Below are 72,089 nucleotides of genomic sequence, written 5' to 3' on the forward strand. Positions count from 1 at the left end.
GGATGCAAAATTAACACACCAAAAGTGCAACCAGAACGACCCGTTCTGGTTTCAGAACGGGCCGTTCTAGTTCCAGGCGTTTTCAAAAAATTGGCATCCACGTGACATCTACGTGGCATCCACCTATGCATCCACGTGGAATCCACATGGCATCCACCTATGCAACAATTAACTCCGTTAAAGAAATTTGGACGGAAGTCCCACATTGAAACTAATTAATTTATTAGGGACTAAATTGAAACAAATTAATTAGTTTGGGACCAAATTGAGACCAAAAATAAAAGTGAGACTACATTGAAACAAAAAAAGATTATAAAGGACCAAAATATGTATTTAGCTAATTAAATTTATATAATAAAGTATTAAATAATTTTTAAATTTTTTAAAAACTTGTAAACTTAGCATTAATAACTTTTAATTTAACAGATCATTAAAATTTGATCTACAACATAAATTATTAAATAAAATAAATTTAAATTTGTTTTTAAAATAAATAGATTATTAAAATATAAAAGTTTTATTCAGTCAATTAATTAGAAATTATGATTTATGTGATTTTTAAAGTAATTATCATAAATATCAATATCATTTAGAGTATAGTATGGTTGGATGACATATTGGAGCGTAAAATTGTTTTCTAGTGCTATTAAACTCTTATTTAAACACGTTAGAAAAGAGTAGTTTACTTTTCAATAACAGAAAACAGTGTAATTCACTATTAAAAATTGAACACAGGGGTAGTATTGTGATTTGAACTGCCAAATATGAGTGTCATTAGAAATCCATGAGCACGAGCAATAGCCGTGGGGCAGGGACAGGGAAAAGTAACTCTTTTTAATTTGTGGCGAGTAAGGTTTAGGAGGCAGAGAGCAAAGCACTACGGAAAAGACAAAGCCTTGTGGTCGGCAAGCTTGGGCCGTTAGTGGGCCCTACCATGGGCAGGGAGTCCACATTAGCAGACGCTCCTCTTCTCCAAAGATTCAAAGGGATAAAGCTAATAAAATAGGAAGTCATAACATAACCGATAAAGCAAACAAAGAAAGACAAAGGGAATGCCCCAAATAGATATGCTTTTTATTGAGGCATACGCCACCGCCCAGTGCCACCTTAATGGGTCCTAAACTTATTTCAATAATAAGGAACCGTCTAGAATTGCAACCCGTTGTTCTTTCTTGAGTAGTTTTCAAATTATATTATTTATTTAATATTCAGCGTGTGGATTATTTTATATTATTTGTCTTAGAGGATATTTTATAAGTCACCGAATTCAACCTTACAGTAATGAAATTATTTTATGGTATTTGTTTGAGGGGATTCTCACGATTTTGCTTTTGGTCATTACCCAAAAGGCCTTTCAATCATTGAAGTATATTTGTGTTTTATAAGTTGTTATTTTTTCTCTTATTTTATCGATGTGAGACTTGTTTGTATCCTAATATGAAGAGCATGATAAAAGTATAATATGAATATGTGATATTGTCATAAAATGAAAAAGAACCCAAGATGAGTTTTGAGAATTTGTTCCATATTTATTGCCCGTTGAGTAGAATGAAAATTTTTGGCGACTTCGATGCCATTATCAATATTAATCAGTGTCCGGTATTTTTAAATTTCTTTGTTATCAAGTTGGGTTTTTATGTATAAAAAAACAAATTCACATTCATAACTATATTAATGTTGCAATCTTCCATTATTTTGTGTTTATATCCATTATTATTGAAATTTGAAAATATCCCACTATGTTAGTTTCTTCTCTCATTGCTGGTGGTGGAGTACCTGTAAAAGAGATTTTAACACTCAAGTGAGAAGCAATCTCATAAGTAAAGAATGAATTATAGGTTAGAAGTGATAGGTAAGCCCTTTCATATAGATACTAGATGTTATCAATAAACAAGAATGTCTTTGATTTAAAAGAGTTGTAACAACAAGATAATGATATAATGAGATAAGGTAGTCGCTAAGTGACAAGTCCTTAGAACTACTCCTTTTATTTTTTGGGCCAATTAATCTTGTCTAACCTATATGCATATGGGCTTGGGTAGTACACTAGCCCCTTAATCTCAAAACTCAAGATTAGTAAAAGAGCTGAAAAGTCGATCATCAATGAAACAACTTGTTTAACTATTTGCATTTTGAATTTAATCATTTGTTTGAAGTTAGCGGAAATACACATAGAAGGGGGGTTTGAATGTGTGTGTTTGTGTTAGCTGGAAAATTTTAAAGTTATTTTTCTAGAGCAATTTTGGTTGAAAAACTTAAGTAGACTTTTCTGTCTAGTGAGTTTTCTTGTTTAATAAAATTGATTTTCAACGTAAAAGGTTAAGTAAGTTAGTTTTCCATCTAGAAGACTTTATCGTCTAGTAAAAGCAGTTTCAACAAGGTTAAGTATGTTTTCGTCTAATACTTTGTTGAAAATCAAAATAGAACAAGAACAAAGTAAGAATAAAAAAAAGAGAATGCACAGAGAGTTATACTGGTTCACTCAATCTGAGCTATGTCCAGTTTCCTTCCGCATAAGGGTTCCACTAATCACAAGAGATTACAAGTATTCTCAACCACTTCTGGCTCATCAACTAGACGCTAGTATTCTTTAACCACTTCTAGTTCTTCAAGTATTCTTGACCACTTCTGGTCCGTCGGGTTCACTCACCGACGCTAGTATTCTCAACCACTTCTAGTTCACAAGTATTCTTTCTCTCAACCTCTTCAGGCTTTACAGCAGTTTAGAGTATTGAGTGTGTGTATAACTCTCATAGACAGGATAGGGTAATTTCTACACTCATTAAGGTGCGTAACCTTAGTTTTATAGGGATAAGTGTCTAAGTGTTTGGTTACTCTCGTAGAGAGGATGGGCTATTGGCAACACTCACTAAGATAAGCTATCTAAGTTTTACACAGATATACAGGAAATAGTTTGAGAAGAAAATGTATACTAGTACAAAAATCACTTTTAAAATCAGGGTTTTAAAATTGGCTCTTAAGCAGCCGATGTTAAAAGTGACGCGGTGACAATTTTGTAAATAATGACATTACTTTTTAAATCGGCTACCTTTTAACCGTTTTAAAAGGTCTCTGATGCAACTTTTAAAATCGGTTCCTAAGGAGCCGATGTTAAAAGTAGTTTTTAAAATCGGTTCTTAAGTAGTCGATTTTAAAAGTAACACTTTTAAAATCGGCTACTTAAGAGCTGATTTTAAAAATGTTACTTTTAACATCGGATCCTTAAGAACCGATTTTAAAAGTGTTACTTTTAAAATCGGCTACTTAAGAGCCGATTTTAAAAGCTACTTTTTAAAATCGGCTCATTAAGAACATATTTTAAAAGTGCTACTTTTAATATTGGTTCTTAAATAACCGATTTTAAAAATGTCAATGCTTATATTTATTCTCTTTCCCTCCATTCTCTTTGATCTTTCCTCCATTCTCTTTAATCTTTTTATCCATTTCTTTCTTTACTCTCTCTCGCACTCACATCTAAAGTCCATAGCTTCTCATTTTCTTTGCAAGATTACTATATCAAGGTAATATTCTAATTTTTATCTCGTGCCCTGGATTTGGGTAAATTTTGAATCTGGAACGGCCCATGCTACAATCAGAACGGCCCATTCTGGTTGCAGTACGGGTCGTACTGCAATTAGAACGAGCCATTTTGGTTGCAGTATGGCCCATACTGCAATCAAAACGAGCCGTTCTGATTGGAGAACGAGTCATATTGCAATCAGAACAGCTCGTTCTGACTGCAGTACGGGACGTTCTAACTGAAGAACGGGCCGTTCTCCAACCAGAACGGGCCGTTTTGAGTGCAGTACGGGCAGTTCTAGACTACAATTTTAGGCTTTTTGAGGAAACTGGAACGACCTATGCCAATTTAAAAGTCTAACTTTTAAAATCAGTTTATGAATGACCGATGTTAAAAGTCTTACTTTTAAAATCAGTTGATGCATGATCGATGTTAAAAGTTATACTTTTAACATCGGTCAATGACCGATGTTAAAAGTGCCACTTTTTAAAATCGGCTCTTTTAAAATCGTCAGAGAACCGATTTTAAAAGTGAAAAATGACCAATTTTAAAAGTTTTTTTTTTCCACTAGTGGTAGTTTATATTCGTTCACTTTCTTTTTCTTGTTGTACATTCTTCTTTTTGCTTCTCTATTCTATATCTTCTTCTTCTTTTCCTTGGTACTTATAGCCATATGATAAATTTTCCCGTTGTTTGAATTCAAATTTTTTCGTTGGAGCGTAGCTTCATGTCGTTGTAGATGGAGGCATGTTCATGGCTATGAAAATCTTTTCATTTAATGCGTTTGATCTTGCATTAAATGTTTGCTTGTATTTATGAAGTCTCTTTGTGTATTTGATTACTTTGATATCTGACTTCAATCATGATCTAGGTATATCTGTACTTTCTTCATCAATTTAGCTGTTGCGGTGCTGTCATTTTCTGAAAAGTAGGTGTCTTTTTTCTGACACACTCAGCTTTGACTTGTGAATCCACGCTTTCCTATATATTTTTTTTTATTCACGTTGATGTCCTCTTGTGTTTCTTGTATGATTTCTTTCAATATAATTAGTAGACTTCAGACATGCTTCAGTATTTTTGAAATCGTTTGGATACAAGACAGTTCGTCTGATCTTGACTACTCTTTTCGTCTAGACATAAGAGTGACAACTTCGTCTTCTGGTTGATTCTATCATTTCATGCTGATGTCTGTTCATCTTGCGTCTAATGCCTCAGGCTTCCACTGATAGTCTTGTCTTGACTTGTATTTTGATTTTGATTTGTGCCTGAATCGACCTTGGTCTTGATACTGGCTTTGTTATCGTCTAATGTTTTGTCCAGCTAGATTATGCTTGATCATACTTTATTGCGTGATCTTATTGTTATCCATCTGAAACACTAATGCACATGTTAGTAATAACAATATTTATTATATTTGTCATATTCAAAACCTCGGTGGAAATTTCCGTCTGACTTAACATTGTTTTGAATTTTGAAATGCCAAGTGAGAAATAATTCAATATGTTAGTCTTTACTGTAAAGGGTTTTTCGTCTTTTGTCTTTGGATAAAAATTATCACAGGTGGGTTTTAAATGTGTATGGCTCATTTTTTTATGTGCGACAACACACCCCATCTTTGCCTTTAAAAATCCTTCAACTTTCCTTTTTTTTTTCCACCCTTGTAGTTGCTTCCTCTCCAAACTCTCTACTTTTGTATTGTTATTTGCATGAGTTCTTGTTTCTGCCATCATCATAGAAATTGTTACTTCCATTTTTGTACCATTTTTTTCTTCACTCTCAGGTATGTTTTTGACATCGTGTCTTGTTACCTTCCTCTTTTCTTTTGTGAATTCCCCAAAAGAGGAAGAGATCTTTGATACCTTAAGAGGTTTCCCCCATCGGAGGTGACATTTCTTGTTCTCATTTTCTTATGATTTCTATAGAGAATAGCTATTCTGAAAAAAGGTTATGGACTTTGCTAAAGGTATTAAGGGTATTGGTATTTGTGTAAAAGAGGAGGAGGTTGTAGAAACCTCAAGAGGAAAATATCTTTGATACCTCAAGAGGTTTCCCTTATTAGAGTTGACATTTCTTGTCCTTATTTTCCTATGATTTTTATAGAGAGTAACTATTCTGAAAAGGTTATGGACTTGCCTAAAGGTATTAAGGGTATTGATACCCATGTAAAAAAAAAAAAAGAAGTTGTAAAGACCTCAACCCCCACAATTGAGGGAACTTAAGGGGATGAGAGTGAGTTTAGGAGTTTTGAGGAGTACAAGGGAAGAGGTGGAGGTCCATTTGACCAAGAAAGATATGAGTTGGTCAGGAGTGATGTAGACTCATTCTCAAGTACTATTGACTTGGAGGAGGCAGTGGCAAGGTTGATCGAGAGATGTACATTGATGACCTCTCCCAATGTTGATCATTTTGCAGTTCACCCTTGTAATGAGGATGACCCATTTTATTGGGCTAGCAACCATGTACTCACCATGTGACACCTTTACTACCCCAACACATATATTATAATAATGTAAATAGACTAAGGAAATAAAATTTTCAACATAGGTAAAAGGGTTCACATAAAAAAAATCTTCATAAATATTCTTCAATATCCAAGATAATTGAAAATAAATAAATTAGAAAATGAAACATAAGAGTTTACAAAATAATAAATACAACTCCAAATCTATATAAAAATCCATGTCCTATAAATCCTCTACCCCGATGTCACAATATCAGAGCATACCCACAATTCAACCGTTGGCATTCTAGATGCCACTCATAGCCGGATCTTCCTCACCTAAAACATCCACAATTTATACGGTGAGAAAAGAAAACATCTATATGTAGAGCACATACAAACACACCACAATATAATCTCATCATAACTCATTACATAATGAATTATTTACAAGCATTTATATATAACATAATTTTTCAATCATTCATCATCTTCACATCTCAATTCACAATTACATCAATCCATCACAATCCACACAAATCTTACAATTAACACTATGCCAAGGCCACTCCACAACTGACATAAGTGATACGGGTTAATTGCCTCACTCATCCCACACCATGCCAGGGTCACGCCCTCCCTGTAGCATCACTTACCCAGGGGCCGTGCCATCCCTGGTCATTGATGTGAGGAACCATAATCACATCACAATCCACACAATTCTTTCAATTAACCCTATGCCAAGGCTACCCCATATCTGACATAAGTGATACGTGTTAATTGTCTCACTCATCCCACATCATGCTAGGGTCATGCCCTCCCTGTAGCATCACTTACCCAGGGGTCGTGCCATTCTTGGTCATTGATGTGAGGAACCACAATCATAATCATATTCATATTCATCACATCTCATCTTATAGTTCAATAACATATCACATACACACAACAGATAAGTCCAACAAAATAATGGTTTACACACCCCTCAGGCAATTCACATCTAGATCATCAATTCTTATAAAGTAATATAACAATAACATTCATAAATTAATATAATAATCAATGGAATTACCAATTTAATATAATCTTAACATAAATGCTAAAACCCCTAATTATTCCAAAACCTAACTCACAACCATTTTTCTACAATTTCGTTCTCTCTCTTAGATCATCATTCTTACAAATTAAATATATATTTCTAATCCTCAACACATACAAAATCTAATGGGATCATCAATTCCTCAAACAAAAGTAATCCAATTTTTCTAAAACCTAGCTTACAGGCACTTTTCTATAATTTCGTTCTTTCTCCCAAATCATCATTCTTACAAATTAAATATATATTTCTAATCCTCAATAAATGTAAAAACTAATGGGATCAACAATTCCTCGAACAGAAATAATTATAAAATTACTCATAATCTGAAGGGACTCTTCCTCTACCCAATTCCCTCATGTAACTCTACATACAAATAATCCTTTTTTCCGCCGTACCTGGATAAATAGTAGCTGAAACTAAAACAGAGATCTCCTTGGTCTCCTTCTTTGAGTGCCCCTCGATCTTCAGAGAATGTAGAAGGAAAAGAAGAAAATGTAGAAGAAAGAAGTCAGAACTGAAAGAAGTCAAAACTGAAAGGTGTGCTTTTTGGGAGTGCTAGAGCACTCTATTTATAGCTATCAGGCATCGCCAGAATGGCCCGTTTCAAATCCAGAACGGCCCGTTCTGGACTCTGACGGCATGTGTAAAATTCACAACTTGAACGGCCCGTTATCAAACCAGAACGACCCGTTCTCAAACCAGAACGACCTGTTCTGGGGTTACATTTAACCCATAACGGCCATATCTGGAACGACCCATTCTCAATTAGGGTTATAGGCATTTTTGGTGATTTGGAATGCCCCGTTCCAATTTCGGAATGCCCTGTTCCCATCTAAAATTTGTAGACAATTTTTGTATTTTGGAACGGCCCGTTCCAGTTTGGGAACGACCCGTTCTAGGCTACAAAATCGTTCTCGTTTTAGTAGTTTGGAACGGCCCATTCTGGGCTACTAAATCACCCCTATTGGGCCTTTGGGCCCTCAAACAATCTGTGAAAATTGGGCTGTTACACACCATTTCATGTACATGTACAAGACATAGGTGTTACTCTCATGGTTACCTCTCTCGAGTGGAAGCTCCTAAAAATGGTTGCATGCCCATGCTTTCAAACATGATTGTGCTTGGGGATATACATGGTCGTGCTTCCTCTTGAACACTCCTTGCCTAAGGAAACACGCCCTTGTTGTTGATGTTGCATGCCCATGCTGTCAAGAATAGTCTTATTGATATGCACAATCGTACTTCCCCTTGAAGGACCTCCTTGTTTGTGAAAGCACGCCTTTGCTATTGTGGTTTCATGTCTTTGCTATTAAGCATGACTATGCTTATTGATATGAATAGTCGTGCTAAAAAGTTCATCATAACTTTAACTATAAATAGGGATTTTGAAGAAACATTTTCAATATCTAGTCTTTAAAATTCCTTTTCTTTTTCTTTTTGCTCGCCATTAAGGTTTTGTCAGAGGCTAAAAGCCAAACCTTTAGAGAAATATTCTTTCCCTTTTGGTTGATTCTTTTCCTTTGTTATGAATTTTAGTCTAATGTGTTGGATTATTCACCTATTTGTCAGGTTAATTTATTGTTTTAGGGTTGTAATGTAATTATTCCTCGTAAACCCCTTAATAATTAGTTGAATTTTTTTTTCTTATTAATTTTTGTATTAATTTAGTGTATCCCATTCTTATCATAGTTAATTGAAAGTGCATGATCAAACTCTTGGTTAACAAAACAACAAAATAATTGAATTATGAAAATTTGCAAGATCAAAATAATTCATTAATTTATTAATTTGCTTATCTATTTTTATGCTTTACCTCGTGATAATTCCTTATAATCAATTTAGTTTTTCTTAAGGCAAAGAAATTTAATTTCTTGGAATAAGGAATGCTAACAATTCTAGAACAAAAATTGGTGGCAAAGGTTTAGAATTTATAAAGTTCATCTTACAAGATTAGGGTCAAAAAGTCACAACTCTAGGAATTTTATCTTTGATTAGAGTAACATTCTTTTTCTTTACATGTAATTTATGTTTTGTATAATTTTTGTCACACACTCAAACCAATTTATATTACTTCAAACTACTAAAAATCATAATTAAGTTGATAATCATTTAAACTCAATTCTTTAGACTTTACATCTGGACTATGTTCATTGTTACTACTATAGTATGCTACATTTACATTTAAGCACATTTTATACGCAATACCCTTGAATAGGTAGCTCAGTTATATAGATAGAAGTATATTTTTTTTTTCACTTTCTTCTTGACCTAACTAAACTTAGCTATTTGGGGCTCAATAACTCTAATAACCTTACCAACCTTAGGTTTATTTCCTTTTATATGACTTTTCCTTGTTTGGGTTTAACTTTTCTTTTATTGGTTTTGTTTGGTGGAGAAGGTGGGATTCTCATTTCAACAATGAAAGGTTTTCACATTCCTATGAAGTTCTAGGTGGGGAACAAGCACAATATTTTTAAAAGAAGTAGAAACGACATTTCCAATTAATTTTTCATTTACTCTAAATGAAGAGGTAGCCTCTTTGTTTTCTGCATAATTCATTAACCTTTGAAGAAAGTCTAAAGATTTTGAAGGTTTTGGAGAGAGAATGGTTTCTAGATAGAGTCTTAGAACAAAAAAGTCATACTTTTCACCTATTTCAATAAGTTCAAAAGGAAGCAAAGGGTTGAGGGTTCAATTCGTATGACTCAGATGATCTACTATATTCAGACTCATAAGCCATAAAGTATAAAGGGAAAAAGGAAAATAGGATCTACCAAAGAGTAGAGTAATATCTAGAACACTCCTTAAACATTCAGAACACAATGAAAAAGGAATGAAATTTGGAGAAGAAGGTTTTGGTATCAATGAGAGAAATGAGAAAATAAGGTTTATATTTTTTTATGCTTTAATGTAAAGACAAAAAAAAAAAAATAACTACACTCTAATATGTAAGACACTCATGATATCAACCAACAACTATGAAAACAAGTTGAAAGGGCTACTTCTCCAAACTTGGATGGAATGATGATATGTGATGCCATGCTTTGCCAAGAAATACACACATGAATTAGCTTCTCATATGAAACACTTAAAGTTAACAATTTAGTTTAAAGAAGTAAAGTGTTGAATCTTTTTTATAAGTGAGTAGTACGAATGAAAAACATTTTTTTTCCCTTAAGAACTTCAAGGCCATAAGGGAATTTGATTCACAAATAAGGTTGCGAATACCATCATACCAAGCTTTCTAAAACCCAAAAAAGATACCCAACAACCCTACTTTGAGGTTGGTACGACCGCACAACCTAAAAAACCTAAAATCCATTATCCATTTTGGTAACAATTTATACATTCAAACCCAACACCTCCCGATTTCCCTAGTGAGCTAATATCATAGTTCAATTTGACGATTAGAAAAATGGTGTTTACCATTTTACTCTTCTAACTTCTCTTGTCTTCAAGGTTTTGTAGAAAGTGTTACTAATTTGATGATCTTCCACATCTCAATTGATATCTTCAAAGATGGTTTTGTTCCTTGCTTTCCATATTATCCAACATATAACTACAAACATTGTAGCTTTTGTGCTGTGAGGATTATGAAGAAATCACTCATTCAAGTCCATATTATAGAAGTTGTTGTTTTAATCTAGTTTAAGTGTCCCAAATTCACTAAGCATAATTATAATCTTTAAGCACATTTTTACATTGAATGTAGCCCATTTCCACATCTATTACAAGAAAAATCCATAGATAATTGTCTAAAAACTCTAATAATGTTAGTGAGTAGGCTACCATGTGAGGCAAGCCCTAAAATGAAAGGTATTCTCTGGTAATTTAAATTTCCAAACCAGAAACTACTTTATTAAAAGAGAGATGGAAAATGACTTCTCATACCTCTTGTAGTTAAAAGATTATAATTTTAAATCTCCAAAACTATAACTCTTTTAAGACAAAGTGAAACATTGTCGAAACCCAAAAAATTTTGATTTAGCCCACAGATGGATTAGACCTCCATTTGAAAATCTCATCGGTTAACACTACTAGAAAAATGATGTTCTACATCGCTATATCTACATCGGTCGTAGTAAAAACGATGTAAATTTAAAACGCGGTGGCAATCTCGTAAATAAATAGAAAATATAGACATATTTACATCGATTGGGTAGAAAACCGATGTAAATATGAACGATTCTACATCGGTTTTATTATTGACCGACGTAGAAATGAAATGAGGAAATTGTTCTACATAGGGTTTGCTTTTGACCGATGTAGAACTCAAACCCTAATACACCCTCTCGCGCAAACATCCCATGGAAAGAATACCCTTTCAACATAGCGTTCCCAGCCCGCTGCGAGCAACCACGGATCTTCCTCTCCGCAACGCCCCCTTTTGAAGCCCCCTCCGCCCTCCTCCCTCCCTTCCGAGGGCCTCCACTTGGGACTTCCTCATCTTCTTCGACAACACTAACGACAAGTTCTATCCCCACACCCATTTCGCCGCCACTCCCAGCCGCCACTCCAAGGAGGTCAGAGAGGAGGAGGGGATAACGACCAACACACTGCGGTGTTCATGGAAATTGATCTGAACGATGCAGTGTCTGAGGCTGATGAGAAGAGTGCGTCTTGCAATGGGGAGTGATCGAAGCCGTATCCGGTCAAATAAATACAATTAAGTGTAGTACTAGGAAGTGACTCCTAGGTCGTCTCCCAAGGACCATCTTTTACTGTTAAAGGCTTAAACACACAAAATGGGGGGTTTGGTTCAGAAATTCAGTTTGTAACACAATAAACGTAGATAACACAGTAAGTAAAATAGATTGGCTCCTTGTTCGGATTGCAACTCTTTTATCCCTGGTTCAAAAGATTACTCTATTAACCACTTAATCCTTGTTCCATCCGAGTTAACCAACTAAGCGAAGATTAACTCAAGATTTCCCTACACGAATTAAGCAAACGTATACAACATCAACCTCTTCACAGATTAAGCAACTGTGTCATTGAAGCACAACCCATTAAGCATGGACACAGAGGTTAAATGGAGAAGAACAAAGTAGAACAGAGACATACAAACATACCCAACCTCAAACAGAAATTACAATCCACAACAAGAAGCCAACCCAATGGTTTTTTAGCCTTCCATTAAAATACAGAAACGAAAATGGCAGAGAAGGAAAACGAAAATGAGTAACCTGTATTTCAAATGTAAAGGTTCAGTTTAGATACAAAATGCATATAAGAGGAGAAAAAGTGAGTAAAACGAAAATGGCAGCTAAAGAGAGCAAAACGTAAATGAAAGCAACAGGGAATCAGAAACGTAAAAACACTGTAGCTGCATGAAAAAAACGTCCAGAAAACTCAAGAGAGGCAGCCCCAACGTGGTCACATCAAGTCTGAAGGTTGGTGGCTGCCCTAGGACCCTAAAATAAACCTAAAAGAGTCAACATGGGCCTAGGTCAAGTCTGACCCGAAAATTACAAATAAAACAAAAAAAATGAAATTAAATGCTGAGGTGGAAAATGCTGAGGTGGAAAATGCTGAGGTGGAAAATGCTGCAGCAGTGACATGGTAGATGACGTGGCATCTCCACTTGAAGTCCAGAAATTAATTCCAAGCCAAAATAATTATTAAACTGCCCTGAAAATAAAATTTGGAATAATTAGATTCAGAAAATTCAAATTAGTTAAAATATGAATTACCGGTCCAATTAAAGCCCAAATAGAAAACAGTGCAGATAATCAACAATTAAGCGCAAATCAGAGATTAAAATAAGTACAGAAAGGTAAGAAAATAGGGGAAAATAATGACTCATCAAATTTCCCCACACTTAGCCTTTTGCACTCCTGGGCAAAATCAAAAAGCAGAGCAAGGAACAATTCCACAGACATCAAAGAGAGTGACACAGCATGCAGAAACAGAAACAAGAATACAAACAAGAAAACAAACAGATTTACACAATACTCAATGAATCCTGGGAAAAGAAAAGGAGTAGACAACATCCAACATGCAAAGAGTCAGAGAAACCAGATACTTATGGAAATCATCCAAGCATTTCAAAACATGGCAAGACAATCAATCAGCTCAAGAGGTGAATCAAAAGCAACAGAACCTCACAAGATGCACTATATCACTGTATCTCTCAAGTGTCTAGCAACTGTATACTCTCAAAGCACTCATGACAAACAAGCAACAGATAGACTTGGCAAGCCTCTAAAATCAACACCCAATAAACATGCACATAAGGATCAAAAGGTCTTTTCAGGGTTGTAATGAGGCCAAGGACAGGGTAGAGGATAATATATGGGATAAGTAACTGCAAACCAAAGGAATTAGAGGAGCAATGGGGAATAAGTCAAGAATATGCACAAGAAACAAACCCAAAAACCTCTAATGACCTCTATGATGATGAATCCTCTTTCTCTTGCCTCAAACAACTTCTTTTTTTCATTTTTTTTTATTTTTTTGAATTTTTTTTTAATATGAACAGTACATAGTGAACAGTACACACGAAAATTTGAAATGAGATAAGATAACATGCAGAGAAGTAAAGTGTACAACATAAGGGATCAACTAGCCAATATACATCATCCAATGAAACATACACACACCCCCACACTTATTCAAGAACTTATTCCCAAAACAATTCCAAAGCTCCAAAACTCCCTAAGGTTAAGGTAATCATGGTTTTTCACTTAAGGCTTGTAATGAGCTTCAAACAAGAAAAAGGAAAATAGGCTCAGCAGGGGTTATCAGAGGAGTTAATTCAAGGTAGGCTTATTTGGCCAGAGGCTTATCAGAACAAAAATGCCTTAATCATATCCAAACATGCATGTGAGTCAAGAAGTATCAAACAGAGTCAAGACAAGGCAAATGTGCAAGCAATCAAGAGGGTATATCTGTCACAATTAAAACAACCTCTCAAACCTCAAAATCATCTTTCCAAGAAGAGAAAAAAAATAGGGATTTCAAACCATATAGTATCAAGAAACTCCTATCCAAGAATGAAGTAAGTTCCTACAAACTATCAAAACCCAGAAATCACAGAGAAACATGCAAAGCTGTACAGAACACCTAAACATAAAACCTAAAATAACAAATAAACCGTAAAAGCATGTAATCAAGCCAAAACAAAACCAAAACAGTTCCCCCCACACTTAAATCACACATTGTCCCAATGTGGCCCAAACAGAAGATTAGAGCAATCAGAACAATCAATAAATCTGGACAAGTGCAATAAAAGTAAAGAAGGAGAGGGGGAAAGAAAACTCCCTAAGTCATGGTGGGAGAGTAGCGGGGTCGAGCAGAGACATCTCCTCTTCAACTGCATTCAACAAGGATGGATTGCTGAGGAAAGGCTTCAGACGGTGCCCATTAACTTTGAAGCTCTTATCTGTGGATTCACTTTTGATTTCAACTGTAGCATAAGGATAAACATTAGTAACAACAAAAGGTCCAATCCACTTTGATCGTAACTTACCACCCATGAGTCCGAGCCGAGAATTGTACAAGAGAAGTTGCAGGTCTTCACAGCCCAGTAGGCCCGATGCTCAATCTCAACAGGTAAATGACATGCCTTGCCAAAGACAACCCGATAAGGAGACATCCCTATGGGTGCTTTGTAGGCAGTCCTATGCGCCCAAAGAGCATCATCCAACCTGTTACTCCAATCCTTTCTGTTGGGCTGGACAATCTTTTCTAAGATCCTCTTGATCTCCCTATTTGAAATCTCAGCTTGCCCATTAGTCTGGGGGTGGTAGGGTGTAGAGATTTTGTGCACTACCCCATACTTCTTGAGCAAAGCCTGCATGGATCTGTTACAAAAATGGGTGCCCTGATCACTAACAATAGCTCTGGGTATTCCAAACTTGCAAAATATGTTAGATCTGACAAAATCCACAACAACCCGAGCATCATTAGTTCTGGTGGCTTTGGCTTCCACCCATTTTGAAACATAATCAACAGCTAGGAGAATATATGAAAAACCAAAAGAGACAGGAAAAGAACCCATGAAATCAATACCCCAGACATCAAACACCTCACAGAATAGCATGGGCTGTTGAGGCATCTGCTGTCTCCATGTAAGGGATCCTCCTACTCTTTGACACTGCTCACAAGTGCTGCAAATCTTCCACGCATCCTTGAAGATGGTGGGCCAGTAAAAACCACAGTCAAGCACCTTGCGAGCTGTCCTCTGAATGCCAAGATGACCACCAGATGCAGAAGAATGACAGAACTGCAGGACGAAGTCAATCTCATGATCCGACAAGCATCTCCTGATTACCTGATCACTGCAAAACTTCCACAGATAGGGGTCATCCCAAACATAATGTTTAGCATCACTCTTAAGTTTATCAATCTGAGCTCTAGATGCTAAAGGAGGAAAAACAGAAGCAACTAAATAATTGACAATGTTTGCAAACCAAGGGGTGGGGGAAGAAATAGAAATAATCAACAGATTTTCATCAGGAAAGTTATCCTGGATGGGCAAGATGTTAGAACTATCCTCAGCTCTCTCAATCCTGCTGAGATGGTCTGCCACTAAGTTTTGTGCTCCGCTCCTGTCACAGATGTCCAAGTCAAACTCTTGAAGCCAGAGCATCCATCTGATCAGCCTAGGCTTTGAGTCAGCCTTCTTCAACAGGTACTTTAGAGCTGCATGATCAGTAAAAACAACGACACGAGAACCAAGCAAATATGATCGAAATTTATCAAGTGCAAAAACAATAGCTAAAAGTTCCTTTTCCGTGGTCGTGTAATTTGCTTGAGTAGCATCTAATGTCCTGGAAGCATAGTATATCACCCTAGGCGATTTGTCAACCCTTTGTGCTAAGACAGCCCCCAGTGCATAATTTGAAGCATCACACATCAGCTCAAAGGGAACTGTCCAGTCTGGTGCCTGTATGATAGGAGTGGTGGTCAAGGCTGTCTTGAGGCAATCAAACACCTCCTTGCACCTGTCATCAAAATGAAATTCAATATCCTTCTGAAGCAAGATGGATAGTGGAAGGGCTTTCTTGTTGAAGTCCTTAATGAAGCGCCTGTAGAAACCTGCATGGCCAAGAAAAGATCGCACCTCTCGCACGCAAGAGGGGTAAGGCAATTGTGCAATAACAGATATCTTTGCAGGGTCAACCTCAATGCCCTTACTAGAAATGATATGCCCCAAAACTATACCCTGCTCAACCATGAAATGAAATTTCTCAAAATTAAGAACAAGGTTAGTCTCAATGCATCTATTCAGAACTCTATCCAAACTATCCAAACATGCATCAAAGGAGGATCCATAAACAGTAAAATCATCCATAAACACCTCTATGCAATTTTCAAGGAAATCACTAAAAATACTGAGCATGCACCGCTGGAATGTGCCAGGGGCATTGCATAGGCCAAAAGGCATCCTTCTATAGGCAAAAGTACCAAAAGGGCAGGTGAATGTGGTCTTTTCCTGATCCTCAGGAGCGATATGAATCTGAAAATAGCCAGAGAACCCATTAAGAAAACAATAATGAGATTTACCTTCCAGACGCTCAAGCATCTGATCAATGAAGGGTAGAGGAAAATGATCCTTCCTTGTTGCTTGGTTGAGCCTCCGGTAGTCAATACAGACCCTCCAACTGTTTTGCACTCTAGTAGGGATGAGCTCATCCCTCTCATTCTTAACAACAGTGAGGCTTGTCTTCTTGGGGACCACCTGGACCGGACTCACCCACTGACTGTCTGAAATGGGATAAATGATCCCAGCTTGTAGAAGCTTGGTCACCTCTTTCTTCACAACTTCCAAAATGACAAGGTTGAGTCGCCTCTGGGGCTGTCTCACTGGTTTAGCTCCATCCTCCAATAATATTCTGTGCATGCATGTGGATGGGCTAATGCCAGGAATGTCTGCCAGGGTCCAACCGATGGCTTTCTTATGCTTTTTTAGAACCTGCAACAATTTCTCCTCTTGAACAGTATCAAGGGAGGTGGAAATGATCACTGGCAACTTCTCATTATCCTCCAAGTAAGCATACTTGAGGCTCTCTGGTAGAGGCTTTAATTCTAGTGTGGGTGCTGGCTGAACATCAGAAGGAACCAAAGAAGGGAGAAGTGGCTCCGCAGCCTGTACCTCAACCTGCAAGTCAGATTCTTTTGTACTTCTTGCAACATGGTTAGTGCATTCTGACTGTATAAAATCAAGAGCAAGAGGTACAACACCCAAAGTGTAAAATTCAGATGCCTCATAATCAGTTTCACATTCAGATTGATATTCAGATTCAGACTCAGACTCAATGCATGGAAGACAGCTATGCAAATCAAGTGAAAATGAATGCTTCTTAGCATGAGAAGAATCAAAATCATGAATATGCTCATCAACTAGATCATCAATCAATTCAGCACCAAAAACAGAATGAGCTTTAGAAGGAAATTTCATGGCATCCAAAATATTAAAATGAACAACAATATCACCAAATTCCATAGACAAGGTGCCAGCATAAACATCAATCTTGGTCCGGGCTGTTTTCAAAAATGGTCTACCCAAAATGATTGGGGCAGAACCATGGGAGAATCCCTCCTCCATATCAAGAACATAAAAATCAGCGGGAAAAATTAGTTCACCAACCCGAACCAAGACATCCTCTATAAAACCTGTGGGGTGGGCAACACTCCTATTGGCCAACTGAATGACCACACCCGTAGGTTGCAAAGTACCAAGAGACAAAGAATTGAAAATAGACAGAGGCATGACATTAATTGAAGCTCCTAAATCAAGCATGGCATTTTCAAATTTATTGTTACCAATAATGCAAGGTACACAAAATGTACCTGGGTCCTTACACTTTTCAGGAATATGTGGAACAGATTTACCTATGAGTGCGGAGACATTTCTGCCCATGCTGATTCGCTCATTGCCCTTCAGCTTCCTCTTGTGGGTGCACAAGTCTTTCAGGAACTTAGCATATCTGGGAATTTGCTTGATGGCATCCAGCAAAGGTATGTTCACCTCCACCTTCCTGAAAGTCTCCAAGATCTCCTTATCAACCTCTTCCATCTTTTTGCTTGGAATTGATTTTGGTGGAAATGGAAGAGGGATAGGAGGCTGATGTAGATCATCACTGTGTGCACTGGAAGAAGAAGGTCCACCTGCATGAAAATTTTTGCTACTATTATGGCCCTCTTTCTCAACTGTAGGCTCAGGTGGGGGTACAACAGCTGTAGGTGGTGCTGGTATGTCAATTTGTTTGCCAGACCTCAAGGTGATGGCACTCACATTTTTTGGATTCTGCACAGTCTATGAAGGCAACTTGTCTGAATTTTGAGACTGTGCCTGATTCAGCTGAGTAGCCATCTGACCAATTTGATTTGTCAAACTCTGAATGGAAGCTCTTGTCTCTTGCTGGAACTGCATGTTTTGCAGAGTCATCTGCCTGACCAGCTCCTCCAATGAAGGCTCAGAAGTAGAAGGTTGAGGAGCTGGTGGTGCAGGAGCTTCGTGTTGTCTCTGTTGCTGCTGTTGGATAGGAGGAGGTACATATCTGCTAGGACCAGCATTGTTTTGGAAGGGAGGGGATGGATGTTGGAACTGTTGTTTCTGCTGCTGTTGTTGGTTAGACCATTTGAGATTAGGATGATTTCTCCAACCTGGATTGTACCTATTGCTGGAGAGGTCATAACTCTGCTGCTGTTGTTGCGCTGGTCTGTTATTGTAGATATTTGCAGCATAGGCTTGTGGGGCATCAGGGCCTGTAGAAGAGTCTTGCTGCAAGGAGGGACAAGCATCTGTTGGATGATTAATTGAAGTGCAGATGCCACATACTTTTGCTGGTGGTGGAGCTGACTTTTGATTTGTAGCCAGTTGTGAAACCAAGGTGGTGAGAGCATCAATCTTACTCTCCGGCTTTTTGTGTTCAGTGGAATCTGGGGCTACCACATCATGCACACCCCTCACAACTATGGCATCACTCCTCATATTGAATTGTTGTGAGTTGGACGCCATTTTTTCAATCAGCCCTCTAGCAGAAGCAGGTGTCATATCTCCTAAAGCTCCTCCACTAGCTGCATCAATCATGCTTCTATCCATCATGTTCAACCCCTCATAGAAATACTGCAATAACAGCTGCTCAGAAATTTTATGGTGAGGGCAGCTAGCACACAGCCTCTTGAATCTTTCCCAGTACTCGTATAAGCTCTCCCCCATGAGTTTCCTAATTCCAGATATGTCTTTCCGGATTGCAGTGGTCCTGGATGCAGGGAAGAATTTTTCGAGGAACACTCTCTTCAAATCATCCCAGCCTGTTATTGAACCAGGAGCCAGATAATACAACCATTCCTTGGCAAGATCCTCCAATGAAAAAGGGAATGCCTTCAGGTAGATGTGATCTTCAGGGACATTAGGTGGCCTCATGGTGGAACAACCTATGTGGAACTCCTTGAGATGCTTGTGTGGATCCTCACCTGCACGACCATGAAACTTAGGCAACAAATGGATTAGTCCAGTTTTTAGCACAAAAGGAACATCTTCCTCAGGATATTGAATGCATAGACTCTCATATGTGAAATCAGGTGCAACCATCTCCCTAAGAGTCCTCTCATGAGGTCCATTATGTTCACCCATGTTTTGTGGTTGACTTGAATCAAGTTCAGATGCAACACTTACACTAAGACTATCACTAACACTATCACTATGGCTATGACTAAAACTATCTAAAGATGGAATGATATGCTCTCTAATTAATCTATGGAATGTCCTATCAATCTCAGGATCAAATGGATGCAAAAAATCAGGGTTGCTCCTAGTCATGCACTACTTGAAACACATGCATGAATAGTAACCGTGAACAGTAAAAACTACCACAAAATTCATTAGAATTTTCATGCCAATTTCTAAACCCTTAAAACTAATGCACCAACATCAACCTAAAATCATAAGACACTACCACAAAAAAGTTGAGAACAAAATTCAAAGTCTAGCTATTTTAAAAAAATTTGAAAAATGTGGAAAAATAGGGACATAAAACTTCAAAATTAGGAAAAAATAGTAAAAGGGCTTTTTTTTCTACACAAAATGAAAAAAAAAGTTTGCCTAATTCTGATAACCAGAGCCCAAGTTATGGCCCTTTGAAGTTTTGCTAAAATTTTTTTTTAAAAAAAATTGTATCTCCAAATTTTGACCAAACTGGGTGCCCTAGCTATTTTTCACACAAAATATAGGTTGAAAGAAGTTACCACAAAAAATTTGAAGCAAAAATAACAAGTCTAACTATCAAAACCAAAAATCACAATTAATTGGAAAATTGCTACTGTTCATCACTATTCACATGCACCAAAAATGCACCAGCATGTAACACGAAATGCACCAGAATTCAAACTCAACACAACACTTAGCACACCAAATGGAATCAATATAAATTGGTCAATGAATGAACTATGGAATGCAATAGATATCAGACACCAAATGCACCAAAAACCAAATTCGAGTTACTATTCCATTGGATTACTGTTCATCAGACTTAACAACATGAATTCTTCAGTTGGCTCACTATTCACTGAAACTGATACACTGATACACTGATACACTAACACACCACACACATAACATAACAGAGCTCTAAAACACAAAACACACAACAAAACAAAACAAGAACAAATAACACACAACAGAACACAACAAGACTAATAACACACAAACACACAGCCTCTAACAGGAACGATGGTCCCCGGCAACGGCGCCAAATTTGATCAAAGCCGTATCTGGTCAAATAAATACAATTAAGTGTAGTACTAGGAAGTGACTCCTAGGTCGTCTCCCAAGGACCGTCTTTTACTGTTAAAGGCTTAAACACACAAAATGGGGGGTTTGGTTCAGAAATTCAGTTTGTAACACAATAAACGCAGATAACACAGTAAGTAAAATAGATTGGCTCCTTGTTCGGATTGCAACTCTTTTATCCCTGGTTCGAAAGATTACTCTATTAACCACTTAATCCTTGTTCCATCCAAGTTAACCAACTAAGCGAAGATTAACTCAAGATTTCCCTACACGAATTAAGCAAACGTATACAACATCAACCTCTTCACAGATTAAGCAACTGTGTCATTGAAGCACAACCCATTAAGCATGGACACAGAGGTTAAATGGAGAAGAACAAAGTAGAACAGAGACATACAAACATACCCAACCTCAAACAGAAATTACAATCCACAACAAGAAGCCAACCCAATGGTTTTTTAGCCTTCCATTAAAATACAGAAACGAAAATGGCAGAGAAGGAAAACGAAAATGAGTAACTTGTATTTCAAATGTAAAGGTTCAGTTCAGATACAAAATGCATATAAGAGGAGAAGAAGTGAGTAAAACGAAAATGGCAGCTAAAGAGAGCAAAATGTAAATGAAAGCAATAGGGAATCAGAAACGTAAAAACACTATAGCTGCATGAAAAAAATGTCCAGAAAACTCAAGAGAGGCAGCCCCAACGTGGTCACATCAACTCTGAAGGTTGGTGGCTGCCCTAGGACCCTAAAATAAACCTAAAAGAGTCAACATGGGCCTAGGTCAAGCCTGACCCGAAAATTACAAATAAAACAAAAAAAATGAAATTTAATGCTGAGGTGGAAAATGCTGCAGCAGTGACATGGCAGATGACGTGGCAGCTCCACTTGAAGTCCAGAAATTAATTCCAAGCCAAAATAATTATTAAACTGCCCTGAAAATAAAATTTGGAATAATTAGATTCAGAAAATTCAAATTAGTTAAAATATGAATTACCGGTCCAATTAAAGCCCAAATAGAAAACAGTGCAGATAATCATCAATTAAGCGCAAATCAGAGATTAAAATAAGTACAGAAAGGTAAGAAAATAGGGGAAAATAATGACTCATTAGGGAGTGTGAGAAAGGTGCTGCTTGTGTTTGCTCTTTGTCCTCTCCAACTTGTTCATCCTCTGGCTCCTCCTCCGCACGTGTGTCTTCTTCTTATCTTGAGCTCTGGCACGCTTGTACTGGCCCCCTCACTTCCCTCCCAAAGAAAGGGAATGTGGTGGTGTATTTCCTTCAAGGGCACTTAGAACAAGCTGCATCCTTCTCTCCCTTTTCACCAATGGAGATGCCTACCTATGATCTTCAGCCACAGATCTTTTGTAGAGTTGTCAATATTCAGATACTTGTGAGTACTCAATTTGAGGGTGGACTTGTGTTGGACCTGCTTAATTCATCTAAAGTTCTCGCACCCTTGTATCGGTTCGGTTAATTGTGTTTATTTTTCTCTATGAGTAGGCCAATAAGGAGAATGATGAGGTTTATACACAGGTTACTTTGCTTCCCCAGGCTGAGGTTGGCTTTTGTAGTTATTCTATTTTGGTGCATCTTTGGTTAAGGCATGTTTGGATGAAATTTTGTCAAAACATTTATAGGAGAAAAAAAATGGAAAATAAAATTGAAATAAGTTTTTTTATAAGTTAAAATTGATGTATAAACTAAAAATAAGATTTTGGAGAAGTTTAGAGTAGAATACTTTTACAAATTAGTTTGTGCATAAACTATTTTTAGTTTAAAGAAAAACCTATTTCATTTTTTCTTCTTATTTTTCTTTCTTAAAAGAGCTTTGGAGAAATTTATCCAATCAAACCTTATTTTGCTTCTGTAAAAGCAGAGAAATTCTTATTATTTTGAGCATTGTTTGTAGTACAAGGGGAGTGCTTGAAATCTTGGGTTGTGTTCAGTTGGCAGGATTGTATTTGGAGGGGAAAGATCATGAGGAATTGAGAGTAGATGAAGAGGGAAATGAAACAACACCTGCCAAGTCAACACCTCACATGTTTTGCAAAATGCTGACAGCCTCAGACACCAGCACTCATGGGGGGTTCTCAGTCCCTCGCAGAGCTGCTGAAGACTGTTTTCCTCCTTTGGTGTGACACCATGCTCTACTTTGCACTCATAAGTTCTACAATGAAATTGTTCAAGAGTTTTGAATTCTTTGTCTCCCTGAGAATGATGAATTTCTTTTGTGCTCACTACAAGATTATAAGCAGCAGAGACCCTCTCAAGAGCTTGTTGCCAAAGACCTGCATGGTGTGGAATGGAAATTTAGACATATTTATAGAGGTAATTGAAAAAATAAATGAAAAAGTTGGTGTTGCTGGCTTCATAATCACATATTGATTGACATAAATGATACAAAAAGTCCATGTGGTAACTTTTTGTCAGGTCAGCCAAGGCAGCATCTGCTCACTACTGGCTGGAGTATCTTTGTTAACCAAAAGAATCTCGTTTCAGGAGATGCAGTTCTCTTTCTAAGGTGTGTATACATGTTCAAATAGGATATTGTTTTCATTGGTATTGATATGTTTGTTTTTCCTATACTATTCTAGCAATCACTGTTAATTTGTTCTTTTATTGGAATGATTAGTAAACATTCATTGTTAATGTTAATATTAAGGAAGCTTCTTGTCATAGTGACAGTGAAGTACTAAATTAGCATAGTGACATTTTTGGTTCACGGGGATCTAGAATTTGTCTTGCAAAAATTTGGAAGCATGGAAAATGACTGATAATAAAATCATTATAATGTTTGTTTCTTATTGGTCATTAATTTGTTTGTAGGGGTGAAAATGGAGAATTGAGATTGGGAATCCGAAGAGCTGCTCGACCAAGAAATGGTCTTCCTGAGTCAATTGTTGGTAGCCAGAGTTATTATCCCAATTTCCTTTCTTCTGTGGCCAATGCTATATCTGCGAAAAGCATGTTTCATGTTTTCTACAGTCCAAGGTACTATATTAATGGATCAGATTTTTTGTTTTGCAAAATGTTTGAACTTCATACTCTAATTATTGGACCTTTGATTTCCATTTTGTCATGGAAACTATAGATGATTCATTAATTTGATGTTTGTCATGAGAACTTATCTGTCAGTTATTGGTAGTCAACACTTGGTCACAATGAAAGTGAAGTGGTAGACTGATATAATAGTTCACATGGGAAGCTATGGAGAAAAGAGAGAGCGCCCATAACAGCATTTGTTCTTACTTATAGGAGCTTATTCAGGCTTACGTTCACAGGTAAAGATAACGATGGGACAGTTGGAGAAATTTACTTCTAATCTCATAGTTCCTCTCAAGGATCATGGCTGCCAATAGTTTAAGCTATTATATAAAAGCTTAGGAATGGTTTTATACATAATGTGCTTTAATATGTGAGAGCTCTTTGGGCTTGAAGTTGAATATGTCTAATATGCCCTGTGCTGAAATTAAATTTTTATATTGTGAAGAGTTATGTAAAGTTGGTTTCATCATTGCTTAATCTAAAATTATTACCTAATCATATTATACTACTTGACATTATTGCGTTGTAGCCTATCAATTTTGCTTTCTGCTCTTACATTGTGTGAAGGACAAACTCTCCAATAAGCTTTACTTATTAGGTGAATTTAACAATAAAACGTATATAGACAACTAAATTCAACATGGTACTATAAAGCTTCTGCTGTATGCAGGGTCTAGGAATGGATCCTATTCCTATCCATAATGTGGGTGTATAATTGGGCTGCCTTAACCTTTCACCTTGGCCACCCTTCTTGATTATTTGTTATATGAAGTGGCATAAACTGCTTTATAATTTTTAGTCTGCTAACCATGGAGAAGTAACTTAAATTCAGTTATGCAAAATCTCAAAAGTAATGTTGTTAAAATTGAGATTTTACCTAAGATCAGGAAGGGGAGAAAAAATTGAAACCGGGGGTTGTGTAAGATCCTATATTTTTTGCCTAAAATGTAAAATTATATTTCTATATAATATATGCATAAAAAAACCTTTAAATTTACATAATTATAGTAATAACAATATATTTAACAGAATAGTTATAAACAAAAAAATTTAACAGAATAATTACTGTTGGATAGAAATCCCAAAATTTATGGGATATTATTATGTTGTAGAATTTCAGGGATTAGGATCTACGATTTATTCTTTATTATTGTTACTGATTTATAGGGATTCCTATTTAATTATAAGAATTGCCTATTATTTGTTTCCTTTTTTTTATTTCCCTGTTTTGCCTATTTATGAACTTAATGAAATGGAAACTTTCCTCAAAATTAAAAGTTAATCGATAACTAGAGATTTATTTAGAAGTTTCCTAATTAAGGAAATAAGCAAATAAAAAACTGTACAAATTAGCTATAATTAAGGAAATAAAAACTGTAATAATCAGCTATAATTAAAAATTCCTCAAAATACATTTATATAGACTACTAGTCTCCTAATTAAGGAAATAAGGAAATAAAAAACTGTACAAATCAAATCATCCAAATCTGTCCTAATTACGGAACAAATCTCCTAATTATTATAGAACAAATGTGCACCCTATTTTTAAGATTTTTGAAGAGTATGAATCTGGACCGATTTTTGAAAACATCCTGTTTTGAGATGAAATGGGAACTAATTTTGACACATCAATGGTGTTTATAAAAATTTGAGAAAATTCACAGGATTTCCTTGATGAGATGAGATTGCCCCTGTTTAGTTTTAGCTCAATATGTTGACTTTCCTATTTTTAAGATTTCTCTCATTCAATACAGTTATTTAAGATTTCTCTCATTTAATATAGTTATTTGGGAACAAAATGGAATTCAAAGTTATAACTTTATTAGAGTAGTTATTGTATCTGATAACCTCTAATTGAGGGAATTGGAACTCAACAATTAGATTTTGAAATTATACTATGAATGAAATATGTTTATATAGGTAACTCAGAAAGAATCTAAAAAAATAATTGAAATTTCTTTTTTTAAATGCAATCTACATCGGTTTAAGGTAGAACCGATGTAGATTTACGTTCAAATCTACATCGGTTTTATTTACAACCGATGTAGATTCGAACGCAAATCTACATCAGTTTTCTCACAACCGATGTAGATTTAAACGCAAATCTACATCGCTCTATTCTACATCGGTTTTATAACCGATGTAGATTACCTTCCAGAACCGATGCAGAACAGTGCTTTTGTAGTAGTGTAAGGAATGCCTAGAAACCAGACTAATCCTCAATCAATGATTTTGAAAAGTGTTTAAAGGAGTCACCATCGATGTTTTACTCAAAACATCGAAAAAAGGAAAGATTTTTATAAAAATTACCAAAAGGGCCTTCGTAGCCAGTCTTGGGTTCAAGGGTCGGTTATGCGTAGGGAATGTATTATGCACCCTACAATGCCTTATCTCAGTACCCTATGACAAAATAGTGTGATAGAGAATAAAAGTTTAAATATTTAGTCCCTTTTATTAATGGTTATTTACATGCTTGATTTTAAAATTACACGATTGAACCTAAAACGTCTACATGGTCGCTTTTATTTATGACAATGTTTATGATAGAAATAGTAGATGATAGAAGAAATTTAATAGGAATACCTCTTGAATGAGCTTTTATAAAATATACTTCCAATATGGTGGACTTGAGGCACTTTTTGGCTACCTTACACACTACAATTTACCTAAAAAAGTTCAAGAAATACAAAGAGGGAAAGAAAAAGAATATTTCGAGCTATATAGGACTCTAATAGCCCATTTTTTCCTCTTTGAGCACTATACACAAGTCTCGTATTTATAAATGTCAGACTTAACCGGAACAACCGTTCTAATCATCAGAATAGGCCATTCTAGATAAGTTTATTATGAGCAATTTTTAAATCTGGAATGACCCATTCTAGATTTGAAGTTAACTCATAAAAACTTGGGTCTAAATAGCCTGTTCCAGATTAGGAATGCCCCATTTTGACCTAGGGTTTCTAGGCCATTTTAGAAGGTTGGAATAGGCTATTCCAAATTGGGAATGGCCCGTTCTAGGCTCCTAATTCATCCTTTTTGGATTTTCATGCCTTTTGATGTCATCCTTGTCCATTTTGATGTCAACGAGCCATTCTGATGTTTTGTTGGTCCATTTTGATGCATATTTAGGCCTTCTGGAACTCCTTTGTCTCGTACTAAAGTCCCATTTTCTTGTTTACATGTCCAAGATGAAATTAGGTGTCTATAGATACCCCTCTTTACTTGTCCTTTGGATAGCTATGTGTTGCTTTTCCAAAGGCAAAAAAAGACGTAAACATTTCATCCAAGTCTTCTCTTTTGCTTCACAGCTTAGGTGCTTCTATTGGTCCCAATATACTATAATCTAGAAGGGGTGTTGAATCGATTCTATCCTAAGATTGCTCTCTTTTCACAATTCTTGAAAAGACACCTGTTAAGAAAACTAAAATTCAACCTTTATGCAACTCGAGTAACAAACAATAGTAGATTACAAGGCTTATTACCGACATAGTAGAATATCAAAGTATGAACAGTGAGTCAATCACTTGTAATCAAGGTTGATTTTATATTACCTTTCTTTTAATCAGATTCAATTACAAGATTAAGGATCAGTGTTAGTACTGTATTTGAAATTTCATTTTTCCAAATCTTTAAAACAAGAATTTAACAAGATTCTTTAAAGATAAGGGTTAAAAGATAAAAAACACAGAAATTTATACTGGTTCAGCCACCCACTTTGCCTACATCCAGTTTTCCTTGATTTACCACCTCACTAAATCAAAGATCATTCACTATAATATTGTTTACAAACACATTGCACACACAATATTACAAGAATATCAAACAACCATCAATCTTGACACCCCAAGATTGAAAACAATCAGAATTTCTGTGTCCCACAAAAATTACTTGAGAAACCCTTCTCAAGATTTCACCATCTCTTGTTGAGATACCCTATCTTAAGAGATACAATAGTAAAAATGAAAATACAAGTTCAAAGATCAGAGTAATATCACCTAGTTCTGTGCAGATATTGATATTTCATTCTTGAGTCTAATTCTTGAATTTCTTCTTTCAAGAATCCATGTCCTATCTTTGCACTTCTTGAAATTTCAGAAAGTTTCTTACGTAAAACACTTTTTTTTTCTTGTTTCTAAAAAAGATTACTTTTCTTATGTGTTCAAAAGTTCTCTTGGGTCTCTTTTTAAATTTCAAAAAGATTGGTTATAAAGAGTGCAAGACGTGATTCAGTTTTTAAGTGTAATAACACTAGTAATCTTCTTCCCACGTAGACACTCTGTTACGAGCTCTTTTAGTTGAACCAAAACATGAAAACTGTCTAGGGTAATCGATTAACCTGAGCTTGAAAAGTCCTAGATTTTTATATCACTTTGTGGTAATCGATTAACACAATGATAACTTCATTTTTTCAGCCTGATTCCAAGCAAGAGACTCTATTTTAATCTATTACCAGTTTTGGTAATCTGTTACCTCAGAGAATTCTTTAAAAACAAGTTCGGTAACAGACTTGGTAATCTATTAATACAGAGGACATTTGGATATCCTTTCCAGTAACAGGTTTGGTAATCTATTACTCTGAATGGTAATTTGATTAAAAAAAGTTACCTTGAAAACTCTTGTTTTGAATCAAGTAATATTTCTATGTTTAAACCCTTAGTAGTACATTACCCTTTTCAAGATAATCTATTACTTCATGTTTACTCATGGAAATACTTAAAAAAAAACAAATTCTTGGATTTTAAAAGCTTAACAAGTTCTTGAATTAAGCATACATCAAACATAAACAAACACACACACAACCCTATATCTATTACAATCAATACAATGTCCTTTTATATAGTCTCAAACATCTTTTATACAATATCATCAAAACTAACCTTCTTGAGGAGTCATCTTGTTTTCTCCATGATCTTCATCATTTCAACAATCTCCAACAACTTCCACATCATTTTCTTCAAGTAGATGGGTTTACCTATATCCTTACCCTTTGGAGCAACTAAGTGTCAAGTTTGTTAAGTCAGACGAAGCGATTCCCAACAAGGTTTTGAACATGACAAATATAATACATATTGTTATTTCTAACATGTGTGTTAGTATTTCAGATAAATACAAGAACATGCAAAATTGAAGAAGGAAGTACATGTTATTACACATACTTTGGTCAAACCAAACGAAGCTTGGTTGAGTTGTACAAAACATCAGACGATCAAAACCCAGATGAAAATACAATACATACAAGACAAAGCGTACTACTAGTCAAAGGTCAACAAAAGTATCAGACAATGGATAACACAAGACGAAGAAACATTCTAGACGGAATTAAAGTCTTCCATCTTCACAAATGACCAGACAAAAGGAAAAGTCAAACTAGACGAGAGGAAAAGTCAAGCCAGACGAAAGGAAAAGTCAAAGTGTACTTCTCAGATAGAGACTCAAATTTGAGATGCATTTCCAGACGCAGACGAAGAATACTAAAAAATGTCTGAAGTCCCCTATTCATAACGAGAGATATCAAAAATCGTCTACACTCATAGAAGAACACACGAAGTCATCAAAATTATGAGAAGAAAGAAGAAAGATAAACAAGCACGTATCCATGAGTCAAATCTGCGAGTGTCAGAGACAGTACACCTACTTTTCAAAAAAAGACAATGTCTCTGCAACTACAATGACAGAAAGAGAAAAGAAAATACCTAGGTTATGATTGAAGTTAGAGATAAAAGTGAACGAACTACACAAAATACTTCACGTAACATAGATTCAGTAAGCAAACATTTAATGCAAGATCAAATGCATTAAATGAAAGATCTATTTAGTCATGAACGAACTACTATCTGCGCCAACGGGAAGAACCGCTCTAACGAACACGTTCAAATTTAAATAGCGGGCAGATTTATCATGAGGCTATAAATATCAAGACCCAACAAGAGAAGGAAGTAGAGAAGAAGTGAAACAACGAGCAAAAGTGAATGTTAAATCTCTTCCTGTATAGTCTTGTATATTTGTGTTAATCTAAGATAGCTTATCTTAGTGAGTGTTGAAACTATCCTATCCTCTCTGTGAGAGTAATACACACACTCAAAACACATATCTCTGTAAAACTAAGGTTGCATACCTTAGCGAGTGTATAAACTATCCTATCCTCTCTGTGAGAGTTATACACACACTCAAAACATCTATCTACTATAAAGCCTAAAGAGGCTAGCTGAAAGAATACTTGGAGAACCAGGAGTGGTTGATAATACTTGGGGAACCAGAAGTGGTTTAATAATGCTAGCGTTGACGAGTGGAGTTGGCGAACCAGAAGTGGTTGATAATACTTGTAATTCGTTGTGATTAGTGGAACTCTTTGGTTGAAGGAGACTAGACGTAGCTTAGGTCGAGCGAACCAATATAAAACTCTTTACACTCTTTAATTATTTTTCATACACAATTTTCTTTGGCTAATATATCATACTAAAAATTTTATCCACTGCTTATTTTTCACTACAACTATCTTTAGACAAAAAAATACACTTGCTTAACTTAGTATTTTTATTAAGAAACATTTTCCTTGTGCAGGCGATAAACTCTTAGACGCAAAATCATTTGTTGAGCCAACCTTGCACAATTTTTAAGTGTTCAAAATAATATTCTTATTAGACAAAAAATAGTCTCTTTGCAAAAATGGTTTTAAAATTCCTTCGTTCACACACACATTCAACCCCCCCTTCTGTGTGTTTTTCCGCTAACCTCAATTGGTATCAGAGCTTGACCCCTTGGGTTAAGCATGTAACACTTCAGGGGTACATAAAGATCAATGGAAAATAAGGGACAGGCTATGAACTGCCCACCTCTCTTTAGAGGAACAAATTACGACTGCTAGAAACAAAGAATGATCACATTCTTTGACACAGTCATATAGACATGTGGGATGTCGTAGAACAAGGAGACTACATTCCACTTGACGAGGCTGGCAGTGAGATACCTAAAGTGCGTTGGAATGAAGAACAAAAGCAAAGATTCATGCTAAACTCCAAAGCCCGAAATGCACTCATGTGCGCTCTATTTGAGGAAGAGTACACCAAAGTACACAACTTCAAGAGTGCCAAGAAGATGTGGGATACCCTAGCCTTAACCTACGAGGGATCCTTGGAGGTAAAACACAACAAGCTAAGCTTGTTGGTTCATCGAAATGGAAGAGAATGAGTCTATCCAAACTATGTATGGAAGATTCCAAACTATTGTAACTGAAATCTCTTTTCTAGGTAGAACTTATGATAATTTTGATCACATTGACAAGTTGCTTCGTAGTTTACCCAGGAAGTGGAGACCACAAGTTATAGCCTTAAAAGCGTCCAAGAACCTTGAAAATCTCTCGCTGGAAGAACTCATAGGGCTACTCAAAGTCCATGAGCTGGAGCTACAACATGATGACACTGGAAGAAAATAGAAGTCCATTGCACTAAATGTGCAAAAGACAAAATTTGCACCATCATCTTCAAAAGCCTTAAAGGCGGAAGAAGCGTCTGATGAGAGCTGTGGTGAAGAAACATGTGACTTAGACGATGAGATATCCTTCTTATCAAGAATGATCCACTTTATGATGAAGAAGAAGGGAGGGTCACAATGAAGAAAATTCAACAAAACTCCAAGAGATAAGGCACAACCAGTATGCTTTGAATGCAAGAAACCAGGACATTACAAAATAGAATGTCCAGAATTGGAGAAAGAGAACGAGAAAGAAAAGAAGAAGTTGACGTTCCACAAAAAGAAGAAGGCCATGATAGCCATCTGGGAAGATCTAGACACGTCATCGTTTAAAGATGATGAAGAAGCAAATATATGTCTCATGGCAGACACAGACTCATCATCGGAATCTGATGATGAAGAGGTTAGTGAATCTGACTTTAAATCTAGACTTTTGGCTTGGTGTAGATGCTCCATGCCGATTCCCTTGGTCGCTTGTTCGGTGATGTCTTGATTGAGGCTTTATTCAAAGCTCGTTGATGAATGAGTATATTCTAAGCTCAACTTCTCAAGGATGGACTAACATTAAGGCTTCAGTTGGCCTTTTTTGAGTGTTCCTTGGCATAACCTCTCTAAGTGGTACTAGTTTTAAGGGTATAGCCAACCTTTGAGTGTTCCATGGCACAACCTCTCCAAGTTGTACTAGTTTTGAGGGTCTAACCAACCTTTTCCGAGTTATTGTTGAGTATTTTTTGCTAGACTCTTAAGGCTTGAGGTGAGTATTCTTTGCTAGCTTGCCAGATGTGAGTATTCTTTGCTAGCTTATCTAGACCAGGGGTGAGTATTCTTTGCTAGCCTCTCCAAGCCAGGGGTGAGTATTCTTTGCTTGCCTCTCCAGGCCAGGGGTGAGTATTCATTGCTATCCTCTCCAAGCCTGAGATGAGTAGATGTCAACGCCCTTTGTGAAGGTGGAAATAGTAACCTTTGGCATGATCGTGGTTTGGTTATCCTGGTGTCATTTTTAGATTTGAGGAACTCAACGGTGTCTTCCAATTAATGTTTGTAGAGTGCCCCTAAATTTGACGGGCAAATGATGCTTGAAATGCCCCTATTTTTTGGTTGAGACTAGTAGGATCTTAGTGATGCCCTGCTAGGTGATTATTGTGATGCCTCTCCAGACATCTTGTACTGGGGCATGGATGGATGGTGGAGACTCTGGTGTTTCCTCTATCATGTGAGTATTATGATGCCTCTCCAAGAATCTCCATTGGGGGATGAAATGTATGGCAAGGATTCTAATGTTATTCTTGTCGAGTGAGTATTGTGACGTCTCTCTAAACGTCTGTACGGGGATGTATGGCAAGAATTCTGTGTTCTTCTCTCCATTCGAGTATTATAATGTCTCTCCAAGCATCTTCTGGGGATTTTTTTTCCTAATGGGTGATTGGTTGGCAGGAATCTAGTGTTACATTTACGAGGTGAGTATTGTGATGCCTCTCTAGGCATGTTCAATGTTACTTCTCTATGGTGGTGAGATGAAGATTCCTCTAAGTCTGTTGTGGAGTGAGTAAGTTTAGAGCTCAGCCTCTCTAGGCTAGACTGATATTTAAGGTTTCAACCGTCCTTTGTTTGTTCCTTGATCCAACCTCTCCAAGCTAGATGGTATTAAAGCTCTAACTAACCTTTTCTGATCTTTGATGAGTATTCTTTGCTAGCCTCTTTAGGCTGGTGGTTATTCTCTATAGCCTTTCTAGGCCGACGAGTATTCTCTGTAGCCTCTCCAAACCAGTGAGTATTCTTTACAACTCTCCAGTCCAACGTGGTTGATGTTTGAACTTGATTATTTGTAGATGATTTGTTAGAAGTGCCCCTATGTTAGTGGTGGGAAAAAGATCATCCTCTTTATAGGATGATCGTGATTGTGTGGTCCCGTGCTTCTATATTGGGGAACTAGGAGGAGTTATCGACCGTGCTTCTTATTGTGACACCCTCTACCTCACATACCATAACAAAAATAACAAAAATTGAATAACAATTTTTTTTTCATAATTGAAATACCAAACATGTTGAAATAGAGGGTATCATATCCATAACTTAAGCAGTAGCTTAATCAGTGGAAATTACATAGAAATATTATAAGGTTTTCCTAAATAATTTAATAAAAACATTCTAATCTAATTCTATCTATGCCCGATATCACATGTCCTATCAGAGCAAATCCCAACATAGAAGCCTAAGCTTCATCACCAACATCCTCAGTCTCATGTTGATAATTACCTATAAGACAGTCAAGGAAAAACAACACAAGAAAAGGGAGTGAGAAACATCTCACTTTGGCTCATAGTGTAGAAATATATGCCAGATAGCCAAACACAAACAAAACAGGTATAACATAAATAAATTAATAAAATCATCACATCTGACTCATCCAAGACATCAATTTTTCATATAACATTAAAATGCACATGTATGGACACATACTACATTTTATCATGCATGTAGCGCTAATAACATATCACATGGCATATTGCTGCTAGCAATACATAAAGAGTAGTCTAGGAGCACATGTTGGGTCACACCCTCTGCGCACTCTCACTAGAAGGACATACTATCAAAGTCTCGTCGGGATAGCTAAGCCGCGCAAGATACATCCCATGCACACAATGGGCGAGACTGAGACTTACAAATCGAGCTATCCCCAAGGACTAATCCCTAAAGTTTTTACACTAGGGGGCCTTCTCTGGCAGTGTATTCCATATCGTACCCTTAAAAACATTTATGCACATGATGCATGTCAATCAAGACTCCATGCTTTTCTCATATTACATTTTCATATCTCATTCCCATATCATATTATCATGTCTCATCATCATAACACATCATCACATCACATCACCATATCATATTATAATGTCTCATTATCATATCACATCATCATGTCACATCATCATATCACATCATCACATCACATCACCATATTACATTATCATATTATCACATCATATTCACAATTTTTAAAGAGCACTTTAATTCATATCAAAACTCATCTATTTGCAAAATGAAACACGTATTTACACTCCTCAAACATCAAAGAACACAACAGAAAACTTAAGGGATAAAACAGAAAACATTCATATTTTGTCTGTTTTCTCATAGGGTTTCCGTAAGAACCCACAGAGCAATCTAATTCATATAAAAACATATTCATTTTTAAAATTAACCACATACTCATGCATCACATCCAACAAGGAACACAACAAACCAATCAGAAGGCAAAACAAAAAACATTCATATTTTTCTCGTTTTCTCATAGGGTTTCCCGTAGGAACCTATAGAAATCTCAAATCATACAATTACAATTTAAAAACTGAAATTAATCATTCATTCAAGCAATTTATACAATTAATTACATACAAGAGGAACAATAGATGAAACAAATACAATTAGGGAAAACCCCTCATACATGAGCATACAACAAACACAGGATTGGAGACCCCACTACCCAACATACATTCCCACACCCAGAGTAAGGTTTCTCACTCCCCCTTACCTGGATGAGCAGAAGACGAATGGTCTTGGTGTGATCTAAGATCGTTCCTGAGTACTCTTCCTTAGAGCTTTTTGTTTCTCTTTTTTTTTCCTAACCCTTCAGAACGCAAATGAGGTAGATAGGGTTAACATTACCTGACTCCTTTCTTAAAATTAATCCATTGGGTTGGGTCAACCCAACCCATTTTCCTTCTCTTCTAACCCACTTCTCTTTTTCCTCAAAATAATTAAATAAAATAAATACATGTATATTATAAAATATTTTTCCTCTATAATAATAATATATTTCTTGCCCAAAATATAATAACATAATTTCAATAACAAAATATCATATAAAATCAACCTTCTCTTAAAACATATAAATATTTATTTAAAAACGCTAATAAAAATACTTATTTAATACGTACAAAATAATTGTCCAAAACAATAATTATTTAAAACGTACAAAATAATATTCCTCTATAATTATTAAAATAATTATGACCAAATATCATATAATAATAATAATAATAATAACCTTTTTGAAAACTAGGGTGTTACACTTATCTTTGATTGTTCCATCTTTGTTCGAGAGATTATTCGTTGGCGGTTGTGTTGTTCATGCTGCATGAGTATTCTTTTACTGAAGGTTCTCCAAGCTTGGGCTCTTCTGTCAAAATTTAGAGCTTGAGTATTGTTTGGGCTGAAGCCTCTCCAGGCCTGGCTTGTACTTGTCAAGAATGTTGGGGTAGGTTACTTTCTTAGCCATATTTTCTTGTGTGGGTCTTGGTTTCCCAGTGATCAATATGGCTTGATTGAGGATTTTTATATGAGTGGTTTTTCCCCTTGTTTGGATCTCAAGCATCTGGTAGCCTACATGGCTATTGGTTCTTACCTTTCAGTTGGCTCCTCTCGGGGAGGAAGTGATGGCTTCTTAAATAAGGGAGGTATGATGTCTCTACCCTTATTCAGATTTCTAATATCTAGTGTTCTAAACGACAATGAGTGAAGAATTGGTTGGGGGTTTTTTGTTGGTGCATTTCCTTAGCTTTGGGTTTCTCAACATGTACAAAGCTTACCTTTTTCTAAGCTATTGGATTTTGGCTTTTGTTTGCAGTCGTCAATGGTGAAGACCTCTCTCTTCCTCAGTGATAGTGCTTGTTGGAGTATCATTGATGAGTATTATCTTGAAGCCACTTCTAGCTTTGATGAGTGAGTCATTCCTAGTCTTAACATTCTCTTGAATCATCCTTGATTTGGGGTGATGCTCGATCTAAGACAGATTGGAGCTCAGAGACCTATTCATGCTTGTAGGCTTCCTTATTCTTTTTGGGCATGTTTTGCTTCAACTCGGTGGCTATACGGAACCACTTATAGGGAGTGCCCCTATTGGGCTAGGCTTTTAACATGATTTTGACTCTTGAGGCCTTACTTGGTTGTTGAGCTTTTTACGAGTGCTTTAGCCTGATGATTCCTTATTTTTTTTGTGTTTTTCTTTTGAAATTGAACATATACCCTTTTTTGTACACTTATGCCATATGCATGCTATGCAATGATGCTTCTATAATAATGCTTAAAGTGCAAATTGATTTTACTTTAAAGAAATTAATCTATGTGCATTAATTATTGGCGTGGACTGTTAGCCTTTAGCCGTGTCGAATTTATTTCAAGTGTTGCTTCTTGAATCTGAGGTTTTGTGCAGTTTTGGCCCTCTTGCTTGTACCAGATATGATATATCACCCTTTAGATCAAGTGTACCTAGACTCTGTTCTAGAACACCTCCAACTTCTCCTTGTGAATGTTCACTGTGCATATTCTGTGTATCTCTCAACATTACCTTAATGTGATATAGGTCAAGAGAAAAGATAGGAAAGGGATCTATGTTTTGTATTTTGCAAAGAGTTTGTTTAGAAAGTTTTTCAAAAATGGTTTTAGAAGCATGGTTGGCTAAGGTAGGTTGGTGTTTAGGTTAATAAACAAGGCGTATCCGTTGCAGGGAAATTGTTGTTGTATTTATCCTTTTCTTTGGAGATCAAGCAATGACTTAGGTATGCTTTTTTGATTAATTGATTTCTTCCTGAGTCGCCTTTCGATTTTTAGCCCAGGCTTCTGCCTTGTCCTAACTTTTGCCTATGTTACTTGAGATGTGTTCCCTGATGAACATTTTCCTTTTGATCTTACTTTTGCCTAGGTTATCCTTTTTGCTTGTGGGTCTCCAAGTGGACCTTTCCCTAATTTATGCGTAACCCCCTTAGTGGGTTTCTTGCTGGGCTTTTGTTTTTGTAGTGTGCTTTTGGAGATGTGAAATGCTCTTAATTTGATTTTATTAACCCCAGTTATGTTTAATCACTCTTTTATCGTGCTTTCCAACTTTAGTGAATGTTAGGCTATCGTTCGAGTATCGTCCCTATTCCGAATACGTTTTGTTTATTGCAGGTTAACAAGTGAGGCTTAGAGCAAGTTTTTAAAGAGAGAAAGGAAGTAAAATAGAGAAAATGTATGGAATTAAGAACAATATTTTGATTTTACACATGTCATTTTAATGTTGCTCAAAGGCCCGGGCTTGCCCCGAGTTCGTGATTCATACACAGAAAAAAGAAATGAGAATTCCTGATGGGTTCCTCCTTCCATGAATGACGTAGGGATTGAAGGGAGAAAGCCTTGGCCCTTGATCTAGGTTCAACAAGGTAGACAAAAGGAAGGTGTATGGTGAAGAAAAGGAAGTTGGCGTGAAAATGATAGTGTTTGGGCGGAAGCACTTAGGGTGGTGGTGTTTGGGTGCTCAAAGTTGGCTCACTCCAAGGTAGGTGGAGGCCACTCTAGGTTTCCTACTCTCCAAGGGTGGAGATAGGAGGGGGATAGCCGAAACTTACCCTAGGGACTAAGGATGAGACGTTGAGGCATAAGAATGCTCACTCAAAATCTATATAATCCAAAGTATTTACAAGTGGTGGGGTGTTGGGTATTTATAGGAGGGGAGGCATCTAGGGTTGCATTTGGAGTAGGCAAATGCATTCCAAATGAAATGCAAATGAACCCTAGATGCAACTTGGTGGCCAAGGATGGAATCTTTGGGTTTAGATTGGCTATATCTAGGTGCATGATAAGACCATGCAACCTTTGCCCTCCACTTGGGCCTAAGCCTTTCTAACACCAAAAATAGACCCAATAAGCACCAAAAATGTGTCACCCTCTAATTAACACCCTAGCCCAAAATTAAAAACCCTAATAATCTAGAGCACCCCATAATACAAGGGTAAAATGGGAAATACAAAAGAAAATAAATTCTAAGTCCTAAACACCCCAAAATACAAGGGTAAAATTGGAAATACAAGTAAAATAAATTGTATGACTAAAATACCCCAAAATATAAGGGTAAAATAGGAAATTAAAGACAAGGGCAAAATAGGAATAAAGAAATAAATGCTATAAAACCTAGGAGCTAAGGTCCAAAAATGGCCTTACTATCCCATTCCTCTTGCCTCCTTTAGTATATCACCTCTTGGTCTTCTCGACCTTAGTGTTATTCCATCATTCCCTCCCTCTTGAAAAGGATTTGACCTCAAATCAAGAGGTTCTTTATGGTGGACGTCATGACCAACAAAAACATAAAAGTAAGCATGAGAGGTAATAGTATATGATATAGATGGAAAGTGCATCCTAAGAGGAGTGCCACTAAAAATGCTAAAAAGATTTTCTAAACTAAAAAGACTAGACTCCCTAATGCTAAGGATAGGATCCTCCCCATGATGAAGTCTAGGTGTATAACTAAATCCTAAAAAGGTAAAAAGACTAAAACTATAGCACACTAATGCATTAGTCCTAAAAACTAGAACATCTTGCCTAAAGTACCCTATGTGGTAACCTAGGCATTTCCTAGAAAACAAAGGAAATACAACTAGAAAATTTCCTAAGCAATTTTGGATTATATTATTTGTTGGATAGTTATGAAAAGAATTTGTCACAAGGAACCTTGAAGGTTCATATGTTATATCCAACAAATAATATATTCCATAAATTGGGTGCATTATTGACACAACTAAGGTAGGAAAAGTCCTACACAAAGGAAGGCTATCTACCTTAGGCACCACCAAGGAAGTAGCACAAGAACTAAGTGAAGTCCATTTCTTCTTCACTAAATCTTGAAGTTGAGATTCTTTTTCTTTAAAAAGGGTTTGTTTTTGAATCTCCACTTCATGACTAGTGGCAACATGGGAGAAAGAGTTGAGGTCTTGATGAATAAAGAGAGTTTCTTTTAAATCATTTTCAATGGGAAAGTGACTCTCTTCAAGCATAAGCCCTTTGGAGGAAACATTATCCTCCTTACTCTTCTCTAAGAGTGTTTGTTGTTTTTCATTTTCTAACCACTCTTGAACTTTTTCTATGCTTTTCTTCATTTTTTCTTTCTTTTCTATTTTCTTTTCTTTTTCTTTTCTTCTAAGTTCTTCCTCTCTTTTTGTATTTTCCTCCTCATGCATACTCCTAGGGACTCTAACTTCTTTTCCTATTTGAGATCTAGTTGGAACAATCCTAGGTTTGGATCCACTAGTTTCTACCAACTTTGCAAGTAAATTTCTTATTTCCTCATTATTCTTTTCAAACTCTTTTTCTTTTTGTCTTAATTCTTCCTCTCTTTTTATATTTTGTTTTAGGTACTCCTTGAGTTGCCTAAGTTCATCCCTAACACTATACCTAGTACTACAAGAATTATGACCATGTGCACTAAAATGATCACTCATCTTTGATCAAGAAAAAGGTTTTCACAAATTGTTTTCAAACGGGGTTAGAAAAGTTTTCACAAAGAGTGAGTGATAAAAAATGGTTTTCACAAAATGTTTTCAAAGTGCAAGATAGGTAAGAAAAGGCCTAAGTGTACAAAGTGAACTTTCAAGGGGAGGTGGACTACAAAGAATCACTTAATAACCAAGCCCTATCAAGTAAAAATCACTAAGCCTTTTCTACTTTTCTTACAAAACAATTTGGCACAACAATAAAGTGTGTGTGTGCACGTTACTCCTAGTAGGCAAATAGCAAGCCTTCTAAACGAATTTGAAGACAAAGATAAAAGCCTAAACAATTATACTACCAAAAGCTCTAAAACATGCAAAAGGAAAGCACTTAAAACATGTTCTAGTCGAGGTCCTAGGTGAAGGTTTTCAAATCACCTTCAACTACATGAACTAAAACCAAGTTGAAGAGGTTTAGAAATGGCCAAATTACAAACCAAAAGAATGAAACCAAGGCCAAAAACAAAGAGGCCGAAAATAGAAAATTTCAAGCAAAAATTATGCAAAACAAGAATTTAAGTCTTCAAACTCCTCCACTTGGGTTCCTTCACAATGAGCAAACTTGTTAGACCTCTCCAAGTGTTTGTTCACTCCTTTTGATGTGGTGTAAATCCCTCCAAAGGCTAGGCTTGGATTCGGTTCACCCCTCCACTCAAATCCACCAAAGGTGTGAAAATTGACTAGAATGGTTTTTCACCTACAATCAAAATGAAACCAACCCAAAGCAAGAGTCCAAGAAATAAAACTGAAAAGCACAATTAGGAAAGGCTAAACTCAGAGAGAATTTATGGAGACAAAACAAAAGAGGCCAAGAAAGACAAGCAAAAAAAATTAAGACTCAATCAAAGAAAGGAAGCACACAAAGAGTAATCCTAGAAAGGCACTAGAATTAGGTTAGTGTTTAGTCCACTTGATTAGGTCCTTTATATGTTTCGGTCCAGCCAAAGGTAAGGTCCCAAATTAAGGTCAAAATGTCATAAGTCCAACTCCCAAATGCATAGGTATTGGTCCAAGTCCACAAGTCTAGCAACAAGTCTTTTTTGGTCCAAGAATTTTTTTTTTTGTTCTAGTCTTTTTCTTTCTTTTCACGGCAATGTTTTCTTTTATATGTCTTGGGTCCGAAATTTTTTTGTTAAATTAAGCCCAAATGTTGCTTAGGTTTTGCACTTGTGGATGGTCAAAAATTAGGTTAAACTTTAGGAGAGGAAGTGATGACAAGTGGCGGTTTCTTAGAGGTACCTTAAGGAATCTTTTTAGTGGAAATTGTTTTGTACAAGTTAGTACAAGTTGTTTGCACAATTTTTTTTTTTTTCAGCCACCTCTTAGATTCTTTTAGGGTTCCTTTAAGCATACAAAATTAACCAAAACAAGTGGAATGCAAAGGAAAAGTGGGCAGCAAGTTATATGCATGTGCAAGGAAGCATTTCACACATGGAAACTCAAAATTACAAGGAACATGCTAGGACTATTTAGCATGCATGAATGACCTCTAAAAAGCTTCTAAATATCACGCCCACTATCATGCAATATGGCATATATTTTGATCATGTAGTCATGCAAAGTGTTTGGGCACATACATGGAAATTTTTGTTGACAAATTATAGGAAACATACAAAGACAAAACTTTTAGGTGGATTCAAAAATAAAAAGCATATTCATGGCATTTTCATGTGAGACTCAACCTAAAATTTAGAAAAGCATGGTAAACCTAACAATGGAACCTAAAATTGCAAGGAAGGCTCACAAAGAACAAGGTGTGAACCCCAAAGCTATTCGACCACACAAAGAAAACAAGAAGAAGGAAAGTGACCGAAAGCAAAAGACTCAAAGGAGACACAAAAAGATTAGATGTTACCCTTGTAGAACCTTGGCTCTTGATACCACTTGATGGGTTCCTCCTTCCATGAATGACGTAGGGATTGAAGGGAGAAAGCCTTGGCCCTTGATCTAGGTTCAACAAGGTAGACAAAAGGAAGGTGTATGGTGAAGAAAAGGAAGTTGGCGTGAAAATGATAGTGTTTGGGCGGAAGCACTTAGGGTGGTGGTGTTTGGGTGCTCAAAGTTGGCTCACTCCAAGGTAGGTGGAGGCCACTCTAGGTTTCCTACTCTCCAAGGGTGGAGATAGGAGGGGGATAGCTGAAACTTACCCTAGGGACTAAGGATGAGACGTTGAGGCATAAGAATGCTCACTCAAAATCTATATAATCCAAAGTATTTGCAAGTGGTGGGGTGTTGGGTATTTATAGGAGGGGAGGCATCTAGGGTTGCATTTGGAGTAGGCAAATGCATTCCAAATGAAATGCAAATGAACCCTAGATGCAACTTGGTGGCCAAGGATGGAATCTTTGGGTTTAGATTGGCTATATCTAGGTGCATGATAAGACCATGCAACCTTTGCCCTCCACTTGGGCCTAAGCCTTTCTAACACCAAAAATAGACCCAATAAGCACCAAAAATGTGTCACCCTCTAATTAACACCCTAGCCCAAAATTAAAAACCCTAATAATCTAGAGCACCCCATAATACAAGGGTAAAATGGGAAATACAAAAGAAAATAAATTCTAAGTCCTAAACACCCCAAAATACAAGGGTAAAATTGGAAATACAAGTAAAATAAATTGTATGACTAAAATACCCCAAAATACAAGGGTAAAATAGGAAATTAAAGACAAGGGTAAAATAGGAATAAAGAAATAAATGCTATAAAACCTAGGAGCTAAGGTCCAAAAATGGCCTTACTATCCCATTCCTCTTGCCTCCTTTAGTATATCACCTCTTGGTCTTCTCGACCTTAGTGTTATTCCATCAATTCCCCTTAGAGAGGTTCGGTACAATTGATCCTTCTTTTGATGCCAACATTTTGGAAGCTCTTATGCAAAGGGAGATGTCCTAGCTTTTCCTCCCTTGAAGATGTGGTTGGATAATATCCTAAATCCTGTCGCCTTGGGTCATCTCGGAGGTCCGATAGCTTAGTTATTTCTTAAAAATTTCTATCACACCCTTGTCTTGGCAGGTAGCTCTTTTTAAGCAGTATTTATGCCACTAAGCTTCCATTGTTTGAGACCTTGTCCCTATGAGCGATCCCTTAGGGTTTCCTCCGCCATATCCACGTAAGAGATGGTGAGTGGCTTGTTGATGAGTAGTTCTTCCTTAGGTTGAATCTACTGTCGACTTGCCATTCACCTTGAGCTTGACGAGGAGAACACAGCTTGTGCTTGATGCCTTCACAACATTTTCTTAGGAGGTGACTATAGAATGATAGAGGAGTTTGGAGTAGAACTTCCATGGAGTCTTACTTCTGAAAGGGGATACCTTAGCTACTTTTCGGTTTTCAACTTGAGTAGGCATTGATTTTACTTGCTTTTTATGTTCTTTGATCCCTAACTTTTGCATAGGATGTATCATATCAGGATTTTTGGCTTTTTTCTTACCATAATTTTTCCTAGAATGCCCTTTACGGGTTTTCATTCTAGCGGACTTTTAGCAATGCCTTCGATTATGATGCTTCTTCCCCATCTTGGACTTATCTTGGTTAGAAATATCTATCCACTCCACCTTGTGTGTTTGAGAAGCTCATCCTCCTTCTTAGGTTTTTTTTATTTCTTCTTTGAACCTCTTCTTCTCTTTGGAGATTCTATCTTGTAGCTTACTAGGAGTGTGGATTCGTCCACTTCTAGTTATTCCTTCTATCTTGGTGATGTTGGATGGGTCTTTGATTGATGAACTTGGATTTTGCAGCCTCACGACACGACGTTATCCTTATCGTATAGGGAAAGGCTATGGCATCTTAACAGTTAATCATTTCAGTGTTCCTTCCCTGTTACCCATTTCGGTTGAAACTGGTTTAATCATTAAGTGTACCTCGCTCTTAGAGTGTAGGCTTGATTACCAACGACTTTCTTTCCATGCTTGACACGCATAGGTCAAATCCCATTTTATTCTTATTTATTTATTTATAAGGAAGGAATAATGCTCTAGATAAATGCCATGCAGAGAGAGTTACGAATTGATAAATATCAATCTCATTGATTTGTTTATCGGTGAATGCTTAAATAGATTTTGACAGTATCAGGCGAGGATCTAAAGAAATTTTAGGTGGTTGATGCCTATGTGAAACATGCCTGATTAATTAATGCCTAAGTCTGCACTATTTTTTTTTTATTTTTTATTTCAAGACTTTTGTCTTAGTAGACTCATAATTTGTCCCAAAAATTTTATTAATAAAACATTTTTGTCATAGTGGATTTTTTTGCAAACAGTGCATATCAGATTCTAAGAAGACTTGTTTCAATAGACATATCAATGTAAGGGCTTAACCATAATATTTTCAAAATCATTTTGGGCCTTTCTTTAGAGTCTAGATACTGTCACTACAAGAAAAATTAGGATTATCTATGGAAAAAATCCGTAGATAAGTATCAAAATTCGTAGATAAGACTTAATTATCTACGGATTATCTACAACCAAAAATCCGTAGGTAATAAGGTCGTAGATAATGTTATCTACGGAAAGTTTATCTGTAGATAGTAGATAATGTTATCTACAGATAAACCTTCCATAGATAACGTTATCTACGACCTTATTACCTACGAATTACCCACGAAAGTTGTTATCTACGAATTTTATCCGTAAAAAACCATCAAAATTTTTTTGTTTAATTTTAATAAATTTATTAATGTAACAACCCTCATATTTGACCATTGAAGGATGCTATTTCACGACACTTCACTTTTCAACGTGTTTTGTCCTTACTGCACAATTTCTGGGAAACTTCCCAGAAGGTTACCCATCTCTATATTACTCCAAGTCAAGCACGCTTAACTGTGGAGTTTTGATGAGATAAGCTACCGAAAAGTAGATGCATGTTGCCAGTATAAGTAGTACAAATTAATTCATTTAAGTTATCCTCAATTATACAATCTCATACTTATTCTATCTTTGCATCCTTCTCATTTCGGTGTGTCCAGACTGCTATAAAAATATATATAATAATTATAATACCAATAATAATAATTATTATATTTAATTAATCTTTATTTATTTATTTATATATATATATACTTTTATAATTAACAATCTACTTATTTCTATTTAAAATTAATATTATGATACAATTTAAATTATTTATTATAAATTTAAAAGTTTAAATAATAATTTATATATTTTAAAATGATAAGGGTTATAATAACACCGGTGTAACTTTTACTAAGGATTACACCGCTCAATAACTTTATATTAAATGTGAATTTTGTAAATTCAACTGTTAGATTGAAAGTTCATATGATCACTTTATATGTTTATATCAAATTTTGTTAAAATTGAACAAAAACTTGAAGGTAATCAAAGTGTTCATATTTTAGTATATTTTGAAATGTATATATTACGTCAATTTTGTTTTACAAGAATGAAGTATCAAATCATCTTAAATTAATATAAAATTTTGTATATATGAGCTAAGAGTAAAAAACTTTCAATCAAACGGTTAAATTTATAAAATTCACAGTTAATATAAAGTTATTAAGCGGTGTAATATTTAGTAAAAGTTACATCGGTGTTATTATAACCCTTCTCTTTTAAAATATTAAATCTAAGATATAAAATTCAAAAAATGTATTTATTCTTATTTTATTTTCTAATTATCAATCATTAATAAAATACTAATTTAAAATTTTATCTAATTATATCATAATATTTTTATATCAAATTTAAAACCATATATTAGTATGTTATTTTTTTATTATAATTAATTTATAAAAATAAAAAATTTAAAATGATAATTTTTAATAATATTTATTTTTTACCAAATATTCTTTACATCACTTAGAGCATATAAAATTTTGCCCTGCATCCCGCCAAGGTTATCTACGAAAAATCCATAGGTAATTAAATTTTTTCATTACCCACCCACCATATGTTATTTAGTGAAAATTTCCGTAGATAACTAAAAATTATCTACAGAAAAAATTTCATAGGTAATATTCCATAGATAACTAAACATTATTTACAGAAAAAATTTCGTAGGTAATATTTCGATGATAACTAAACATTATCTAAAGAAAAAATTTGTAGGTAGCATTCTGTAAATAACAAATTTATATACAGAAAAAATTCCATAGGTAATATTCTGTAGATAACTAAACATTATCTACAGAAAAATTTTTGTGGGTAATATTTTGTAAATAACTTAAAATTATCTACAGAAAAAATTTCGTTAGTAATATTCCGTAGATAATAACAGTTTTTCTTGTAGTGTGTCGTATATTAGAACATTCACTTTGTTTAATTTTCTATATATGCTACTACCTAATCCTTCCATAGCTAATAAAATAAAATGAATGAGAACTAATGAGCTAATCTTAAATGCATGTCATGGTAGTTTTTTGCCTAAACTTTATCATGTTTCCATTATCTAAGAGGAAATGATGCATGGTAAAGATAGAGATTTTCTATTCATTTTTTTTAAAATAAGAAACTACCTATATGATGTAAATGGAATAGTGACCTATGAATGTATAAAAGGGAATTAATTTTTTTATTTTTATTATCTGTCGTTTGCTTAAAATTCTAATCCACTCTTATTAAAAATAAATAATGTAAACAAACAAATGCACACACACATGCTCAATCAACGTACACCCATGAACAGTCACATTCGAATCCATGGTCTTGGGTCCCTATCAAAGAAAGTGCTTTGTATGGGAAGGTTCTAATTTTCCTCACTATTCTTTTAAAGGCTCCTAAGGTGCCCTCATTATAGGGACCTAGTGCCTCTATCGCCGTCGCCTGACAAACTCTAAGGTCTGACAAAATATTTTGGGCTAGAGTAACCAATTATCACCTTGAGTGTGATTTCTGACAAGGCTCACAAGCTCCAAGACCATTCTTGGGCCGGTCGTACGTCAACCACTCCTTATGTTTACACGCTCATTCCCCCATGTATAGAGGGAATTGTTGTGTGCAAAGGTTTGTGTACAATTGTTTATTTCAAACAGGTGCATAATTTAAACAAACATATAGATATCAAAGCCAAATAAAATAAATACACACAAAGAAAACAAAGTAAAGGGAACAAATATTTGAGCTATTATTCTTATTTTACTAATTTCATCATTTATTTGGGTCTGACCCTATTCATTCGCTAGTGGAGTCGCCATTTGTTGGAACTCAAAAAATTCTGATCTAGCCCACAGATGGATTGGACCTCCATTTGAAAATCTCGTCGGTTAAGGAATTCATGAAAACCAAACTAATCCTCAAGCGATGGTTTTGAAAAATGTTCAAAGGAGTCGTTACTGATGTTTTACTCAAAACATCAAAAAAAGGAAAGATTTTTATTAAAATGACCAAAAGGGCCTTCATAGCCAGCCTTGGGTTAGTTACGCGTAAGGAAGGTATTAGGAACCTACAACACCCTATCTCGGTACCTTATGACAAAATTAGCGTAATAGAGAATAAAAGTTTAAATATTTAGTCCCCTTTATTAAGGGTTATTTACATGTTTAATTTTAAAATTACATGATTGAACAAAAGACGTCTACATGGTCATTTTTATTTATGGAAATGTTTATGACATAAATAGTAGATGATAGAAAAAATTTGATAGAAATACCTCTTGAATGAGATTTTATAAAATATGCTTCTAATATGATGGATTTAAGGCGTATTGTGGCTGCCTTACACACTATAATTTACCTCATAAATCTTAAGAAATACAAAACGGGGGAGAAATAGAAGATTTTAAACTATATAGGACCCTAATAGGTCATTTTTCCTCCCCAAGCACTGTACACGAGTCTCGTATTTATAAACATCAAACTTAATGATGAATCATATTTTTCATGCGTTTTCTTACCTTTGTGAGTTCCTATTAAATTTTGTTAGTGCCTAATTATTGTCTCCTGCCATATTTTATTGTTTTAAGGTTTATTTGGCTATTAATTCTGAATTGTCTTTAATTGGATTTATTAGCCTAATTAATTTCATAATTACTTGCAAAGATTTTGGAGCACTTAATGGACTGGGAGACTGCCATGTGGACTTACTTTAGCACCCTATTCCAGTCTTATTTTTATTTTTATTTTTCATTTTCCCGTTTATATGGGCCTGTTGGGCCAGACCATTAATTTTGAATTTATTATATTTTATTTTAATAGGGGAAAGTAGGGTTTTAGGTCAATTGAGGTTGGGATTGCAACCCAGCAGCCTTCACCTTCTTTTAGGTTTAGGAAAACATTGAAAAAAGACCATTTTTTGTATTTTTTGGTGTTCACCCTTCTTCTGCTAGGGAGAGGCCATTTTTTGTATTTTTGTTTTCCTGTAGCTTCTTCTTCTTCTTCTTCTTCTTGTACCTTGGACGACATTGGGTGTCTATGCTGCCCCTATTTACTTGTACTTTGGATGGCTATGTGTTGCTTTCCTAAACTCAAGTAAAGACGTTGACATTTCGTCTAGCTCTTTTCTTCGTCTTTTCGTATAAGTGCTTCCATATTGTTTCTTTTAGAAAGATGGGTTTTCCCGTATCATTGTTCCTTAGAGTAGCTAAGTGTCAATTTTTGTGCTCCGTTGGGGAATAAGGATGGCAAAATGTTCCAACTAAGCCTCCAGTCTTCGTATAGATGCTTCATACTACCCCTTCCTTCCTTGTGATGGTGAGGTGAAGATCCTATTTAGCTCGCTGCAGAGTGAGTATGTTATGAGCTCAACCTCTCTAGGCTGGACTAGTATTAGGGCTTCCAGCCAGCCCATGTTGTGATTTGAGTATCTTCTCTCCAGACTTTACCTTATGGCTTTGTCGTATACTAGTGGGGGGTAGATGAGTACCGTCCCTCCATACTTTTCCCTTACGATTTTTTCGTGTACTAGATCGGGAGGTGAGTACCGTCTCTCCAGACTTTTCCCTAACAACTCTATTATATACTGGATCGGGAGGTGAGTATTGTCTCTCCAGACTTTTTTCATTACGGCTTTGTCGTATACCAGATCGAGAGGTGAATATCGTCTTTCCAGAATTTTCCCTTTACGACTTTATCGTGTATTGAATTGAGAGGTGAGCACCATCTCTCTAGACTTTTCCCTTACGGCTTTATCGTGTATCGGATCGGAAGGTGAGTATCGTCTCTCTAGACTTTTTCCCTTATGACTTTTTTGAGCATTAGATCGGGAGGTGAGTACCATCTCTCCAGACTTTTCCCTTACGACTTTGTCATGTACCGAATCGGGAGGTGAGTATTATTGTGCCAACCTCTCCAAGTCGCCTTCTGTTGTAGTTCAAGGAATCTGTTGGTGCCCTTGTTGGATTGCTTGATTTGTGATAGATGATACCCCAAGGATGCTGGGTAAGAGGTGCTTGATGTGCCCCTGTCTTGGGCTGTCTTTTTGCCGATTGAATGGATTAGTGGGAACTTCATGGTGTGCCTACTTTGTGAGTATTGATGTGTCTTTCTTTTATAGGTGGCTATACTTGTATGGAGTGCCCCTATTAGGTTAGGCTTCTAACGTCTTCTTGTTGATACGTAGCCCTGCTTGGTGGTCAAGATTTTTGATGCTCGCGGGTGCTTTGGCTCAAGAGCTCCCCATGACACAAACAAACAATACAAGCATGCAAAGAGAATGCAAAGCAAGAATGGATTTGATGTTTTTTTTAAGGTGAAGTTATACCCTTTTGTGCATACTTGTGGAATATGCATGCTATGCAATGATGCTTCTATGCTAATGCTTAAAATACAGATTGATTTTAATTTCAAGAAATTAATTTATGCACATTAATTATTGGCATGGGTTGTTATCTTTTAGCCATGTCAAATTCATTCCAAGTGTTGCTTTTTGAACCTGAGGCTTGTGCATTTTGGCCCTCTTACTTGTACCAGACATGATATGTTACCCCTTAGGTCAAGTGCACCTAGACTCTGTTCTAGGACACCCTCAACTTCTTCCTGTGAGTGTTCATTGTGCACACTTCGTGTATTTCTCGATATTACCTTAATGTCATATAGGTCAAAAGAAAATAAAGGAAAGGTATACATTTTTTCTTGCAAAGGGTTTGTTTAGAAGGGATTTTGCAAAAATGGTTTTTAGAAGCATGGCTGGCCGAGGTAGGCTAGTGTTTAGGTAGGTAAACAAGCGCATCCATTACAGGGAAGTTGTTATTGTACTTAGCCTTTTCTTTTTTAGGAATCGAGCGATGAATTGGGGTCGTGCTTTGATTCAATGATCCCCCCTTGAGTTGCCTTTCGATTTTCAACTCAAGTTGCTGCTTTAGTGTCCTAATTTTTGCCTAGGTCACTTGAGATGTGTTCCCTAGCGGTCATTTTTTTCTTTTCATCCTTACTTTAGCCAAGGTTACCTATTTTGCTTGTGGGTCTCCTAGCGGACCTTGCCCTAATTTTTACGCAGCCCCTTTATTGAGTTTCCTGTCAGGCTTTTGTTTTTGCAACATTTGTTTGGGGATGTGAAATACTCTTAATTTGATTTTATTAACCCCAGTCATTTGTATTGCGCGATCATTCCTTTATCGTGTTTTCCAACTTTAGTGCATGTTAGGCTATCGTCCAAGTAACGTCTCTATTCCGAATAGGCTTTGTTTATTGCGAGTTAATGAGTAAAGAGAGAGAAAAAAATTATGTAGAGAAAAGATATGGCATTAAAATAATATTTTGATTTACACGTGCCTTTTAATATAGCTTGAGGACCCGGGCATGCCCTGAGTTCGTGATTCGTACATAGAGAAAAGATGGAGGGTTCCCCTTAGAGAGGATTGTAGACCCCTAAAATTGTCCGGGTCGGAAATAAAGCTTGAAGACTCTCGAAGACTGAAGGATAATCAGCCAGAAGGACTCCTCGAAGGCCCTAGGAGGGTTCTCTGTAGGTCTAGAGGTCTTAGAATAGCTAAAAATAAGGAAGTGGAGGGAAAAAGCCCAATACGGCCGTACTGAACTTAATACGGCCGTATTGAAGCTTCAATACGGCCGTACTGAAGTCAGTACAACCGTATTGACACTTCAATACGACCACTGCGAACTCAATACGGGCGTATTGAAATTTCTGACTTTCAATACGACCGTATTGAACTCCAATACGACCGTATTGAAGTTCAAAAATTTCAATACGGCCGTATTGGCCCTGTAGGCCGTACTGCGCCTATTCCCTATAAATATGACGTCAATTGGACGTCATTCCACACTTTTTCACACAGTTTTGACTCCCTCCTTGAGTATTCTGGGGTTTTTGAGCAGTGTTCTGCCCTAGAAATCTCTCTGGGAGTCGATCCGACGAAGTTCTTGAGCCCCGAGCCATTTTGCTTGAGGATCGAACCTAGTCGAGGGGAAATCTTTTTGATTCCCTTAGTAAAAATTTTGTTCTAGGAGAGCGAGGAGCGGGCTTGTAGAGCGAGGGAACGCCAAAACGCTTCCCAGTTCTTTCAATATATAAAAGCACGCTTCAAGAGGTTTCCCTTCAATCCTTCCTTTTACTGCTTTCTGTGTGCATATTTAAACTGTCATCATGTAGATAGTCAATTTATAATTGCTTAGAATAAATAGGGGTAATTTAGTAATTTTATACTGTTCTTTTAAAAATAATCTGTCATAGGGAACCCGAAAGGGGCGCCGTGGGGTGCTAACACCTTCCCCACGCGTAACCGACTCCCTTACCCAACTCTGGTTGTAGCGGCCAAAGTTGATTTTTAAATCAATTGCCTTATCCCTTTTTCCAATGTTTTGAGTAAAACATTGGTGGCGACTCCACGAACCCTCCTTTTGCGAAAACCACTAAACCATGGAGGGTCCCGCTTGGGATTAATATGGATTAGTGAGACTTTTAATAAATAAATTGGATAAGATCGACAAGGTCTCAGTTTGAGAACAAGTCATTCTAATAATCCAATACATTTTCAAAACCAAAATAAAAGAGTCCAACCATCCTTCGCGAATGCCGAAAGCCCGTTTCGGGCCGGTGGCGACAGATGGCGACTCCGCTGGGGAAGTCTGAAGAGTCCGTCCCATTTAGTGACAGATTATTTTTAACAAATAATAGTTAAAATTACTTTATTACCCCTCACTTGTATGATAACATGTTTATCTATTTGGCTTTAATAACTGTTGTATGTTTAATTTTCCGCAAATGTTTGAAATAAAATTGCACACAAACCTTTGCACACAACAGTTCCCTCTATACCCGGGGGCATGAGTGGTAATCCATAGGGAGTGGATGTTAGTACGGCCGGTTGATGGGTTTATAGGAGCCTATGAGACCGTTGTCGGAAAACATCACTCAAGGTGATAACCATGAACTTGAGTCCGACGGTGCGTTGGAACTTTCCATCGACCTACGACAAGAGGAATTGGGTCCCTATAATGGGGGCACCTTGGGGGCCTTTGACCAAGTGAGAACAGTTAGATCCTCCTTGAATATGCACTTTTCTGCAGGAGACCCCTACCTCGTAATTTGCTCGTGACTGTTCGTGGATGAGTGAATTGTTTGTGTAAATGCTTATGTGCAATTGTTTGTGCATTAATAAATAACCTCGTGATAAGGTCTAAAAATAATCCCCATGCATAAAAAACCATGACATGAGAGGAAAGACCATGTGTGAAAATATAATAAAAGTGAGGAGCATGTACATCATTACCAATAAGACATCATGCATCCTCATGAAAACATACATTTTAGGATCACCAATACCTCTTGACATGAGTGAAAGAGACCCATGACTATAGAGTTTCTCCGTTGGGGAGAAATCATAGATAAAGAAGGGTGGTAAACTTCCGTCTTAAAAAGGCAGCGCCTTAAAGATGGAGGTTTATCAAGCTCATGTTAAAGAGTGTATGCATTCCATAAAATAAACTAACTAAACATTCATTTTAGAAAGTGGCTGGTCATCTCTCTGTCCTTACGCGCGCACGGAAAATCAAGAAAATGGAAGCATTGGAGGAGCAAAACAAGAAGCTCACAACCGAGCTTTCACAGCTTAAAGAGCAGATGGCGCAAATGATGGAACTCATGCGTCATCACAATATCCATGATTCTCATCATAGTGATCATGGGTCCCATCATGAGGGAGAGGAAGAAGAGCATGAAAAAGATCCTCCAAACGCCGTACCCCTTGGGGCAGGAATTATTATAAAAGAGCCCGAGGTCTCAAAGGAACAATTCCATGCCCTCGAGGATCGGCTAAGGGCTATGGAGGGGCATGACTTTGACATTAAGGACGCCGCCGACATGTGTTTAGTGAGGGACATTCAATTCCCTCCTAAATTTAAAGTGCCAGATTTCCCAAAGTACGTGGGATCGACTTGCCCTAAAAGTCATCTCACCATGTACTGTCGCAAGATGGCTGCATATGCCACAAATGAAAAGCTCTTGATCCACTGCTTTCAAGAGAGCTTAGCTGAAACTGCACTTAACTGGTATATGCAACTAGATGGAAATCTAGTTCACACATGGAGGCAGTTGGCCGACGCCTTCCTCAAGCGCTATAAATACAACATCGACCTAACACCCGATAGGTCAGATCTTCAAGCCTTGAGTAAAAAGAACGATGAATCCTTCAAGGCATACGCCCAACGTTGGAGGGAGTTGGCGGCACAGATAGAGCCCCCGCTGTCGGATAAGGAGACGGTGTCCTTATTCATCAACTCGTTGACTGGTCCCTATTACGATAAAATGATAGGGAACACAACGACACTCTTCTCGGACATCATCACCATTGGAGAAAGGGTGGAACAAGGACTTAAAAGTGGAAAGCTGGCTAAGCCTTCCCAACCATATGAAGCTAAGAAGGCCTTTGGGAAGAAGAAAGAAGGAGGAGTCAACGCTGTAACCATTGCTCCGTCTTCTTCCGCTTCGAAGTCAGGAAAATCGCAATACAACTCTGTGAAGAAGTTTGACAAACTTCCGACCACTTATAGCGATCTCCTGCCGAAGCTAGTAGAGGCGCGTCTTATTGCTTACATTCCACCAAAGAAGGTGAATCCACCCTACCCCGATTGGTACAATCCACAAGACAAATGTCTATACCATTCGGGGGCACAGGGGCATTCAACGGAGAACTGCCGAGCTCTCAAGTATAAGGTCCAAGACCTTATCGACGCTGGGTGGGTCACTTTCGATTCGACGGCGCCCGACGTGAGCAAGAATCCTCTACCGCAGCAGGAGTAGAGAGAAGGGCAAGCCATGATAGGGCCCCTCCACATTTTTTCTTTTAGGGACTCATGATCAGTACCCGAGATCATGAGGACCTTTTCATGTAAATAAAGGGTTTTATACAGTTTTACACTCATATATCAATAAAAAGGCATTTTTCACACATTATTCTCTCATTTTGTTCTATTCTCTCTCTCTCATTAATATTAATAAACTCTAAACCTAAACAGAACCAATAAATAATTATGTCTGTGATTGCTCGCTCTGACCGGGATCCGAAAGCCGAAGGTGAATGGGTTGAGCTGGACAGTAATGAGGAGACCATCTCTCCGGATCTGCAAAGACTGCTAGATCAAGAAGCTCGTCTACTCCAACCGAATCAAGAAGAATTGGAGACCGTGAATTTGGGGCAGGGTCAAGAATTGAAAGAGGTCAACATTGGGACCCGTATCAGTGATGGAATAAAAACGCAATTAATTCAATTATTGAGGGAATACAAGGACGTATTTGCATGGTCGTACCATGATATGCCCGGGTTGGACTCCAACATCGTCGAACACAAGTTGCCCTTAAAAGAGGGGTTTCGACCTATTAAGCAAAAGCTTCGACGAATCAAGCCCGAATGGTCCTTAAAGATTAAGGAGGAGGTGGAAAAACAATTGGACGCGGGATTCTTGGTTGTATCCCAGTATCCCGAATGGCTGGCTAACATTGTGCCAGTCGTCAAAAAGAATGGGAAGGTTAGAGTGTGTGTTGATTATAGGGATTTGAATCGTGCCAGTCCAAAGGACGATTTTCCCTTGCCCCACATCGATACACTTGTGGATCACACCGCCACAAACACACTCTATTCCTTTATGGATGGATACTCGGGGTATAATCAAATCAAGATGAATATAGAAGACCGCGAGAAAACTTCTTTCATTACACCCTGGGGAACTCTCTGCTACAGGGTGATGCCTTTCGGACTTAAAAATGCGGGGGCCACCTACCAACGAGCGATGGTGACTCTATTCCACGATATGATCCACAAAGAAATTGAAGTATACGTGGATGACATGATCGCAAAGTCAAAAGACGAAATGGACCACATCCAATATTTGAGAAAATTATTCAATCGGCTTCGTAAGTATCAGCTTAAGCTAAACCCGGCTAAGTGTACTTTCGGAGTTCGGTCGGGTAAGCTTCTTGGGTTCATCGTCAGTGAAAAAGGCATAGAGGTTGACCCCGATAAAGTAAAGGCAATAATGGAAATGCCTCCTCCTAAAACTGAGAAAGAAATTAGAGGATTCCTCGGCAGGGTGAACTACGTCGCAAGGTTCATCGCACAGTTGACTGACACGTGCAAACCAATATTCAAGCTGTTGCGCAAGAATCATTCCGAAACTTGGGATGAGAATTGTCAACGAGCTTTTGACAAGGTCAAACAGTGCTTGGCCAATCCACCAATATTGGTGCCACCTGTCGAGGGAAGGCCATTAATCCTCTATCTGACAGTGCTTGATGAGTCCATGGGAGCCGTGCTAGGGCAACAGGACGAAACTGGAAAGAAAGAACAAGCCATCTACTACCTGAGCAAAAAGTTCCTTGATTATGAAACCCGCTACACGCCATTAGAAAAGACTTGCTGTGCGTTGGCGTGGGCAACACAAAGGCTCAGGCAGTACATGATAAGGCATACTACTTGGTTGGTTTCCAAAATGGACCCAATTAAGTACGTGTTCGACAAGCCAATAATCACTGGGAAGATCGCCCGATGGCAAGTACAATTATCAGAATTCGACATCATACATGTCACACAAAAAGCCATCAAAGGCAGTACCCTAGCTGATTATCTAGCACATGGGCCGACCAATGATTATCAATCCCTTCAGGATGATTTCCCCGATGAACATATAATGAGTATACAACATGAAGATCCCAAGAACGATGCGTGGACCATGTATTTTGATGGAGCCTCCAACATGCTTGGACAGGGGATTGGGACAGTGTTAATCTCCCCACAAGGAAAGCATATCCCTCTAACAGCAAGACTCAATTTCGACTGTACAAATAATATGGCCGAATACGAGGCTTGCGCGTTAGGAATCCAAGCGGCTATCAACAATGGTATCCTCAAACTCAAAGTATTTGGAGATTCGGCTTTAGTCATCCATCAGCTACGAGGTGACTGGGAAGTCCGAAATCCTAAACTGATACCATATGTTGAGCATATCAAAGATTTGACACAATTCTTCCAAAGTATCATCTTTGAATACATTCCAAGGGAGGAGAATCAGTTTGCTGACGCCCTTGCTACGCTCTCATCGATGTTCGCCTTGGATAAGGAGCATGAAATGCCCATCATCAATATCCGGCGGCACGATAAGCAAGCGTTCTGCCTACTGATAGATGAAGCTGTTGACGATCATCCATGGTTCCATGACATCAAACAATATCTGTCAAAAGGGGAATATCCTGATATGGCCAGCGATAATGATAAAAAGCATATCCGAAGAAGGGCCATGGGATTTCTGTTGATTGGAGAAACCCTCTACAAAAAGAATTATGACTCGGTCTTATTGAGATGTATAGACCAAGTCGAAGCTCAAAATGTAATCAAAGAAATACATGAGGGGGTTTTCGGTACCCATATTCCTGGGCCTGCAATGGCTAAGAAAATCCTCAGAGCAGGATATTATTGGTCGACCATTGAAAGGGATTGTTACCAATACATCCGGAAATGCCACAAGTGTCAAGCATATGCCGACAACATTCATGTCCCACCAACGCCACTTAATGTTTTGGCTTCACCATGGCCATTCGCAATGTGGGGCATGGATGTTATTGGACCCATCGAGCCAAAGGCATCCAATGGACATAGGTTCATCCTTGTGGCCATTGACTATTTCACCAAATGGGTAGAAGCGGCATCGTATGCTCATGTGACCCGAAAGGTGGTAACATCTTTTATCAGAAAGAATATCATATGCAGATACGGTATTCCCGACAAAATCATCACTGATAATGGATCCAATTTGAACAATAAGATGGTGGAAGAACTGTGCAAAGAGTTCAAAATTCAGCACCACAACTCTTCCCCATACCGACCAAAGATGAATGGGGCAGTTGAGGCAGCCAATAAGAATATCAAGAAGATAGTACAAAAGATGGTTGTCTCATTCAAAGACTGGCATGAGATGCTACCCTTCGCTCTCCATGGTTATAGGACTTCAGTACGTACATCCACAGGAGCTACTCCATTCTCCCTTGTTTATGGAATGGAGGCAGTTCTGCCGGTTGAAGTCGAGATACCGTCTCTGAGAGTAATCATGGAAGCAAAACTTTCCGAGGCAGAATGGGTTCAAAGTCGATACAACCAATTGAACCTTATCGAAGAAAAACGACTGAACGCCATATGCCATGGTCAAGCCTACCAAAGGAAGATCAAAAAGGCTTTTGACAAGAAAGTCCATCCTCGAATCTACCATGAGGGAGAGCTGGTGATGAAGAAATTGCTACCAGCTCAAAAGGACAAAATCGGAAAGTGGGCCCCAAATTACGAAGGACCATACGTGGTGAAGCGAGCCTTCTCCGGAGGAGCATTGATTCTCACAGACATGGACGGAGAAGAACTTCGATACCCAGTCAACGCTGACATGGTAAAGAAGTATTATGCTTGAAGACGTTGCTTGCATCAGCCCGCTAGGATGAAAACCCAAAAAGGGCATCCTAGGCAAAAGTTAGGGCAAAACAAAAAGCCCGCCAGTACAAGGGTACTAGGCAAAACAAAGGCAAAATTATCCCCGCTAGGACACGTCCTAGGCAAAAATTAGGGGAAAAAGAATAAGATGCAAAAAGTAAAGCAAGCAACGATCACGTGAACTGAAAACCGAAAGGCGGTTCAAGTGATAATCTTCTAGAAGCAAGCGTCTTGCAGTATCTACACTCCTGGCTCAGGCATCTCACCCGAAACAACTAGGGAAACGGGAAGAGCAGCAATTACAAATATAATTGTTTAAGCCAAAAATGTATAGCCCACCTTGGCCAGCCATTCTTCAGAAATTCCCTTTGTAAATCTTTCTGTGTAAACATTTGTGAATATCAATAAAATATCCATTTGTTTCTTTTCTTTCTTGACCTTGTGATTATGCCTTTAAATTGATGTTTCTAAAAATTGTACGAAACTCTTAATAATCGGTCAATAAAAGAGGGGTTCCTGTAAAATCCATAATCTCCTGCATAAAGGCTCACAAAAATACTCCCTCGCGTCAATGACAGAAAGTCCTCCAAGAAGAAGAGGATAGGGAGAGCCACTCACTTTTCTAAATAAATGAACAAAAATAAAAATTGTATTGCATTTGTGCATCACACACATTAGTTGCACATTCAAAGACCTTATCATGAGGCAACTGCATAAAATAGAAAAATAGAAAATTGCTTGTGTATGACAGCAGCAAGCAAAATACAAGGATACAGAAAATCCAACAATCAGTTTGCACAGAATAACTGAGCCTGGAGAGGCTTACCAAAATACTCCTCATCCTCCACACCAAAGAATAATTGAGCCTGGAGAGGCTCGCAGAAAGAATACTCCCTCAGAATAATTGAGCCTGGAGAGGCTCGCAGAAACAATACTCTTCCTTCAGAATAGTTGGGCCTAGAAAGGCTCGATTCCCCAGAGATATCTCAAGCTTACACTCACGGGCCAAATTCCCCAGTGAAAGCTATCAGAATGCGATCAGCGAAATCCCCAAAGGAGGCCTGATCATCCAAGAAAAATGTCTAAGGACTTTAAACTTCCCCAATGGAGGATAGCTTTCCAACTCAAAAGCGATGGGTGAAGCTAAGCCTGAAGAGGCTTTCTAAATAATACTCTGGGATGAATAAAAACTTCAAATCCCCAATCGCCTACTAAAGAGGCATTTCTACAAAAGGAAGACCAATAAACTATTCCCCAAGTGGAATTTGGCTCTCAGCCTAACAAATGAACGTCAAGATGATCTGCCTAACAAAAGAGGCCAATCAACATCAATCCTCAGTGGATGATCGCCTATCCAAGAGGCATCCCCACAAAAGGGGAAGAAAATCAAAAAGATTAATAAAATTCCCCAAGCGGAATTTGGCATCCCGCCAAAACATCGAACATCAAGACTATCTGCCTAACAGAAGAGGCCAGTCAAAAAAATCAACATGTCAACATCCCTAGCGGATAACAGCCTACACAGAGGCAACAAAATCCAAAAATTAAAAAGAGTTACCCGAATAAGGATAACCGGGATACTCCACCTACGTCAAAAGGACGTCAGCCAAACATAAGGCATCGCTCAACTCAGAGAGAAAGAGCATCTGTGTCTACACCCCAAGGAGTCAGAAATTCCCCATGGGTACCAACAATGCAACGCAAGTTGGGGCACAGGAACCTGTGAATGACTGCACATCCCGTAGACGGATCCCTGCATTATCCAGCCCTCAGTGGCACCAAAATCAAAATCAACATCCGGAATCCCCAGCGGATAACAGCCTACACAGAGGCAGCGAAAAATCAGAAAATCAAAAAGAGTTACCCGAACAAGGATAACCGGGATACTCCACCAACGTCGAAAGGACGTCAGCCAATCATAAGGCACCGCTCACATCAGAAAGAGCATCTTTGTGTCTATACCCCAAGGAGTCAGAAATTCCCCAAGGGTACCAACAATGCAATGCAAGTTGGGGCACAGGAACCTGTGAATGACTGCACATCCCCTAGACGGATCCCTGCGTTATCCAGCCCTCAGCGGCACAAAAATCAAAAAACAACCGTCGAAGCAGCATCGTGGACTGTGGAGACAAAATCATCACCAAATCCCTGGAAAGGAGATATTCACGCTACCCCGTCGTCACAAACACGGAGGTATGTAGCTTCCGGCTCGGGCAATGAGCGAAGCTATCTCTGGAAAAGGGGTACTCACCGCTTACCGTTGTCACAAAGGTACTTAGTTTCCGGCTCAAACAAAGAGTGAAGCTAAGCCTGGAAGGACGGTACTTACAGCTTCCAGCTTGGGCAACAAGCAAAGCAAGGCCTGGAGAGGCAAAACTCACACTGCTTACCGTTGTCACAAGGGTACTTAGCTTCCGGCTCGAACAAAGAGTGAAGTTAAGCCTGGAGAGACGGTACTCACAGCTTCCAGCTTGGGCAACAAGCAAAGCAAGGCCTGGAGAGGCAAAACTCACACTGCTCACCGTCGTCGCAAAGGTGCTTGGTTTCCGGCTCGAACAAAGAGCGAGACTAAGCCTGGAGAGGCGGTACTCAACCATCAGCGTCATCAGAGGCGCGTTGATGTCCAACTTCCGGCTCGAGCGTCGAGTGAAGTTGACCTTGGAGAAGGTAAACTCAGCTACCGAGGATGTCAAAAGCGCCGAGGTATGCACCCACCTGGAGAGGCTACTCAACATTTTTCCACCGGAAGACGCTACAAGTCAGAAGGTCGGCGCAATACCCGGACAATTGGGTCAACTCCTTTACTTGTCAGCCGATACACCAAAAGGCCGTCCGACTAAGTAAAGGGGGGGCAGCTGTAGACCCCTAAAATTGTCCGGGTCGGAAATAAAGCTTGAAGACTCTCGAAGACTGAAGGATAATCAGCCAGAAGGACTCCTCGAAGGCCCTAGGAGGGTTCTCTGTAGGTCTAGAGGTCTTAGAATAGCTAAAAATAAGGAAGTGGAGGGAAAAAGCCCAATACGGCCGTACTGAACTTAATACGGCCGTATTGAAGCTTCAATACGGCCGTACTGAAGTCAGTACAACCGTATTGACACTTCAATACGACCACTGCGAACTCAATACGGGCGTATTGAAATTTCTGACTTTCAATACGACCGTATTGAACTCCAATACGACCGTATTGAAGTTCAAAAATTTCAATACGGCCGTATTGGCCCTGTAGGCCGTACTGCGCCTATTCCCTATAAATATGACGTCAATTGGACGTCATTCCACACTTTTTCACACAGTTTTGACTCCCTCCTTGAGTATTCTGGGGTTTTTGAGCAGTGTTCTGCCCTAGAAATCTCTCTGGGAGTCGATCCGACGAAGTTCTTGAGCCCCGAGCCATTTTGCTTGAGGATCGAACCTAGTCGAGGGGAAATCTTTTTGATTCCCTTAGTAAAAATTTTGTTCTAGGAGAGCGAGGAGCGGGCTTGTAGAGCGAGGGAACGCCAAAACGCTTCCCAGTTCTTTCAATATATAAAAGCACGCTTCAAGAGGTTTCCCTTCAATCCTTCCTTTTACTGCTTTCTGTGTGCATATTTAAACTGTCATCATGTAGATAGTCAATTTATAATTGCTTAGAATAAATAGGGGTAATTTAGTAATTTTATACTGTTCTTTTAAAAATAATCTGTCATAGGGAACCCGAAAGGGGCGCCGTGGGGTGCTAACACCTTCCCCACGCGTAACCGACTCCCTTACCCAACTCTGGTTGTAGCGGCCAAAGTTGATTTTTAAATCAATTGCCTTATCCCTTTTTCCAATGTTTTGAGTAAAACATTGGTGGCGACTCCACGAACCCTCCTTTTGCGAAAACCACTAAACCATGGAGGGTCCCGCTTGGGATTAATATGGATTAGTGAGACTTTTAATAAATAAATTGGATAAGATCGACAAGGTCTCAGTTTGAGAACAAGTCATTCTAATAATCCAATACATTTTCAAAACCAAAATAAAAGAGTCCAACCATCCTTCGCGAATGCCGAAAGCCCGTTTCGGGCCGGTGGCGACAAGGATCAACACACTTGAGCCTTCTTTTGATATTTGTATGCCAGTACTTTGAAAAATCTTTATGCAAAGGGAGATGCCTTAGCTTTTCATCCCTTGAAGATGTGGTTGGCTCATATCTCGAGTCCTGTTGCCTTGGGTCGGCTTAGAGGTCCAATAGCTTAGTTATTTCTTGAACATCTTTACCCAGCTCTTGTTTTGGCTAGTACCTTCTTTGTGCCACTAAGCATCCATTCCTCTGTATCCTTGCAAAAGATGGTGAATGGCTTGTCGATAAGTAGTTCTTCCTCAGCTTAAACCACCGTTGGCTTGCCATCCATTACGAACTGAACCTTCGGTTGAATGACGAAGGTACATCTTGCCCTTGATGCATCCTAGGAGGCGACTATAGAATGATAGTGGAGCTTGGAGTAAAACTTCCATGGAGTCTTATTTCTTAAAAGGGATACCCAAGCTACTTGTCAATTTTCAACTCGAGCATACATTGCTATTTTTTCTTCCTTTTTTTGTTCTTTTATCCCTAACTTTTGCATAAGACGTATCCTATCGGGATTTCTGGACTTTTTTTTAGCCTAATTTTTGCATAGAACATCCTTTGCGGGTTTTCATTCTAGTGGGCTTTTAGCAATGCCTCCGATTATAATGCTTCTTCCCCATCTTGGACTTATCTTGGTTAGAAAGATCTATTCATTCCACCTTTACATGTTTGAAAAGCTCAACCTCCTCCTCAGGTTTTTTTTCCTTTCTCCTTTGTACTTCTCCTTCCCTTTGGAGATTTTAACTTGTAGCTTACTAGGATTGTGGATCCATCCACTCCTAGTTATTCCTTCTATTCTGGTGATGTTGGATGGCTCTTTGATTGATGATGCTTGGATTTCTCAAACCCACAACACGGATTTATCCTTTTCATATGGGGAAAGGCTTTGGCGTCTTGATAGTAAGTGTTTCGACATTCCTTTCCCATTACCCACTTGAATTGTAACTGATTTATTCATTAACTGTGCCCCGCTTTAGAGCGCGGGTTTGATTACCAGCGAATTGCTTTCCATGATTAATGCGCATAAGTCGGTTTCCCTTTTTATTGTTATTTATTTATTTAAAAGGAAGAAATAATGCTCTATATGAATGCCATGCAAAGAGAGTTAAGAATTGATAAATAACAGTCTCATTGACTTTCTTATCGATGAATGCTTAAATAGATTTTGACAATATCGAGCGAGAATCTAAAGAAATTTTGAGGTTGTTGAGCACCTTATTAATGCCTTAGTCTGCACTGTTTTCTTTGTTTAATACTTTCATCTTAGGGGACTCATAATTTGCCCAGAAAATTTTTATAACATTTTTGTCATAGTGGGCTTTTGCAAACAATGCATTCTAAGAAGGCTTGTTTCAAAAAACATATCAAAGTAAGGGTCCAACCATAGTATTTTCAAAATCAATTTGGGCCTTTCTTTAGGGCGCGAATACTGTCGTATATTAGAGCATTCACTTTTCTCAACTTTCTATACAAGTTGCTACCTAATCCTTCCACAACTTAATAAAATAAAATGAATGGGAATTATGAGCTAGTATAAAATGCATGTCATGGTGTTTTTTTTTCGGCCTATGCTCACTATAAGAAATTTTGAAATTACAGATGACCAAAATTCGTGGGTAATCCAAAAAATTCGTGGGTAACACTTCATTTCCAACGGATTACAGACAGACTATAATTCGTCAGAAATTGCTCGTTTGAAACATTTATTGACGGATTATAATCCGTGGGTAACTTTCTGACAGAATTACCCACAGATTTTATCTGTGATTATTGTTAATAATATTTTTAAAAAATTATTTCAAAATTATATTAAATAACATCCTTAGTTAGCGCAACCATCCCTCATATCTGACCTTTCAGCAGCTCCACTTCATGACACTTTACGCAACTCCTCGTTGGTCAAAACCCTTCACCAATCATAGCTCTTCATGGGTAACCCTTTTTGAGATATTTGTATGCTTTTAGGATCAAAGATTGACCCCACAAACCCCACAAATTAACACAAGACTTTTCAGCGTGCCTTGGCATCACTTGCACATTTTTCTGGAAAACTTCCCAAAAGGTCACTCATCCTTGAATTACCCCAAGTCAAGCATGCTTAACTATGAAGTTCTTAAGGAATAAGTTACCAAAGAGTAGATGCATCTCATTGGTATAAACAGTACAAATTAATTCCTTTAAGTCATCTTCAACTATACAATCTCATACTTATACAATCTTTAGATCCATTTCATTCCAGTATATTTCACAAATTACAATATAATATAATACTATAATTTTTTTATCTAAGTTAAAAAATATTAATATTTTAGTTTATGTATTTCACAAGTTACATTTTTATTTATTATAATTAAAATTTATAATAAATTATATATAAAAATAAATATTATAGTTAAATCAATAAATCATATTTAAAATTTGTATAAATATATATTAAATGAAAATTAGTAACTAATCAAAGAATAATTAACTTAAATATTATTATTTAGTTTGTGTATTTGACAAGTTACATTTTTATTTATTATAATTAAAATTTATAATAAATTATGTATAAAAATAAATATTATAGTTAAATCAATAAATCATATTTAAAATTTGTATAAATATATATTAAATGAAAATTAGTAACTAATCAAAGAATAATTAACTTCTATATATAAAGCACAAATGTCTTTCTTGTATCATAGCGTTTTTAGAGACTTTTCTTTAATTATAAGAATTTTATATATTTTTAATTTTTTTTATCTAATTTAGTTTTTATTTATCATTATTAGATACAAATTAATTTTATTATTTTAAACATAAATTATTAATAAAAGATAATTACACACGGATACATTCGTGAGAAATTTTGTGGGTAATTATCTAATTTAATTTTTATTTATCATAATTACTTATAAATTAATTTTATTATTTTAACAAATTATTAATAAAAAATAATTACTCATGGATTTATCTGTGGGTAATTATCGACGGATAAATTCGTGGTTAATTATCTAATTTAATTTTTATTTATCATAATTACTTATAAATTAATTTTATTATTTTTAAAATAAATTATTAATAAAAAATAATTACCCACGGATTTATCCGTGACTAATTATCTAATTTAATTTTTATTTATCAAAATTACTTATGAATTAATTTTATTATTTTTAAAATAAATTATTAATAAAAAATAATTACTCATAGATTTATCTGTGGGTAATTATCTAATTTAATTTTTATTTATGATAATTACTTATGAATTAATTTTATTATTTTTAAAATAAATTATTAATAAAAAAATAAATACTTATGGATACATCCGTCGGTAATAGCGTCGGTAATTTCGTGGGTATTTTTGATAATATTTTATTTATGGATACATCCGTCGGTAAATTGTTATATTTTATCATTAAATTTTTTAAAGTTACAGATGAATTTTTTTCCCATTTATTATGAACAATGTTTTATACAGATAATCCATTGGAAATATCTGTCTGAATTATCATAATTTTCCCATGGAAAAAATTCGTGGGTAATATCCATCTAAAATTTCAGACGAAAAAAATCCGTAGGTAATATCCGTCGGAATCAATTATGTTTCAGACGAGCACATATTCGTCGAAAAAATCTGTCGATAATGTTATTTTTCAGACGAATATTTATCCGTGAGAAAAAGTCTGTCGGTAATAAGTGTTCTTTTGTAGTGGCTTTATCATGGTAAAGATTGAGATTTTTTATTCATTTTTCATTTAAAATAAGAAAACTACTTATATGATGTTAATGAAATGATGACCTAAGAATGTACGGAAGGGTATTAATTTCTTTATTTTTTTTATTATCTGCTGTTTATTTAAAATTCCAATGCTCTGTTAAAAACAAATAATGCAAACAAATAAATGCATACACATATGCTCAATCAACATATACTCATGAACAGTCGCGTTCAAATCCATGGGTTGGGGTCCCTGTCAAAGAGAGTGTGTTTGTATAGGACGGTTCTAATTATCCTCACTAATCTTTAAAGACTCCCAAGGTGGCCCCATTATAGGTTCCCGATATCTCTGTTGTGTGCAAAGGTTTGTGTACAATTGTTTAATTCAAACAAATGTGTTAAACACACATACATATATTAAAGCCAAATAAAATAAATACATACAAAGGAAACAAAGTAAAGGGAACAAATATTTGAATTATTATTCTTATTTTGCTAATTTAATCATTTATTTGGGTTTGACCCTCTTTAAGCTTCTCCACTAGAGTCGCCATCTGTTAGAACCCGAAAAATTCTAATCTTGCCCAGAGATGGTTTGGACTTCTGTTTGAAAATTTCATCAGTTAGAGAATGTCCAGAAACTAGAATAATCCCTAATCAATGGTTTTAGAAAAGAGTTCAAAGGAGTCACCACCGATATTTTACTCAAAACATCAAAAAAAGAAAATATTTTTGAAAGTCAATTATGGCCTTCATAGCTAGAATTGGGTTCAGGGGTTGGTTACGTGTAGGAAATGTATTATGCACCCTACAACGCCCTATATTGGTACCTATGATGAAATTAGAAAGATAGACAATAAGAGTTTGAATACTTAGTCCCATTTATTGATGGTTATTTACATGCTTAATTTAAAATTACACGACTAATCCTAAGACATCTACGTGGTTGCTTTTATTTATAGTAATGCTTTATAATAAAAATAATAAAATGGTAGAGAAGAAAATTGATGGAAATACCTCTTGAATGAGCTTTTATAAAGTGCTTCCAATATGATAGATCTGAGGCATTTTTTGGCTGCCTTGCACACTACAATTCACCTCACAATTCTCAAGAAATACAAAGAGAGGGGGAAGAAATTTTCGCTCCATTTTTGGTACTTGGCACTATGCATGAGACCTCTTATTTATAGACATCAGGTTTGACTAGAATGGTCATTTTGGTACCTGACCTAGGATTTTTAGACCTTTTTAGTGAGTTGAAACGACCCACTCCGATTTGGGAACGACCTATTCCGAGCTCCTTTTTTAGCCTTTTTATGCTTATGGGCCTCTTGATGTTTGTTCAGGTTTAATCTGGTGTCACGTTGAGCCTTCAAAGTCTTCTTGCATTGTTTTGGATATTCGAGACTAAATTGGGTGTCTATAGTGGGCCTTGTTCCTTTATTACCAATTAGGTAATACGATGGCTAATGACAAATTATCTCTTAACCTCATACTATCTTTGTTAGTTATGCAAATTGTCATATTAAGGTTCGATAATGTCAACACCTTGTCATTTTTGGCTTCGACCTAATCGAGAGGGCGAGGGTCACTATTGTGGACGAGGATCATATGCACCTCGACGGCCAAGACAGTCGAGATACTCGAACCTGGTGTATCGAGTTGTTTGAACGTGTCTAAATACATCCAAGTGTCTTGGCCACTAACATGGCCAAGAGATCCGAGCCAATTCGCATGGGTTGATGGGGTCATACATAATACATCTTGGTATGTCGGCAACCGACGAGGCCGAAAGGGATGAGATAGCATGGCCGAAAGGTCTCGTGTTGAGTTGGTTAGGTATGTCGCTGTGTACTACGTGGCATGTCACACAGTGTGTCACGTGGCTCCCTATTCCCTTCTAGTACACACTCAGTTTAGTTTTTAAAAGATGACAGAAATGACTTATAAATCCTTGAAATGATTTTATGATATCTGAATTCCTAAATTTTAAATTTGTTATAAAAATTAATTCTTCTATTATACTTAATTATTAATTTTGTTAACTTTAATCGGTCAACGGATAACTGTCACGCTGACGCTTTTTTTTTCTCAATTGATTATTTTCTTTCTTAATTTATAGGATAAAATGGAGTAACCGAATAGAAGCTGAAAATAATTATTCAATTATTGGCATGTACTAGTACCACGATCATATACGACAAATATGTATTCCTAGTTGGCTTACGTGACACCACAAAACCAAGGCATATGGCATTGGAAATACCACCTTAATCGTCTCATTACGCAAATGTTCAAAAGAGGTGGCAATCTAGAACCAACTCCACCGAGTCAAGAGTTCCCACGGCTCCTATAAATGGTTCACGTTCGAGAAAATTTTTTTTAAAGGATCCTTCAAGGAGTACTTGGTCGTTTTGTATTTATGGCTGAGCAAAAACAACAAGGAACTAATCCTGCTCAGGAGCAACCAAATGAGCCTTTGCCAAGTGACTGTTTATCTCGCTCTTTCTAAATACATAAACTTGTTGATTTACTTATTTATTTTTTATTTATTTCTTACGGACATACTTTTTCACAGTTTCTTTATTGTTAGTTTGAAAAATAGAAAAATTATTTCATTTAAAGTCATTGACCTTATTCATGAATAAATAAATTTCAGTCAATTTTACCTAAGTAAGAAAAGTTTCCTGAAAAGAATTGTTTTTCTTTTTAATATAATTAAAAAGTTTAATAATTTTATATTATCATTACTATAATTATAAATTATACCTTCAATCAATGAAAAAACACTTTTTGATATGTACTTTTAATTTAATAATTTGTTTTAAAAGTTATCAAATATATATATATATATATATATATATATACATATATATATATATATTTATTTATTTATTTATTTATTTATTTTTATCTCTCAAATTTAAAATTATTATTTTTAATCTATGTAATTTAAAAAAAATAATATTTTAGTCTCTTAGATAACCAATAATATATTTAAAAGATACATATTGAGATAGTTATCTAACTTCAATCGGATTTAATGTAATATTTTTATTAACAGAGACACCAATAGATAAATTTTATGCAATTAACTGATTTTCTAACAAAATTTGAATAGAAAAAACAAAACAAGATTTTTTAAAATTACATGATTTAAAAAAACTAATTTTAAATTTAAAAGATTAAAAATAAATTTATCTTAAAAGTAAAGGATTAAAAATATATATAATCCTAATATCTTTCTTCCAAATATATAGTGTGAAGGAAAATTGATTCACTAAGGTACCAAAATATGTTTGATATTGCAGGGTCATTCAACCAGCTTCTGGGGACAAACAACCCTAGAAAAACAAGTTGGCCTGAGCTGGTTGGTGTCACTGCTGAAGAAGCAGAGAAGAAAATAAAGGAAGAGATGAGTGGGGTTGAAATTCAAGTGGTTCCTCCTGGTTATTTTGTCACTGCAGATTTCAAGCCCCAGAGAGTTAGATTGTACGTGGATGAATCTAACAAAGTCAACAGGACTCCAGGAATTGGCTAATCCATAATCTGCAAAATATCATTTAATATTTCAATATTTCGTGGCTCTTTTCTTTGTTTTGGCTAAGACAATATCTTCACGTGACTTGGTCAATGAAATAGTAGTGTATTGTATGGGTTGACAACAATCTTGGACTATATTTTGATATATTCCTCAACAAATAATGGATTATGTTATCTCTAGACCAATAACGATTATTAATTATTGTGGAAAATCTGTTCCTTCTATAGTAAATATTGTTCTACTTAATCAATGTAGAGGAATGTAAAGGAGTAAATTACCGATCGACTTAATTAGGTGGTATACCGATGAAACATTCCTTTTAACCGTTAGATCAATTAATAATAAAAACAAATAGTTGAGATGATTTACTTGTTACAGGCAAATTTTTAATATATTTAATTTTTTCTTATAATTCTTTTTCTCGTGTCATCTCCTCCCAACCTCTACTGTTCTCCTGTAATTGGATCCAATTTTGTTACTTTCGTTTAAATGTTTTTGTTATCTTTTTCATCGATGAAACTCGTAGTATATATGCAAAGAAAATGGTTTTGATTATTATTTTTTAACTCCTTTGCACCACACTTACCCTGACATTTCTGTGAGTTCGTTGGCAAACATTATTTGCACTACTACTTGACTTTTACATCAGCATTGCACTATGACGGCTTTCAACAATTTCTCATCGAAGAAAACTCAACCCAAAAAGAAGCATAAACAATAATAAAAACATACCTAAAACCCAAAACTTGTGCATGCCATATATCCTATCAATCACGACAACCAATGCATGAAAAAAAGAACAAAACAGCCAGAGATATGCAACACCAAAAAAACAATAAGCATAATGGTGCAAACAAAGAATAAATAGGAAAAAAAATAGCCCAAAAAGTTTTAAAATAGCATCATCAAAACCTCCATAAAGCCACATCATTGTGTTTTGTAACACCCAAATCTTTATTATTATTATTTTTGTTAATGGCATTTTCGTAATTTTAATAAAGTTATAGGGATATTTTGGGTTTCGGAACGGGCCGTTCCAAAAGTGGAACGGGCCATTCCAAATGTTGAAAATGTGAGGTTTTTGTAGTCCCAGAACGGGCCTGGAACGGGCCGTTCTGGTATGGAGAACGGGCCGTTCCGGAGGGAGAACGAGCCGTTCTGCTGAGATTAAGAACGGGCCGTTCTGGTTTTAGAACGGGCCGTTCTGCTTTTTGGGAACGGGCCGTTCCGATTTTGGAACGGGCCGTTCCAGTTGAGAAATTTGCACAAATTCGAAGGATCCGGAACGGGCCGTTCCGAATTCAATACGGGCCGTTCCGGGTACACCAGTTTGCCTATAAATAGGGCAGGGGGGGTGAAAATTTTTATACAGAGAAGAAGTGAAATCCTAGAGAGAGAAAGAGAAGAGAGAGAGAGAGAAAGAGAGAGAAAAGGAAAAGAAAGAGGGGATCCAGAGGAGGAGGTCCTGCCCAAGTTCCAACTCCGCCTATCCAGGTAAGGGGGGGGAGTGAGAACCTCGCTCAGGGGTGTGGGGATAATTGTTGGATAGTTGTTTGTCGGATTGGCCCCCAATCCCTTGCCGTTGTTCTGTCTGATTTTCTATTTACTCTATTTTGTTCCTTGTTGAGGATGCCGTTGTTCTGTTTGATTTTCTATTTACTTTACTTTGTTGTTTGTTGAAGGTGCCGTTGTTCTGTTTGATTTTCTATTTACTCTACTCTGTTTTTGTTAAAGGTGCCGTTGTTCTGTCCGATTTTCTATTTATTATACTTTGTTCTTTGTTGAAAGTAATAAATGAGTATGAAATTAATGTTAATAATAAATGAGTTTTAATATGAACAAAAATGCTCTCTGGGAATACCTATGCGGACCTTATGAGGAGTATTGATGACATGACCATGTGAAATATGGACAAATGACATGAGACCTAAGAATGGACTATTGAGACAAACTATGATTATGATACTATGACAAATAATGATATGATGTACTAAATGAAATTATGTAATAAGTTAAATGTTGAGTCCATGAGATTATGAATGTATGACATGCATCATATGCATATATTACTCCAGGTGTGCCGCTGAGGCCGCATACCCACGACTAATAAGGTGTACTTTATGGTCACCCACGATGTAACATGCTAACAAGGTGTACCTTATGGTCACCCACGACTAACAAGGTGTACCTTAGGGTCACCCACGATGTAACATGCTAACAAGGTGTACCTTAGGGTCACCAGTGATGTAACCAGGTGTACCTTAGGGTCACCAACGATGAATTGTGAATCTTCCGTATGGCGCCACATGCATGCATTTATGAGTTGAGTCCATGACATCATAAGCATGATAAATGAGTATATATATGTGATATTGACTATTTATGTATTGTTTACATGTGACTTATATATGTTGTGTGTGTGTGTGTGTGCTATCTAGCAGTTATTTCTGCACCTGAAACTGAGTGAGATGTTTCTCACTCCCTTGTTGTTTTTGTATATGTTTTAAATTGTGTTGCAGATGATCAGCATCATGAGGATGTTGGTGATGAGGCTTAAAGGCTTCAATTGGGCATGCTCTGATAGGATGTGACATCGGGGCATAGTTATTTTTAGTTTAATATGTTATTGTTTTAATAACTTTAGTTTCTCTTCTTTGTAATTTCTAACGAAGAGATAACGTAGATAAAGTTTATAATTTAAGGAAAATGTATGTTAAGAATTGTAATTTGAACGTTCTTGATAAAAGACCAGAATGAATATCTTTATTTATATTTTATTACATGATTTGGAAAATATAAATTGATTCCTAACCAGGAGGCACTGCCACCTTTACTGGAGTTAATTTATATTTCCTTTATTATTATTTGTATATATATGATTTCTTGTTTTTCACTAAATTGTATTGAAAATCTTAACTTCTTTTCTTTTATAATTCTTTTACACTGTAGTTATGATTTATGAGTTACGAATGTGAATCTTCTACCTTGTGATATTTGAAATATTTGTCAACTATGAAAGATTTTATTTACCCAAAAAGAATAAAAGAAATATTTTATTGTTACATTTGTTGTATATTAATAATGGGGTAGAGGGTGTCACATGTTTTATGGGTATCGTAAGAATAATGCTTCTTTGATATGTCTCTCACATCATCGATACAACTCAAATATAAACATAATTATGTAACAAAAAATATAGAACCCAATTTCATTCAAGATATCCAAACTAAAGACAAAAGTCTACTAGAGCGACACAAAGAGTCCTGGAGGGCCCAACGCATTAGACAACGTTTTTATTCTGATAGTATCTCTTGTTACAAACT

General features: G+C 36.7%; 2 protein-coding genes across 2 annotated transcripts; both read left to right on the forward strand.

Annotated features, from left to right (window-relative positions):
* Nucleotides 1-22,321: 22,321 nt before the first annotated feature.
* LOC145952862 (auxin response factor 4-like) lies at nucleotides 22,322-25,233 on the forward strand. The gene is made up of 4 exons (XM_083065928.1): nucleotides 22,322-22,931; nucleotides 23,052-23,127; nucleotides 23,230-23,320; nucleotides 23,626-25,233. Exons 1-4 carry the CDS (start codon nucleotides 22,839-22,841, stop codon nucleotides 23,888-23,890), a joined length of 525 nt encoding a protein of 174 aa, XP_082922054.1. The 5' UTR covers nucleotides 22,322-22,838; the 3' UTR covers nucleotides 23,891-25,233.
* A 42,316-nt stretch (nucleotides 25,234-67,549) lies between these two features.
* On the forward strand, nucleotides 67,550-71,546 carry LOC109817815 (subtilisin inhibitor CLSI-I). The gene is made up of 3 exons (XM_083065715.1): nucleotides 67,550-67,708; nucleotides 68,534-70,260; nucleotides 71,286-71,546. Exons 1-2 carry the CDS (start codon nucleotides 67,645-67,647, stop codon nucleotides 68,761-68,763), a joined length of 294 nt encoding a protein of 97 aa, XP_082921841.1. The 5' UTR covers nucleotides 67,550-67,644; the 3' UTR covers nucleotides 68,764-70,260; nucleotides 71,286-71,546.
* Nucleotides 71,547-72,089: the final 543 nt, after the last annotated feature.

The sequence above is a fragment of the Cajanus cajan genome, chromosome 10 (genome assembly GCF_000230855.2).
Source record: "Cajanus cajan strain Asha chromosome 10, NIPB_CcT2T_4, whole genome shotgun sequence".
Lineage (NCBI taxonomy): Eukaryota > Viridiplantae > Streptophyta > Magnoliopsida > Fabales > Fabaceae > Cajanus > Cajanus cajan.

Bases quoted from the DNA above. Each gene is read 5' to 3' on its own strand.
- LOC145952862 (XM_083065928.1), top strand. From the start codon at position 22,839: ATGTTTTGCAAAATGCTGACAGCCTCAGACACCAGCACTCATGGGGGG. The intron at 22,932-23,051 runs GTGTGACACCAT...CAAGATTATAAG, and splicing joins AAGACTGTTTTCCTCCTTTG to CAGCAGAGACCCTCTCAAGA. The intron at 23,321-23,625 runs GTGTGTATACAT...ATTTGTTTGTAG, and splicing joins GATGCAGTTCTCTTTCTAAG to GGGTGAAAATGGAGAATTGA.
- LOC109817815 (XM_083065715.1), top strand. From the start codon at position 67,645: ATGGCTGAGCAAAAACAACAAGGAACTAATCCTGCTCAGGAGCAACCA. The intron at 67,709-68,533 runs GTGACTGTTTAT...TTGATATTGCAG, and splicing joins ACCAAATGAGCCTTTGCCAA to GGTCATTCAACCAGCTTCTG.